The sequence below is a fragment of the Cajanus cajan genome, chromosome 1 (assembly GCF_000230855.2).
Source record: "Cajanus cajan strain Asha chromosome 1, NIPB_CcT2T_4, whole genome shotgun sequence".
NCBI lineage: Eukaryota > Viridiplantae > Streptophyta > Magnoliopsida > Fabales > Fabaceae > Cajanus > Cajanus cajan.
Genome location: NC_138517.1, coordinates 20335287 through 20407375, shown reverse-complemented (window position 1 = coordinate 20407375; position 72089 = coordinate 20335287). Strand labels below are relative to the sequence as shown.

The window sequence follows — 72089 nt, the reverse complement described above, 5'->3', positions numbered from 1 at the left end:
TGGAATTTGGATTGTATTTTTTAATTAATTTATACATATTAATTTTATATTTTTCAACATTTATAAATGTTCAATAATTGACTAATCCAATGTACTATGATACACAATAAATTTTAATATTTTTAATATTGTTAATTTTATGTTATTGTTTTTTATGTATATTTTTATACAATAATGTGACATTTTTATATGTTTAATTTTTGCAGGTTGAATGATATTATACTCATCGAACTTTTGGAAGATATTGACAATTTAATTAGAGAATGAAGTTATTATTATAATTTAATTTTTTATGTAAATAATTAGTTAGGAATTCAAGACAATATTGTGTAATGGTAGTTTATTTTTAAGAAGTGAAATGGTAGTTATGTTTTGTTAATATTTTCATATAAGAACATAATTAATATATTATAAATTTCTTCTTATATTAATTGATTTATGATTTAATTTTTAACATCAAGAATATAGTTATTGTATTGATTTCTTTTTTATATTAATTGATTATGGTTTAATTTTGTGTATTATAAATTAACTTATATAATTAAATTTATGCTTCTACGAATAAAAAGAAATTAAAAATAATATAATATTTTAATTTTAACCAAAAGTTTTACATTAAATATTTTATAATATTAATAATTATTAAAAAAATAAAAATTTATATTTATTATTTTTCTTATGAAAAAGGGAAATGGTCACAACACAAATTGTTGCGAAAAAAATATTTTATTGCAAAGATTTTTTTTTCATTGGGATATATCATATATGGTAACAACTAAAATTGTTGAAAAAATTAGTTTTGACAACAAAACAAATGACAAAATAACAACAATAATTATTGTTGTCAAAACATTACCATTAACAACGACATTTAAAGTTGTTGAAAAACTTTTCGCAACAACGCTTATCATCACAACATGCAACGACATTTTTTTTGTTGAGAAAAATATTTTTGTTACAACGACTATAATTTTTTTACAACAATAAATATCGTTACGAAAAATATTTAATCTTGTAGTCCCAAAGACTAATCTCTAAAGCTTTTACACTAGGGGGCCTTATCTGGCAGTGTATTTCATATCGTACCCTTAAAAACATTTATGCACATGATGCATGTCAATCAAGACTCTATGCATTCTCATATCACATTATTATCATCACATCTCATCATCACATTTCATCATCACATTTCATCATCATATTCCATCATCATATTTCATCATCATATCTCATCATTATCACATTATCACATTATATGCACAATTCTCACATAGCACTTTAATCCATATTAAAACTCATCTATTTGTGAAATTAAACACATATTCATTCCTCTCATTCAACAAGGAATACATCATAACAATCAGAAAGTAAAATAGAAAACATTCATATTTTGCTTGTTTCTCATAGGGTTCCCATAGGAGCCCACAGAGCACTCTAATTCATACAATAAACATTTAAAACAATATAATTAACTCATACAATTACCAATGCATTCCCTTAGGGTTTCCCATAGAAACCCATAGAGATCTCAAATCATACAATTAATTACATGTAAGAAAATAATAGGCGAAACAGATACAATTGGGGAAAACCCCTCATACATGAGCATAAAAAAATACAACAAACACAGGATTGGAGGTCAATCCCACTACCCAACATACATTCCCACACCCAGAACAATGTTTCTCACTCCCCCCTTTACCGGGATAAGTAGGAGCTGAAACTAAAGCTAGATTTTGCTAGTCCCCTCCTCTAGGTTCTCCCTTGGTCTTTAGAGAGTGTAAAAGAAAAAGAGGTGAAAAGTGAAAAATGTGCTTTTGGAGTGTCAAAGCGTTCTATTTATAGGCATCAGTAGTCGTCAGAATGACCCGTTTCAAATCCGGAACGTCCCGTTCTGAACTCATACTTCATGTCCAAAATTCACATTTGAAACAGCCCGTTCTAAAATCAGAACGACCCGTTCTGGATATGAGATCAACTCACAACGGCCACATTTGGAACGACCCGTTCCCAAATCAGAACAGCCCGTTCTGGGTTCGAAGTTTACTCAGTGAATCATGTGTTGGAACGACCCGTTCCAACCTAATCTTTCTAGGCCATTTTAGTAGTCTAGAATGGTCCGTTCCAATTTGAGAATGACCCGTTCTAGGCAACTAAAAATCAAAATATTACAAAATAATTTTCATAAATATTTATTGTTAAAATAGTCATAATTATTAAAAACCTTTAAAAAAATTCTATAAAACTCATTAAAATAGTTATAAGAAAATAATCTCCACAAATATAAAATAAATAATAAATAATCATTATACTAGTAGAAAATTCGAGAAGTTACACTATCACTCCCACGCATAGCACCCTGAACTTGTGCCTAGTGTCGCATTAGTTTGTGAAGAATTATAGAATGTGCAAATTTCACACTAGTATCTCAAGTCCCCAAATTCTCATGTCAAATGGTAAGATCATTAGTTTTAAGTCTCTCACTATTTCTCATGTCATTAAACACTCATATTACACATCAATTGCACATATACTCTTAATTAACATTCACCTTCATACTGTTATATAAAATAAGGGTTGTTTTGTTTACAAAATTACAAGTACTCATAGATTCATGATATACTAAACATGATATTTATCACACATACAACTCTATCATCACATATAAAGCCCATAAGAAATGTATAGAACTCTAATTCTCCTTCCCGAATCAAATCATGATTCCTAAAAACTAGATAAACAGGGCAATGGGGTTTGGGTTAACCCCTCTACCCAACAATTAATTTACACACAAAAGAGAATAAAATCACTCCCTTTACCTCTATGATCACTTGATGAAAGATGAAAATATTCTCCGAAGCGTACTCTTGATGCTCTTCCATTTTTCTCTTCCAATTCTTTAGTTCAAAGTAATGAAGAGCTTAAGCATACACAAGCATTAGAAAAACATAACTTATGATTCTTTTAAAAAAGAATAATCCATAACTTAACATTATCTTCTTTGGTTAAACATTTTTAACTCCAGTTACAAAATCATTTCCTCACACTTTATTAAAACCATTTATAAATAAAACAACTTAATTATATGACCCATATATTAAAACACTTCTCTTTTACCTCATAAAACATTTAAATTATTTCTCAAACTCAACTAATTAATTAAAAAACACTTTTTATTAAAGGTGTTATTACAATATAAATTATAAATTTATCATTATTGATGTTTTAAAGATAAAAAGTTAATTCTAATAAAGAAAAATGAGTGATTCACTTATAACTTCTTAATAAGTTTTTTATCTTACTCTACTCGATACTTTTATAAAAGGAATTTTTTTTATAGAGAAAGTATGAATATTATAAATGTGAAAGTAATTTTATTAGAGTTGAAATAAGATTATTTAACATTTTTTGAATATTGAACATAATACATATCTATAATATAAATCCACGATTATTTATTAAATTGAAACAAATTTGTATGAGTTGAAACACACGTAATTACAAAATTTAAAAGTCTTATAATTCAATCATGCATGTCATATATATCATATAAATGATATTTATAAATTTATATTAAAAATATTATACATTGCAATAATATTTTTTGATGAAGAATCAATTACATCATTGAGTTGATGAAATTTATTGTTGAAATAACTTTAATAACACGTACTTATTTATAAAATTTATTGCATTCTCTTAAAAATACCGGTTTATAAACTTTATTATAAACAAATTAATAATTATTTCAAATATAATATTAGTACTTTGAAAAGTTCAGAACTGATTGCGATTTCCTAATTTTGCTTTTGTGATTGATAGCTTTGCAGTTTTGAATACTCATATTGATATAACGTGAGTTTGACTTAAGCTAATCTTACTAGCTAGTAAATATTATGTTAGTTATTTCATCCATGGAGTTGACTTATCGACATGTTTAAGTCTATGACACTCTTAATGACTTATTTTTAATAAATTAAAATTTTACTAATTTCTTGAAGTGCTAAAATTTATTTTAGATTTGAGACTGGATTTGAATTTTGTTTATACTTTATATTCATGTAGACTTGCGCTGTGATGAATAAATAATCCATAATTCCACTAAAAAAAAATTTAAGAGATTGATGATTGACTCTGACATTATAACAAAATTATTATGAAATGACATGTACATTACGATGATATAATATAAAAAACTATTTTACCTATCTTATAAATACAATATATATTAATATTTTGTATAAAAAAAATATAGATATACGTTGTAACATATAATATATATTGTTGAATCTTATAAAAAATTAACACTAAAATTATATTTATGTATATGTCAATATATATATATATATATATATATATATATATATATATATATAATCTATACTGATATTTTTTATATGTCATTATATATAACATTTACTACAATATACTGAATTTGTGTCTTATTTTAATATAAATTTTTCTTTTAAAAAAGTAATTCAAAATTTAGTTAATCCCTTCTAATAAATATCTCTTCATACACAAAATATCTAACCCTCACTACTATAATTTCTTTTATTACATGCGACTTTTCGTGCAAATTTTGTATTAAAATTCGTAGCAAACATTATTCCTATGAATTTTTTTGCAAAATTTTATCTACAGGTAATACCTTCGTGGATAATATGTTTTTGCAAATTTTAAAATTCGTAAGAATTTTTCCTGCGAAATTTCTTGCGAAAAAAATTCGTAGGAAAGTTTCCTGCTAATTTTTACTAATATTTTTTACGAAAAAAATTAAAGAAATTATTACAAATTCTATCAATAATTCTTCAACTAAATGCTCACAATAAATTCATCCGAAGCATTTGTTTCCACGCCTCCAACATGTGATACATAATCTTTTAAATTCTAAGATTGTAGATTATAAATCTAACACTCAACCATATAAATCAACTTCTAAGGTAAGTGTTGCCCCAACTTATATATTCTTTAATAGTTTTATTTTCAATCAATGTGAGACTTGAAGTATTTTTAAAATATTAAATTTATAAATTTAAATTTATTTTTTTATTTTTCTTGCGGATTAAAATTGACAGGAAAAATTACCTGCGAAATTTTTCTACCATTTAGTAAACATTACATGCGAATTTATTTTTGCAAGAAATAAAATAAAATTCTTACAATATTTTTTGCAAATTTTTATCATGGAAAAATTTTTTTATGATCATTAAAATTGTAACAAAATTTGTAAAAATTTCTTTTAGATTATTTTTTATAAAAAAATTTATAAGAAATATCTGTAAATTATTTTTTGCAAATAAATTCGTAAAATGTTTTTGAAATTATTATTATAAAAATATTTACAAAAAAAATTCTATAAATATTTATTTTAAAAAATTTATAAAAAAATGATATTTTTCTAGTAGTGCCCGAATCACACTCTTATTTAACAAAGTTATCTTTATTATGACTCTCTTAATGATTCATGGGAAGTTATTGTGGCAACTTTGATAGCGTCAAAGATGCCAACCGTCGGTGTACAAGAATCATAATATCTGGAAGGTGCCCTAAATTTAACACACTGTTCATCATTTCCCACATTCCTTAATCAAAATAATAATAGCCATGATGGAAATACAATTGTTAGAATAATAGGAGAGATCGATCGAAGACAACAGCTGTAGGGAAGCAAATAGCTTGCGTGGTGGGATGCAGACAAGTAACATCTGGGTGCTGGTGGTGTCCCAAATTAAATATTGCTTTATCCATTACTCAAGAAAATGCATACACATGATTTCATGGATCATGTTATATGGACATGTACATATGAAGGCCACAACATTACATTTCATTCTCTTTTTGCTGCAAAATATTAAAACACATTTTAGATTTTTATTTTTATTTTCACAGGGCACGCTATTATAAATTATTAGATATGTAAATAAACCATGTTTCCAATTTAATTAACTGGTCTTGAGCAGCTCGTTAAACTTGAACATATATACGTTGTTTAAGAGATTTTGTATCTGTAATAATAAGACAAAATCAAATTTATAATGTTAAATAATATATCTAATGAAGAGGACAAATATTAATCTTGGTGAACAATAAATATTTTGCCATATAACCTAGAGTGGAGTAGGTCAAAGGGAGGGGCCGGCAGAACATCCATTTTAGACCTTAGTTTAACAGCATCCTTATACTTTTACAGTAGCTTAATTAAATTAAAATTTCTATCTGTAAAATATTTATTTAATTAAAATATATTTTAGTCACTAGTATTTCTTACAAAGAAATTAAAAGAAAGTTATTAGTTATTAGTTGATGAATAGTAAAAAAAATTAAATATTATATCATAAAAATAAACTCATTATTATTATTATTATTATCATTATTGTTATTATTGTTAATATTGTTATTGTCTAAGTTTTTTTTGAAAAAAATATAGGTTTTTTATTTCTTAAAATAAATCTTTCATATATCAGACCAATCAAAACCTGAAAATTGGTAACTCTTAATATAAATTTTCGTCTTATTTTCATCCTATTTTTTTTTCTTACATTTTCTATCACATTACTTATAACTCGTGTTATTTTCCTTCTTTTTCACCTCAACACCTAAAAGTGTTGTATCAGTGGTTGAGTATTTCAAAAGTTTAGCCTCACACTGTTTGGTTTTACGTGTTTTCAAATCTTTGTAAATCATCTTGTATATATTTTGAGCTTATATATTAAAATATTTACAAAAGTATATTTTGAGCTTAAAAACAAGCTAATAACAACCTGTGCACACCGGATCAGGACATGTGGTCTTGGTGCAGAATAAATCCTCCAAGTTGTCACTCATGCGCGTACAATAATTTGGGTTGGATAGAATTTTTATTTTTACACTAATTATTTTCATAAATAATTTTTAAATTTGAATTTATATAACAGTTTTGGTGTTAATGACCATTTTTTAATCGGTCTTTACGAACCTGAAATCGATTTTGAACCCAAATGAGGCTCTTGTTAGTTTTTCCAAATTCAGATAGTGTTATGGAAACAGTTTTATTTATATTCGTATATTTATTAAATGTTTACTAGAAAACCCTATCTTTATATGAGTTTCTATACCCTCCTTTCTTTCTCTTAATTTCTCTCACTCTTTGCATTTGCATCCTTTTATGAGTTTCTGGTTTGTTATCATACTTGTATGCTAACTAGCTGTGTCTCCTTCACAATTATGGAGAGAATCTGTTAAATTTTAAAAGACTTACCACGCAAATAAAATCACACAACTCACCCATCTATTTCGTGACTATAATGGTTCCAAATGCATGGTTAGTGATTTTGGTCTACTGATGCAAAACCAAAAAATGGGGTGTGTATATTTTTCAAAGAGAATCATTTGATCAAATACTAAGAACTCTCGTGTAATGGACGGTCTTTTAAATATATTATTATATACAAAATGAATCAGGACAATGCAATATTATATCATAGCCCTACCAAACCTATGTCTTCATCCTATAGAGAACTAGTAAATTATTGAAAAGGGATGCAATTTTATCATCTATATATCTGTATTCTATACAAAAGAGAAAAGATAAAATTATTATGTGTATGAAATTACCGATCAATCTGTTTTCTTTGATATCCTTGGGAGGGATGGCAATTTTTTATTTTATTTTTTAATTCATCATAATATTAATACAAAATATTAATTGATATTTTCTAAAGATTATAAGCAGATGTAATATAATATATAAGCATTATTTTTCAATATAAATTTATTATATCTAAGATCTGAATTCAAATTTTAAATAAGTTGATTAAAAACTACAATTATCATCATATATATTGATGAATATTGATGAACGAATGACTAGTTGATGAGTATGATACCCCTACTCACTCATATGCCCTATCCCCATCCATCAAATTTTCTTTTTGATGACTGACACGATTGCTAAGAAGTACAGACAACATCACCTCCTTCACTTTACCTACACCACTACTTCCTTACCCTACGTTGCCTTCTCTTCTTTTTCATCTTGGCACGCAAAGGGTTTGCTCACGCAAAGTGAAAACAACATAAATTTTGGAGGTGTTTGTTTTCTTGACAAATGAGACTAAGAAAAAACCCTCACGTGGAGTTGTCTGACAACCCTCATTTTTTTCCACCCAACCTGAATGAGCTATTGGGATTGCCTTAAATTACTTGTCTCCTTTCGCACCTTTTCCTTTAACCCCACCATACCCTCCTAATTAACTCTTGCTATTATATTTAATGAGGTTAGTTCATCTATAATGAACTTAAAATGTTTTATAATGGATAAACAGTTGGATCATGTATTACAAAATATTTTGTTGATATGATAAAAGTAAATTTCGCATTGCAAGTGTCTTTACATATCAAAATTAGTCTCTTATAGGTTCGAAGTACTTTAATGTATATATATATATATATATGATTCTTCAAATATTTAACTTTATTTTTTAAGTAAATTATATATAAATATTACTTATTAAAAGACTTTTTTTATTCATTAAAATTATAATGATATAAATAAAAATCGAGTATAAAAGATTTACCAGAGGTATATATACATTTGTCTTGAACTTAAACTAAAAACTTCTTTTCTTAATTGTAAGGATATTAATATTTGAAAAATCCTAATTATACTTTATCAAAATATATCATTTCTCTTCTTTTTTTTTTTTTTTCACTCATCACATCGTATTACTTATTATGTATACCTATATTTTTATCTTCTTTCTTTCTCTCGATCGTAAGTGTTCAAAAGGTGCATGATATCTTAGAAAATATTTTTTTTTGTAATAGTAAACATTTCGTTAAAAGAAAGTGATAATTAATTAGTGAAAACATTTCATTAACACTTATCATTTTTCTCTTTATTTTTTTTTAATTACGTGAAATCACTTATTATACAAATATTTCTTTTCTTCTCACATAAGTGTTCAATATGTGTTATGGGTGTTCAAAATTTATTTTTATCATTGTAAATCTTTCTTTAAGCAAAAAAAGTAACGATTAATTAGTAGATACTTCTATATTCTAACAACTTATTGACAACTTATTAGCAACTTATTTATTTTTAATATTGTAAATCTTTCTTTGTTTCTCTTTTTCTACTATATCATTTACTTATTATACATATTCTTTTATTTTTCTCTCTTTATTAGAGTGAACATATTTACCAATATCTTTTTGCTTCATCAAACAAGTCTTGAAATTAAATTGTACACATACCTCTTTTCTTTTCTTTTTAATGGATCAATGCTTTCAAGCAAATAAAAATGAGAGAGAGAGAAAAAATATTTGGGAGTTTTATTTTATCTTTGATTCGGGATATGGGAGAGAGAACTCACGTGGGATAAGATATGTCTGACGCCAAGGCATGTTTTTCTACCTTACCACTTTCTTTTACCTGACTTTCCTTTTCCGTCTTTCCCGTTCATTTTGAATTTCTAACCCCTCAATCTTTTCCTTCCCCGTTCAACCTTTTTCATTCATCACGTTGAGACAAAAAGAGGTTTCTTGCATTTGGGATTTGGTCTTCATGTATCGTTACTGCTATTGTCCTTTTTTTTTTCTTTCAGATTTGCTTGGGATATGCAAATCATAGAACTCCTTTGTGGGGGGATATATGCCTGTTTTTTTTTTTGGATTCTACTTAATGCATCAATGGCGTAGCCATATGTCAACTTTAGATTGCACGAGGCCATATATTGTGTCCTATATTTAGAGCATATTAATTAGCGTCCATATTATTTAACATGTTATATGACCACTTGGTCTCCATTAAAAAGGACAATGAAGAATTTAGTATTTTTTCATGTGTGATGTGACATTTCGGGATTCTGCAATTGCTACCTAAGACTATTTCAAACACCAACTCCAATGTGAGTAACTTCCTTCCCAAATTTCATATTCACGGTGGAATAAACTCAGACAGTGGTTATGGTTATTCGAGAAAAATTGGTAACTATATATTCAATAAACTTTTAAGAGAGGAAACCAAAAGCATGGAATTATTATGTACGTCTTAATCAGGAAGAATTGATCAAAATAACATGGGATTTCGCGATTTTATTTTTTTTCACGATTTTATTTATAATTGTGTGTGTGTGTGTGGGGGGGGGGGGGGATGCATTATATTACTTGATGTGGACAAGGCTTTATTTAGTTATATTCACATTGGCTGATGCTTTGTGGATAAATCCATTTTGTCCCTTCAATCATAGCCCACGTTTTATCTCCAACACAAGAAAAATCAAGTTGAATAATTAAGCACAAGTCCATTCTAGAATGGAAAAAAAAAAAAAAAAAACAAATCAAATTTAGTTCACACAGGGGAAGTTAGGTCACTTTTGTTTGCATTCATTTGTCTTGGGATATGACAAGGTGTTAAATTATCATCGCAGAGGATCCCTATGTACTTGAGGAATATATGTTAATAAATCCACAATCCTTGTATGAAAAGCTCTAAATTGTGTCAATTAGAAACATTAATTTGAAAAGAATAGGGTATCCAATTAAGTTTCTTGGATTCCATTAAACGAATAAAATATATACATTACTTACTATGCATACATTGACTTTTGTCTATCGTTCGAATTCAAATTCAATGTATTTACAACACCCTCAACCACCTAATTACCTATATCATGAATCTTGATCAAGGATCTTATGGCTTGTATTAAAATTATAGATATTTGCAACTATATTTGACTCAACCGAAAAGGAACTTTCTTTTCACTATTCAAACCATGGTTAGAAACTCAAATTCATGTTCAAATTGTACGTATAGTCTGTTTGGTTCCATATTTCATAAATGCTTTTTCATGTTTACCGAAAATTTAATATAGTTATAATTTTTACATCTAAAACTTTTCATATACTTTTTAGGAGTTTCTAATCATGTTGTTAACCACGATTTATTTAGCGAGAAATTACTATCTTTCTTTATGAAAACTTTTTATCCAACAATCATAGTAAAATTATTCTATGATCTATTATAGGGTTGAGAATACTCGTAATTGGACCAACAGTGCATGCTGTTAATCATGACTTTATCACTATCTGAACATGTACACATGTCCGGAATGCTAACGTTAGCTAATTGAATCAAAGGCAAGGAATAAAGGGACATGATAGCATGAAGGGAATTGAATTGAGCTGGTTGAGGAAATTAATATATATAGAAGGAAAAAAGTGTGCAAAGACAATTCTTCAAGGACGGTACGTTTTGATTCCCGTTGTCACTGCTGTCTCTTGTCCAATGCGTATGGCATCTTGCAAGCGTTCTCAACTACCAAAGGAGTAAAAATTAATCCAAATAATACATACCGGACCTTTCATAGATTTGAAAACCAGTCCAATTGTAATAAAGACACATCAACGTATTTTCCTAACCCCTAAAACACTGATTCTGAAGAATAAAAAGATACCCTTCTTAATCTCTCCGTCTTATTATTTGACAACATTATAAAACAAAAATCTCTTAATATCCTTCTTCTTCTTTTTTTTTTATATGTATATATACACATATCATGGCACAATGGAAATTAATTTTGTGAGTTGTTCTTCTTCTTTCCCAGCTTAAGCCTACAAACACAAATATATAACAAAACTTTCCACTATGTCCTAGATCTACTCATTCTATCTCCTTCGCTCTTTCTTCAATGGAGGATTCAGAGGAGGAGGAGCTTCTGAATCTCACTCTTTCAGTTGCTGCTGGTAGGGAGAGGAAGAAGAAAGGAAGGAAAAGGGATATTAGTAATAATGTTAATTCTATTATTATGAACTCCAATGAAGGCTATGAAGGGAAGATCTTTAGGCTCCTCCAAATGAGGGAGTTGATGCTAAGACAAGACCACAGAAGAAAAGGAGTGGTTGAAGATGGGAATGGCCTTCCTTTGATTCATTTGCTTCTCTCAACTGCAACTTCTGTTGATGAAAGAAGCCTAGGTGCAGCTCTAGAGAGCCTCATTGACTTGTACCAAACGGTTTCCCTAAGAGGTGACTCGGTTCAACGTGTTGTGGCCTATTTTGCTGATGGTTTGGCTGCAAGGCTTCTCACAAAGAAGTCTCCATTCTATGATATGCTCATGGAGGAACCAACATGTGAGGAAGAGTTTCTTGCATTCACTGATCTCTATAGGGTCTCACCCTATTACCAATTTGCTCATTTCACAGCAAATCAGGCTATTTTGGAGGCCTATGAGGAGGAGGAAGAGAGGAACAACAAAGCACTACATGTGATTGACTTTGATGTGTCCTATGGCTTCCAATGGCCTTCTCTCATTCAATCACTTTCTGAAAAGGCAACAAGTGGCAACAGAATATCCCTCAGGATCACAGGTTTTGGTAACAACATGAAGGAGCTGCAAGAAACTGAGGCCAGATTGGTCAGCTTCTCAAAGGGGTTTGGAAACCACCTTGTGTTTGAATTCCAAGGCCTGCTGAGAGGCTCATCAAGGGTCATCAACCTGAGGAAAAGGAAAAATGAAACTGTGGCAGTGAACCTTGTTTCTTATTTGAACACTTTGAGTGGTTCCATGAAGGTTTCTGACACATTGGGATTTGTTCATTCTCTTAGCCCCTCTATTGTGGTTTTGGTGAAACAAGAAGGTAGCAGGAGTCTCAAGACCTTCTTGTCAAGGTTCACCGAGTCCTTGCACTACTTTGCAGCCATGTTTGATTCACTTGATGATTGCTTGCCACTTGAGAGCACTGAGAGGTTGAGGATTGAGAAGAAGCTTTTGGGGAAAGAGATCAAAAGCATGCTCAACTATGACATGGAGGGTGTTGATTGCCCCAAATATGAGAGGATGGAGACATGGAAAGCAAGAATGGAGAATCATGGGTTTGTGGGAAGAAAAATAAGCTCAAAGTGTGTGATCCAAGCAAAGCTTCTTCTGAAGATGAGGACTCATTATTATCCTCTACAGTTTGAGGAAGAGGGTGGTGGGGGTTTCAGAGTTTCTGAAAGGGATGAAGGAAGAGTTATCTCTTTGGGGTGGCAAAATAGGTATCTTCTTAGCGTCTCAGCATGGCAATCACTTTGACAGAGTAGATACTTCTTCATTCCTAGTTCCTAACTTTCATCATTTTGGTAAAAATAATCTGCACTCAGAATGATGATTATTTTGACTTATATTTTACTAGATTTCTTTGGCTAATATATGTTAACGTTGTAGACCAAAAAATATGTAGAGCTTTTAGTACTTGGTAGATTGTCTAAGTAATTATTATGGTAAATAGATGAAGAATGTCAAATGAAGTTATCTTTCTTCCCTTCCTCATTGGTTCAATACGAAGAACCCTAATTTAATTTTACCTTGTTTTTTCTTCTTTTAGCTGTAACCGGAAAACCCTAGTTTGAGCCATCAGTGCATACAGACTTAAAGAGTTATATATTAATGACTTCACTAGTAGCCGTAAAATAATAAAAAGTAAATAGTGTTGTTTTTCTTAATTATAAATTGTATATATACGTATATAAGTAATAGGAAATGGTATTATGTTACATATGAAGAAAAATTAATTAAAAAAGAGACTACCAAATATTATGAAGAGTCCATATTAAATCATTAGTATTGTCAAACTTATTTGTCAAAATTTATTTTCGTTTAAATATGTTTTAATGCCTTAAATTAATTTAAAATAAATTTTATACTAATTTCTCAAAAAAAATTATTAAATTCATTTTTTTTAGAAAGTTAATCAAATATTACCATATAAAATTTATTTATTATATTCATATTAGTGAAAATATTACATTAAAATTATTTAATAATATATGACAATCTTAATTTATTGTTTTCAGAAATATTATTGATGATTTGAGAAATTAAAATAAAATTTTTAAATTATAAAAATTAAAAAAAAATAATTTTAAATTTATAGGACTAAAATCAAATTTATCCTTTAACTTAAAGGATTAAAATTATATTTAAATTTTTATGAGCATCAATCTTACTATATATATTCTAAGAGAAGGAAGTATATATAGTTAGCTCTCACGGGCTTATTATTTTTGTATACCTATTTTTTATTTTTTGGTACATCTCTCATGGGCATATAGTTTAATATTTATAAGGTAGGTAGTGGATAACGTGCATATTAAATAATGGGAGGTAGGAATATTTATTTTTAGGAATTAATATTTTGTATTGTAACTAACATTTTTGGAAATGATATTTTGGACCTTTTGTCTTTTTAGCAAAACTTGTTTTGGTCGTTTCTCTACAATGAAACATTATAAAACATTTATATTAGACTACACAGATGAATGGATAAAATAATTTTGTAAAGCAATAATAATGAATTAGATAAAAATAATTTATTAATCTATTAAAAATTTATATAAAAAATTTAATTTATTTAAAATAAAAAAAATTTAAATCTATCTATTAATAATTTCTTCATGAATAAATATCTAATCCATTTATTAAAGTAATATTTTAAAAATTAAATAAATTTTTTCTTCTTTTATAAAATAATTTATTCTTATATAGTTTTATAAAATTCACAAAAAAATTTTAATGTAAAAATTATCTTTTTAAAATCTTTTAATAAATTTTAAAAATAATAAATAAATTATTAATTATATATAAAAATAAATGAATGAATCAGATCTATTATTTATTTTTATTATAATGAATAGATTAAATAAATTTACTTATAGATGAATTTTATATAATAATTTTAACTGTAACACTTATTCCAGTATCAAAATTATTCTTTAAAAAAACGAAAATCCTTCGAAAACATTATCCGAAATACATTCGGATACAGTGCATTAATTAATAATTTAAATATAACAAATTTTTTTTATATATTCTGTAACGTAGCAAGTTGTTTTAGAAGATCCAAAAGCTCAATATAGGTGATTTAGTAGCCCAGAACTGGTCGTTTCAAAATACTAAATTGACCTGTAAATCGTAGTTGAGAACAGGCCGTTCTAGAAGGAGTACGGGCCGTTTTGAAGGGAGTACGGGTCGTTCTAGTTGGAGAACGGGCCTTTCTGGATGAGTCCCATATCGAGCCGTTCTGATTTCAGAACGGGCCGTTCTGCATGTGATTTTTGTACGTGATGGAGGGGTGCAGAACGAGCCATTCCGGATTCGGGACAGGCCATTCTGGCCACTCCGGAACTTCTATAAATAAGGGTTGTGTGGTTGGGGAGAAAGTGAAGTTTTTAGAGAGAAGGACTATGGGTCTGTGAGCTCCTTTCTCTCCCCAATTTCTCTGTATGATTCCTTTTCTCCTCTAGATCACTAATGCCTTCTATCTTTTCTTGAAATTCAGATTAGGAAGCTTGCTTTGGGAGGATTGAAGTTCCGGGTTGAGCTTTGGAAGGGAATTCTACTTCTTCTTAGTTGTTGGCTATTTTGAGTCAATCTTCAGGTGAGGGAAGCTAGAATGTTTGTTGTTAGGTTGCATGTGAGTTTAGAAACTCAATTGATGTATGAATGTTAAGAATCCATAGATGGATTGAAGAAAATCTCATTTTTGGGGTTTTGAGAAAAATGAGGATTTTGATGATTTAGATGCATAAGTTGGATGCATGTGAGATCTAAGTTTATTTAAGTTGTATGGAGCCTATGCATTGTATTTTTGTGTTTGCATGTGGCCGGATTTGTTGGTTTGGACGAGAGTTTTCGAACTCTCTGATTGGGATTTAGGACGGGCGCAGGTTGAGCGCGCCGAGCGTGGAAGAGCTTAGAGCTCTCAGGTTGGTGTTAGGCCAGGCGTGAGCTGACTGCGCCGAGCGTGAATATATTTATAAATAATTGATTTAAATTGATGTTTATGCATGTTTAAAGTCGAAGTTTTAGATCATGTATGTATGATATATGATGTATGATGAGGTATGATTCATATGTATGCTTTGTGATGATACGTATGAATGTTTGAATATGATATGACATGTGTATATGTTCATATGAGTATGTTTATTGATCATAATGGTGGGTAGACCATTTATGATGTATGATGCATTATTTCATGTGATGTCTTATGACATGTGTATGATTGTTGATCATGATGGTGGGCAGACCATGTATGATGTATGATGCATGATTGCATGTGATGCCTTATGGAATGAGTCTAGCCTAGGACTTGAGGAGAGGAAAAATATTTTCGAACTGGAAGAGCTCACATAGAGTCTCTTGAGAGTGGTGCTTGGATAGGCCATTGATATATGAGAGTGGTGCTCAAATAGGCCACTAGATTTGGGAGTGGTGCTTAGGTAGGCCACTGGGTTGGGTGAGTCTCCTCTAAGTCCTTAGCTAGTGTTGGAGCGGGGTATGAGGTCGAGGGTTATTCCCTTAACCAAGTACTCGGGAAGGTGCGTGGATCCTTGTGGATAGTCGGTGGGTGAACTCCACAATTGACTTGGTTATGCATGCCAAGGTCGTGGTAAGCTCGCGTACTCAGTTGTGTTATACTTGACGGTGGATCTGGACTTCCAATTGTATAAGTGACATCATCCGAGTAAACCCGAGTGAGGATTATATCCTGTTTAGCTGTGACCGAGCGGGCGCATTAGGCGTGAAAACGGTTGGGGTGGGTTCGGTAGGATGAGATGTCACTTATACAACTCTGTTGTTAGAGAGATCTCCTAAGTGTATGCGTGACGACGCATTAGATGATTGATATGCATTGATATCTGTCATGAGTTGCATGTATTGCATGATTGTCATGATAATGAAGTGTATGGTTTGACTTCATGTTTGATGAATGGATGATTGATTGAGATGGAAGGTTCCTTTGGGACTTATTTGGGATACATGTGTAGTATAGATTTTATTTTGTACTTGTATGATTGATTTTTTGAACTCTAACTTACCCTTCTGTTTCCATGTAGTGGGACTGCAATGATCATACTTGGTATGGAAGCAGGTCAGGGATAGCTTGAAGTAGAGGTGACCGCTGCAAGACGGGGAGTTTGAGCCTCGTGTTAGAGTTACCATTTTGGGTAACGGTTTTGTCCGTGCTTGACCGGCACTAGGGAATATTTTGGGATGACTGTACATATATGGTGTTTTATTTTGTATACAGAAACTTAGTTATTTTGATCCTTATATCTATGCCTGTATGATATGTGTTATCCAGTTTTATATTCTCTTAGTTAACTAGTTGTAGTGTGATTCCACTAAGTGTAAAAATTATGACGGGTTGTTACACATTCAGACGAATTTTTGACTACAACTTTTAGAGGATTTAGCAACACTCTTAAAAAAAAAAAAAACAAACAAAAATAGAGACTAATTTCGACAGTTTTATATCATAGCTTCTATGTAGCGTCGGTTGAATTCATTGATGCTAAAATAGATAATGATGGTATAACATCAGTCAGAGCAATACTAAATGTAATAAATGCATTTTCAAAGTTGTGATTTAACTTGCAACATGTGTCAACTTAGCCTAGTATGCATGTAAGCCTCATCTATTTAAGGTCCCGCATGTGAATAACTATGCATTTTTAATAGGTAGGTTATGCCTAACTCCTAAATTAAATAATCTTTTCTACTTAGCTTTTATTCACCAATTACCCCGTGAAATCTATAGTTAAACGGGCAAATTTATATGCTAATAAAAACATTATTGAAAAAAATTACAAATCTATCAATCAATTTAACATTTTTTTCCTTCCAATTTTTATGCTTAAAAAACATGGACAAATAAAAAAATATAATATAAAAATTTGTATATTTAAATTAAAATATTAAAATATTAATATATCAAACTCACACATTTAATCTGAAATATATAAAAATAAAAAGAGCACAACATCTTTTAAATTGAAAATATACTAAATTTAATATTTATTATTTATACTATTATTTTATATATATTAATTATATTTATTTATTAGCATAATAGTAAAATCATTCATATTTTTAAAAGTCTTCATATAAAGTTAATAAGAATAATAATTCCCTTAAAAAGATCAATTTATAAAATTTAAAACCTCACGAGTCAGACAAAATTCTTCTATAATTATACAAATTAAAAAAAAAATCGTTAATTATATAAAGCACAGACTTTACAAATTAACATTTAGATTTGAGTCCATATATTCACCCTTTACTACAAATTATTAATTAAGTAGTCTTTGTTTAATTGATGTTGATTAAAAGTTAAATTAAAAACTTTTAAAGTGCATTCATTACATTTATAAATCAATAAAGTCGACATGATCAATGTTAAAACTAAATAGGCCTTATTATTGTGACTAAACTGACTACAAATTGGATTCGGACTCAAACTGGTTAAGCCAACCCAAATCAACTAAAAAAAATTGACCCATTTCTAACTGTTACATAAACTCGAGTTAGTTGAATTTCAAGTTAAAAAGTTGTTAGACATTATTGGGTTTGATGATAATTGTTAATTTTTGTTTTTGCCTTTTGTTTAGTATATTTTCAGTTGCATAAAATCCATAAAATTATTACTTTGAGCCTTTTTTTAACTGTAATTATTGGAGAAAAAACTGAAATTATAATGACACAATTACTGGTTTTTTCTTTTTAATAATATATTTTAATGCTCATAGATACGTTAAAAATAAGTACATTTACATGTTATTTTTCAAGTATAACTATATAACAATTCAAAGTAAGTTCTTTATATTGATTTCTAGATTTTCCAATGCTAATAAATCAATAAAAAAAATTAGTAATAAATTAGCGAATCAAGTTGACGCGTCCATAGTTTGAATGTATAAGTTACATACTAAATTCGCATAGCATAAAAGAATTTTAATATTATCTATAAGCCAATTTGATGAATAATTCAAATAAGAAGCATTGATCAGAAAAAAAGTCGAATAAGAAGCCAATGAAGAATTCATAAAAGTAGAACGTAAATGTATAATTAATTTTTTTTTATTTATATAAATTACAAGTATTTTTTGTCGAAGATAATTTTGTTCGAGTAAAATAAATTCATTACGAATGACAAATTTTTTTCTTCTAAATATTTAATATAACTGCATAAAAATATACAATTACAAGAATAAACATGTAAAATTATATCGCAATGAATTTTTTTACCCGAGACAAATTTAACCGTTTAATTATTTTATTGTATCCGGACGAAACCATAATAAAACTATTTGCGATATAATTTATTATTAATAAAATTTAAATCCACTTTTATTAATCCGTGTAACAAAATAATAGGATATTTTTAGAAATGTTAATTCACTATATTGATGAAAAATCAATTTATATATGTATACAAAATTATTAAATTAATTTTATTATTATCTTTATAGAAAAACTGAGAAATTTTGAAGGAAAAACTTAAATAAATATTATATGAATTATTAATGTTATTTTTAATCAAAATTGACATTTCATCTCAATATGTGTTTTTACAACTAAAATCGATTGATCGAAATAAGATGCTGATTCTTCAATGATATTCACTGTATTTTTTTTATCCTTTTTTAAAATTCTTTTTGAATATCTAATAAAATATATAACAATATTTAAAATCTCAAAAATAAAAATCTACAATATATAAAAAAAAATATAGAAGTAAATTAATATCTAAATTTTTTTTTGTAATTGAAAACATTAAAGATGATCCACCAAGTTCTCTAAAAAAATTAATTAATTATTAAAAAAAAGTCATTAAATACTTTATATTAATTAAAATAATATAATTTTTATTTTATCTCGATTTTATTATAAATTAATACTTAATACTGTAAAATAAAATATATTGATTTAATTATCATTTTATCCAATAATTTTATCAAATTTATCTTTTAATTCTATAGTTAAAAATATCTTATTTTAATTTCTATACATATTATTTTTTTCTTTTACCCTTCATATTTTTATAAACATACTTGTAGAAATAGACGGTAAGAATTAAAAAAAAAATTATGTGTATAAAAATTAAAAATTAAAATAAAACATTAATAACTATAAAAACTAAGACATAAAGTTAAAGGATCTATAAAAAAAAATAAAAGAGTAATTAAACTTGAATATTTTATCCGTGTAAATATGTTGCTATGTACAACCTAGGCCCGATCCAATAAACGGCCCATAAAAGCAGTTCAGAAAAAAAAAAAAACAAAAACCGGTTCGAGTTTTGACGAACCGAAAAGTTACGGCGGAAGAAAATCTCTAGCAGTTGCAGCAGGTAGTTGAATCTAGTACATTTTGTGACACAGAGGTTTCTGTGCGGTTTCTGTGTTACAATGGAGGAGCTCAAATCTGCTATGGAGGAGCACATGGACCTTATGGCGGATCTTGTTCAGAAGTTCTCTTCGGATCTTCGTTCTGGCCTTCGCCCCGCTTACGATAACTTTTTGGGTTTTTTCCATGCCATTGACTGGAAGGTAGTATTTTGATTTACGTTTTGTTCATCTCTGTTCTTTGTTCTTCGAGTTTTGGATTTGTTGGTTTTGGGTTTTGTGGGTTTTCAATTTTAGCTCCATGTTCTTTGTTCTTAATGGGCTGTGAATTGTGGGTTTGTGGGTTTTCAATTTATGATTAACATAATGCGTTAAATCATTGGCACCTATAAGCTCTGGCAGCTAGTTGTGGTTTTGGTGCTGAGTGAATAATATCTAGTGTTAAATTAAGTATATTGTAGAGTGGTTGATATATAAGGATTAGGGAACATTGATGGTTGGATCTTTTATAGTAGTCATAGTGTGTGTTTGGACACACGTTGAATACGTGGATCCAACAATGAATTCAGGTTCCATGATGCAAAAGCTATAACAGGGAGCTTCGGATTTGACGTGGAAAATTATGTCCATAATGGGTTACCAAACACACTGATAATCTTGCGTATGCTGGTTTGGTTACTATGTTATTACATTCTGTACTTTAATTTAAGAGGTTGTAGGGACTTTCTTTGATCTGTTAGTTACTTGGAGTGCAATATTGGAGTGTGAGCTTCCTTTTTCGACTAGGAGGATGATCTTATAGGTTATGGTCCACCTGAGTCCAGAGTTAGATGGTTCCGTAAATCAAGCAATGAGGGTCAGTTTATTAACATTGCCCATTAATTTGTGTGTGTATGTTAGATTTGCGATCCATGGTTGGTGTTACACTAGAGTATGTGTTAGAGTGCAACCAGTTTTATTATTTCTGGATCTGTCTGTGAGTGTTAGATTAAATCAAACCAATTCCTCTGTTCATTGTTTATTTCCTATCAAAATCTGAATTAAAAGAAGGATCTACTGGACGGATGCAAGGATTTTAAAGCATGACCCAAAGATCCAAAAATTTCAAGATGAGCATGAATTTTCAATCAGAAAGTTAAAAAGTATTCTGTGCGTTATTATGGTTGTTGTGGTGGTCTTCTACATTATGCTTCTGGTAGAATATATTGAATAATAAGTTTCTCATTGTTAGAGTCCATTAAAAATTTAAAATTGTGCTTCATATGTGTTTTCATTGTTCAATTCTGATAGAACAATAATGTTCTGATACTATGATCTTGATGCTTATAGAATGTTGTGGTGAAGAGGGGATGATTGAATTAAAACTATTGTTTAGTTGGCAATTTGGTGCAAATGTGGATTGTTTTATGATCTTATACCTGGAGAATGTTGCATCTGGTAAACCTTTGTATCTATAAAGCTATCAAAGGTTATAAACAATATGATGACATTTGTTTTGTCAATTTAATGGAAAAGGATCAAAGGAGGAGAATTTATTTTCTTTTTTTGCAGGAATATCTTGAGATTTCCAATCTGTACACTATGTATGCCTAATTCATATGAATAGATAATACAGTTTTTGAATCATGACTTTCAGTGTTTTCTCTCACTACTCAGATTGTTAATCTTTATCATTTTTTTTTTTCTGAACTTTCTTATTATTGGCACTTTTTGATATACCAATATTTCTTGACTCTTCGTTTCAGGAACCTTGGCTAATGGGATTATTAGGATTCCATGTTGTGTTGCTGCTTGTAACTTTCATCACTAGGAAGAAGACGAATTTTCAAATGTTCTTGTTCCTTTTAACATGTATGTAGCATTCCTTTTATTTGATTAAATGAATTTTTGAGTCAATATTGGCTTAATATACTGTGTATTACTTCTGATGCAGCTAGCTTCATTCCTGTTTGAATCTGTTTCTTTTCTTCATGATAATCAAATTAGTTCCTTGCCTTTGTTTTTTGGGCCTGGGGTGAACGCATGCCAAGAAGTCAAAATTTCTCCATATGAAAATTATACCCTAGTCTGTCTGGCTTTGGGCTTCAACCACATAAAAGAATTTCTTGTTATGCTTATATAATTTCAAACATACCTAAAATTGTCAAATTAATCCGGTCATTTTAGCACCTTGAAACCATATATTCATTCATATAATAAAGAGCTCAGATTATTGCAAATTTCTCTGTATCATTTATGTCCAGGTTTCTTTTAAATTGAGAAATTTGATGATGGATTATCTTTGCTACTTTTGGTTGTGATACGAAGTATCCTTTTAATACACTAGATTGAATATTCAAGCACAATACATTCAAGGTCAATGTGCTGGAAAGCTAGTAGCAATGTTTTAGGTCCCTTGGTCCTAATGCTACCATAATAGGGCTTGGTTTAGAGAATGGGTCTTGTGGCACAACTATTGGACTCTAGTAAGGTGAAGAAGGTTCTGGGGGATGCGGAATAGCTGACTTGGCAGGTTGTTAGCATGTATATAAGGGGGCAAGGTTAGTTAATAAAGGGGAGGAGGTTCATTTTAGTTGTTAGGCCTTTAGGTGGGCAGAGAAAGTATTTTCTCTGAGAAGCTTTTTCTCTGAGAGAGGGAGTAATTGCCCTATTGTATCTGCTCATTGAGCTTGTTTTCAGATTCGGTAAAGCTGACTTTTCTGTTCGAATTTCTTAGTCTGTAACACAATGTGTTCAGGAATATGGTTGTTTGTGCTTTCGAAGTTGTTTAAGTTATATTCTTGTGGATGTACTTGGCTGTTGGAATTATGAATCGGGGACTTAACACACAGACTAATGTGGTCTACCAAGACCATTCACATGGTTGACAATTCCAACACATGTAGCAATTTTGATTTAGCATGTAATAAAATAATAGGTACTTAGGTAGATATTTGAGCTCAAGTTATTTAATTGAGATAAGGGCAAAATCAGGTCTAACTAGATCATTGACATGAGTATTCATTATTCACGTGCTTGACAATTCCACCACAAGTAGCAATCTTGGATTTATTACCAGAGATACATGTGTCTTCTCTTCCATGTATTAATGAACTGATCTGGCATCTTTGAGGTGCTTTGATATTTGAGAGGGTGCGGACCAAGGACTGTATTTGTAGTCAAAAGAGTTGTTCATCTAAATTCACTAAACTGATAGTGATACGGGATTCTCTACCCAAGTCTTATGTGTACTGAATTCATCTTTCTTAAAACATAAAAGTTGCATCACACGTAAAGTTCAGGCAATAGAAACTATAGAATTTTATTCTGTGATGTTAGTAATACGTTTATTTATACAAATTTTTCTGCAAAATTTTTGTTGCCTCATGCATATATAAAAGAAAGCTATGAAGATGATACGGAAATAATTGTTGCAAAGGTTTTGTGTAAGGCTAAAAATTTCGGTAATTTGGAGAAGTGGTAGTTAATTTCTGTTTTGAGGGTACATTTAGTAAATTCTTACAGGGCTGGGATCTGTGTAGAATCATTAGAAATTCAAATTGTAAGCTTAGGATGATCATGCAGGACAAAGGTTGTTAAACATAATAAATATTGGGTTGCTGTTTAGGCTGTCGTAGATTTTACTGCTGTTTATGATATTAGTGTGCAGTAGGATAACTATTACTCATCTACAATGGACTAAACAGTAATCTATCATTTAATTATGAGCCATGATTGGCCTTCTATTTCATGATTTAGATGAGTTTATAGACTATAAATAAATAGAATGAAGATTTAGGTTTTTTGAATTGTCAAAAAAATAATTAAAAAAAATCTAACTATCTTGGAACTGGAATTTCCTGTTTTCACTTTTTAATCACAAAATTGTCACCTTGTTTTAATTTGTTTCTTGTTACAAAAGATTTGTGCTGTAAACATTGAAAAACAACTTTTCTTTTGTTTTCTCTGCTCTTTGGTCAAATCTTTGTGAGCAGGAAATAAATTAAAAACAAGGTGACAATTTTGTAATTAAAAGTGAAAATAGAAAAATTAGAAACACAGATAAATGAACCCTAAATTGTTAGATATGCCTAGGAATGGGAATGGTTTTACATCTAGCATGCCCTCTTATCCTTTGGTTATGAAGTGCACAAGTGTACTTTACAATCTCAAAGGCCAACAGTTAAAAGTTTAATGTTTGTCGCTAGTAGAGACCCAGTGATGGTATATTTATTTGTAACTAATAATTATTAAATTTCACTGATAACCAGTGCACTTTTCTGTGACAAGTTGTTTTTCATTTTAAAATCATCAATCTTCTACTTTATCAACGTTATGTGACTTCTAATTTGTGTTTGAAGTTTTAACTATTTATAATCCCTGCCATCCATGTACATGTTTTAACTGTTATTAGTATTTTCCATCTCCTTGTATGCTTGCAGTCTTGCAGATATTTCTGAAGTTCTAGTCTCTATTAATTTTCCTTTGTTCTCACAATAGAACATTATGACATAAAAGGCCTGCATGTTGTTTTATCTCTATATTAAACAACTCTTGAAGCTTGTCTTGCCTACAATTTGTTTTGATGCAGTGGCTGGTGTATATCTTGCCGAGAATCTGAACAGATTTTTGGGGAAAAACTGGAAAAGCTTCTCTAGTCAGAACTATTTTGATCCAAGTGGATTATTTATGTCTGTTCTTTGGTCGGGACCTCTTCTTGTCATTTCTATGATAATCTTGGTTAGTATATTCTTTCACTTAACCTTTTCAGTGTCAGCATTTTTTTGATATCAATATTGACTTGAAGTATCTTTCTCTATATGCAGATCAATACACTCTTCTCCTTGTGTTACTTGATTGTTAGTTGGAAAAGAGCTGAACTGAGACATCGTGCAAGGGCTGCTCGTAATAAGCAGGAGTAGTTGTTTTGTAGTGGGAATTTCAAGGATTAACCCTGAAGGAGTTCATGTCAATGAAAATGTAATCATATGGTTATACAAATGAGTTTTGTTTTTGTTTTCTCAATTTTTCTTATTCAGGACTTGTTATTTCCAGTTAGGTTTGTGTACAATATTATTAACGGGATTTGTTTTCCCCTTTTAGCTCCTTTTATCAAAGGAGCTGAGAATTTAACAAAGTGCAAATTAGATTGTATGGTTGATCACTGCCAAAATGTGAATGTATTAACGTGTTTAGTTGAACCCTGTGAATCTTAAAATTATGGGGCCAAGATTTTCAGGCTTGAATTACAGTGAAGTGAGCGAAACGATAGGATTAATATTCTAGTCCCATAACACTATCCAATTTTGTCACTGATATAGGAAAAAGAGCACACTCAAATTTGTCAAAGTTTTATGCCATTTTTTTCTATAGCATTGAACTAGATCGACATAAGTTGTTATTTTTCATATTATGTAAGAGTATTTGAATGATTTTTTTGGTTTATTTCGGAGCAAGGTTTTTATGCCTAATTTATATTTATATTAATATTAAATCCATCCAGATCTAACATTCCCCACATAGGCCATCTACAATGGGAATACTTAATTCCGGGATATGTTTACCTGTAACTCCCTTTCTAAGATTTATCATTGTGTGAAAAATCATTTAAATTCCCCACATAGTATGTTTGGATGGAGAATTTAAATGGAGTAATTCATTTATTTGAAGAATTTCAAATTTTTTGAGGTGAAATACCTTGTTTGGATGGAGAATTTATAAGAAATTTGAAATTCAAGTATTTGTGAAATTCCTGAAAATAGTAGAATTTCAAATTCTCCCAAAAAAATAAGAATTTGAAATTCTTCATTTTTTTTCTTCTTATTTCACTTATATATTTTATCTTATCTTTTATTCTTTCATGTTTTTAAATATTGAATATTCAAAAATATTTTTAAAATTATTAAATATTATCTAATATGAATTTTTAAAATTATTAAATATTTAAAAATTAGCTAATATTTATTTCTATAAAATTTAATTTAAAAATCTCAACATGTAAATATATTTTTAAAATAAATTTTACCAGGGTGGAATCAAATTATCATATTCAACCCAACAATTTAAAATTTGATAAATTTGAATTGACTTATCCAAACAAAATATTTTAAGAATGATAGAAATTGAAATCAAAGTAATTTAAATACCAAGAAATTATAAAATTTCTCATCTAAACACATTAAAGGTCAGGAGTTTCTGGAAGCATTGCGGCTTCCAATTCTTTTTAATTAAAAATTAATATTATAATTTTTTAAAACATATTTGAACGTTATAAAATCATTATATATTCATGTTATATTTTAGACATTATAAAATTATTTTTTTAATATAATTTTATATATCAATATTTGTATAAATAACATTTATCGTATATTTTTACTCATGGATTTCTTAATTTTCTTATTCATTTTCACTTTTTGTCTCTTAAAATTATATTTTGAGTTAATAAATAAATTATCGATGATATGTAAAAATGTAAGATTTTTTGTAAGATTCATTTAAGAATTGAAAGAGAAATGTTGAATTAGAGAGGAAAATATTTATACACATGTTTAAATTGAAAAAAATAAAAATGAGTGTTGTGTATATGTAAATCCCACTTAAGAACCTAAAAAAAAATATCTTCATTGAAGATGCATTTACAACCTTATAAGAGTAATTTTTCATCGAAAGTAGAGAGATCCACTAAAAATTTAATTTTTAATTTTGTACTTCAACAAAACATCTACAGTGTTATTTAAAAATGATTATTATTGGTAATAGTTTATATTTAAACTTTAGTGTTCATCAATCATTTTACATTCACTGTCATCAAAACTTCTAATTAAGTACTCGCAACTACTTAATTTGTACATATTTTTAGTGCATCACAATTTTTGTCACTCTTACTTTAATTCTTCATTATTAATTTTCTGCAAAACAATACCATAACAAACAAAATTTACATATAATTAGTGTCCTTAAAATAAATTTGAGAAAATACAATTAAAGGCAATCCTTTAATTTTGAAAGAAATCAGTGAATTAAGATATTATACTAACATACTTTATGCTAATTTTGTTAATTATTTAAATAGTATTATACTAACATACTTTAAACATTGTAGAAATTATTTTAATTTATTAAAAAAAAAAAAAAACCTGTGTCTTTTATAAGAGAAGTTGTTATAGACATTTTAAAAAAAAGAAGTATAGTGCAAGAAAATAAAAAAAAATTAAAATTAAAATTAAACCCGCATTTAAACGTAATAAAAATATCCAGCAAGAAAATAGCCGTTGTCACAAAACGGTCACCACTCACCATTTTCCAACAATTCAAAACCCCTCTCCCTCTCATCTCATTTCTTAAACCTCACTCGCTTAATTCCTCCAACAGGCACAAGACCAAGAAGGGAAAAACGACACCGTTACGATGGGTTCAGAGAAGCAAGAAGAGGAGGGAAAAATCCCGGTGCTAACGGTGCTGAAGAACAACACCATCCTGAAGAACATCTTCATCGTGAACAAGCCCCCGGAGGAGTCACGTGGCGATCACGTGGACGTGCTCCTCGTGGGTCGACACCCCGACTGTGACGTCATGCTGACGCACCCCAGCATCAGCCGCTACCACCTTCAGATCCGCTCGAAGCCCTCCACGCGGCACTTCTCCGTCGTGGACTTGTCTTCCGGTAATTACTAACTAATCGATTATGCTTTCGCTTTCCCCTCTCTCTGTGTGATTGGATCTTCGCTGAGCGTGATGACGTGGCAGTGCACGGGACGTGGGTCTCGGGGAGGAGGATCGAGGCGATGGTGAGCGTGGAGATGAGGGAGGGAGACTCGCTCAGGATTGGGGCTTCGAGTAGGGTTTATCGGTTGCATTGGATTCCGATTAGTCGCGCTTATGATATGGAGAACCCGTTCGTCGCGCAATTGGATGCTGTTGCGGAAGAGGAAGAAGAAGAAGAGGAAATGCAGGTACCAATGCAATGTCACTTTGCCATGTTAATGCCTCACCCGTGAGGTTTTTTTTTTTGCGACGTTGTTCTTGATTCTTGTTTAATTTATATTGAATTGTTCTGGTTTCGGGAATTTATTTGGGATGCCTAGCCTATTTAGATTCTGGTTTAGAATAAATCAAATGGAATATAAGGAATATTTAGAAAGTATTTTTCTTTTTCTTTTTTTTTTATAAAATTATCCTTTTTTCATTACCGCATGTTGGCATGAGTATACATGTATTTTTATGTCTAGCTGCATTATATTTTTTTTATATTATTTAAATTTTTTTTATTTTTATGCAAGTGAAAATGAGAGTATTACAAGTGTACCAAAAAAATGAGTATTACAATGATTATTATTATTTTTATTTTATCTTTTTACAGCATTTTTGTTTCTAATGATTCTTGTGATCATTTCTATGACATCAGTTCTCGCTTTTGATTCAATACTTGTGTTTTATATTAATTTTTGCTAATTTTATGTATTGTAATATTACTAATAGGATGTTTGGGTTGACACGCTAAACTAAAAGCAAGTATCTCTTTACTTCTACAATTTTTTATTTCAGAAAGTGAGAAATGTCAGTTGCTTAGTTTGAAACGTTTTCCCAAACATGCACTAAGTCATAAGTCATGTGTTATAATTTTTGAAATTTGTATCCTTATTTCGGTGTTTTGTGCCTGTAATGTTTGATGTTTGAACTAAGTCAGCTAGGCGTTGATTGATTCATGTACTAGCTGATTGTGCATAATTGCAGAGTAAATTATTCTAAATTTTATGCAACATGATTGATCCATGTACCAGGCTTTCTCTATTATTTTCTCTAAGTCGTTATAATATGATCTTTACCTTTCTGTTTTGGGGCCTGCAGAACTTGAATAGCTGTCATGCTGAAATGGAAGAAATTGAATCAGTGGATTCAGTTATTGAGGATATCAGTTCTTTATTCCTTCACGAGAATGCGGAATTAGCAGTGAAAGAGGATATTCCCTCGGCACCTTGGATGTTGAAAGACATGGTTTCTTTATGTTTCGAGGAAGAAAGGAAGAGCCCATCCAAAGCGGAAGCAATTGGAATCCCAAGTGACCCTTTTGAAACTAAAACATCATATTTACCTATGATGTCCAATGCCGAAAACAAAATGTGTGACTCTTGGAGCCAGGTTTTATCACCACCACCTTATGTTGAATCAGTTGCCCAATGTGATGAAACATTGACCGAATATTTGTGTGGGATTTCATGTTTGCCATCTGCAGAAGATGTTTTGGAGACCAAAGTGCAACAATTCCATACTCCACCCAATACTTTTGCTTCACCATCATTACCTAGTCATGAGAACTCGTTTGAAAAGCATTATTCTTGCTTTGTTGTGAATACTGCTCTTTCATCTCTTGATGAGAAAAGTGCAGCTGAAGCTGTAATAATGCCTAAAGAATCTGAATGTATTCTCAGAGACGATGGAAGCATTATCAATGCTTTTACAGCTGGAGCTGGAGCTGGAACTTTCGATTTTGAGAATTTGTTTCTGCCAGTTGAGAAAGTTGCTATGGATTCTCTATTTGGTGAAGAGAAAGGAGATGTGTATAGGTTACAGTCACAGCTGCTGGATGATAAATTTTGTCATGATCATGGGCACTCACTCAATGAAATAGTTCAAGATGTTGGAAACAAGCGCACAGGTAGTGTCTCTCCCATTCAAAATCAGATTGAGTCGGTCAATTTATCAATGCCACAGGAACCAGTTTTGACTATTAAAAATGAAAACCAGACCCTGCAGTCTGATATGGAAATTCTTGAGAGCTGTGTAAAAGCAATGGAGAAAACTTCATCAAATCATAATATTTGGTCAAGAAGAGGTAAAGCTGCTAGTGCTCCTCATGTTCGAACTAGCAAGAGTATGCTGACAATTAAAGCCGCCAATGTTGACACTTTAGTTGAAATGAACAATGAGAAGGATATAATAAATAAAACAATCTCGATGAATCTTTTATCTGTTCTGGATGGGGGGGAAGTAGAAGAAGTATTCACTCCCGATAAAGAAAACTCCAGCCCAAATACCCTCCAGTTGCAATTTTTGAAGGGTAAGGAAGAAGAAATAAAACATTCCAAGTCACAAAGGTCACGACGCCTTTCAAAGGGTACATCTAATTGTGACATCTATACAAATGTAAGCATAGGGCCCGCTCTGTGCAAAGCGAGCCAGAATGATACCAAAAACAAGACAATCTCAAAGGATCTTTTCTCTATTTTGGATGGGGAAAAAGAAGATGAAATCTTCACTCCAGATAAGGAAAATGTCAGTCCAAATGCCCTTCAATTGCGGTTTCTGAAAAAGAATGGTAAGTTAGAAGAAATTAAACGTTCCAAGTCACAAAGGTCACCCCTTTCAAAGGGTACATTTAATCCTGATCTCTATCCAAATGAAGGCACGGGGTCCACTTTATGCCAAATGAACCAGAAGGATATCTTAAATAGAGCAATCTCAAAGGATCTTTTCTCTGATTTGGATGGGGAAGAGGAAGAAGAAGAAATGTTTACTCCAGATAAGGAAAATGTCAGTCCAAATGCCCTTCAATTGCGGTTTCAGAAAAAGAAGGGTAAGTTAGAAGAAATTAAACGTTCCAAGTCACAAAGGTCACCCCTTTCAAAGGGTACATTTAATCCTGACCTCTATTCAAATGAAGGCACGGGGTCCACTTTATGCCAAATGAAGCAGAAGGATATCTTAAATAGAGCAATCTCAAAGGATCTTTTCTCTGATTTGGACGGGGAAGAGGAAGAAGAAGAAATGTTCACTCCAGATAAGGAAAACTTCAGTCCAAATACTCTTCAATTGCAGGTTCTGAAAAATAAGGGTAAGTTAGAAGAAATTAAACGTTCCAAGTCACAAAGGTTACCCCTTTCAAAGGGTACATTTAAGCCTGATCTCTATCCAAATGAAGGCATGGGGTCCACTTTATGCCAAATGAACCAGAAGGATATCTTAAATAGAGCAATCTCAAAGGATCTTTTCTCTGATTTGGGTGAGGAAGAAGAGGAGGAAGAAATGTTCACTCCAGATAAGGAAAACTTCAGTCCAAATACCCTTCAATTGCAGCTTCTGAAAAAGAAGGGTAAGGTAGAAGAAATTAAACTTTCCAAGTCTCCATGGCCTCAAAATTCAAAGGATAATTTTGGTTGCAACATATATCCAAATGAAAACATGAGCTCCACCTCAAGCAAAGAGTATCAGACTGCAAAAGTAACCCAAGGTCAAAATTTGCAAAGAAATCCTTTCAGCAGCCATATCAAGTTGGCACAGGAGCAAGAGGGTGTGCCATTTAAGAACAGAGTTGAAAGGGTACCCTTGCAATCACTAAAGAACTCAGGAGGCAAGAGAAGATCAAGCACTTTTTGTCCTGTTCCTGCTGCCAAAAGCTTCAATTTCAGTAATTGTGGACAAATTTTAGACCAACCTATTAACCCTTTTGTAAGTTGACATAGGAAATATCATGCACTCATGTTTATTATAAATGGTTCAAGAGTGTTTATGCTTACATCTGTTTTCTTTACAGGATATCAATGGGGTGCCAAAGAGAAGCAGCTGGGACATGATTGTGGATACTACTTCTCTAATGAACAAGGAATCAAGGAAAGCTCTGCAACTTTTACAGGGTCTCAAGGGAACTCGGTTAATCATTCCAAGACTGGGTAATGTGTTTTAAAATATTATTTACCTTATTCTTTATTATTTGAAATGAGGTGGGGTTGTTTCTCACAAATCTGGTTATCACTTTGCAATGTCAGTCATAAGGGAACTGGACAGTATGAAGCAGCAATTCTCAATTTTCAGAAGAATTTCAGAGGCTTCTTTGGCATTAGAATGGATTCAAGAATGTATGGTGAAGACAAATTGGTGGATACATATCCAGAATTCTGTGGATGAAGGAAGAATGATTGCTCCAACCCCACCAGCTTCTCCTCAGACTCAGTTTAGTGAAGAGTGTTGGACTTTTCTTTCATCCCAAAAGTGCGCCATGGAAATTGCTTCACCAACAGTAGAAGATCACATCCTTGAATTTGCTCTTCTATATAGGAAAAACCAAAACGATGGACAACTTGTCCTGCTTAGTGAGGATGTCACTTTGAAAATCAAATGCATGGAAGAGGTATCACAAAGTTATATCATATCATATGACTTTCCTCAGAATTATATTTCATATCTTAAACTCTTGACATTACACTATTTGATTTGTTTTAGGGGTTGCTATGTGAACCAGTGCAAGAGTTTCGTGAGAGTCTAGTGAATCCATTCTCTGAGAGGTTCTTGTGGACCAATAGCTCTCCTCGAGGACAGACTTGGTCTTGCCAGGATGATGTAGTTTTAAGGGAGAAATATTGTCGTTTGCCTTTGTGGAAATCATCGAAGGGAGTAGCAAGTGGTTTGAAGCTCATTTTGCTTCATAATTCTCAATATGGGCTCTGAGCAGTGGCAAACAGTTCAGTTGAGCCTGCTGAACAGTTTAGATTTGACCAGTATTCTCATTTGCGGGTAGCAATGTCTTGAATTTTTTTTTTTCTAGTAAACATTACCTACAAATTAATTACATTTAATCCGGTTTGGTAGCAATGTTATAAAACTTACATGACTGCATCAAATTAAAATTTCATGAATGCATCTTGTGTAAACCCTAAACATTACCTACAAATTAATTACATTTAATCCGGTTTGGTAGCAACGTTATAAAACTTACATGACTGCATCAAATTAAAATTTCATGAATGCATCGTGTAAAATACATTTTCAATGTGTTCTCCTAAATTTATGTTAGAAAATGATAATTAATTTATAATTAAGGTCTTTTAAATGAGTGCTAATTATGTAAATAATTTTTGTATAAGTTGTTTTTATAAACAAGAGAGAATTATGATTAAAGTTTTGGGAAAGTTGCATATATGTTTAAATGACACACGCCTCGGTTCTAACTTTTAAAAATCATTCATCTATCTTAAAATAACGTCATTAATTAAAAGTGAGAGAAAGATAAATAAATAAAAGTCAATTTATATTTTGTCAATTATTTATTTTTAAATTACATATAATTCTATTTTTTTGTGAAAAATTTTATTGTTCTTCAATTTTGAAAATAATTTATTAGTTTTTCTTTGAAATTGATATGTTTTAAATCATGATAGACGTGATATTTAAGATGTAATTTAATGGTTAAAATTGAGTAAGAAATCAAGTCTCATTTAATTGTTGACACTTACATTAATAATTTGTTCTATCTTAATATTACACAAATGATGTTATCTTATATAAAGAATTGCATGTGTCACTTAGATAAATAAATAAGAAAGATTAGTATTCATTTAAAAACTAGAAAGAAGATGTGTCATTTAAAAAAGATCATAGGTGAGGTCAATGCAATTTTCTTTAAACTTTTTATACGTAAGTTTTTGTAACAATCAATTTTTGATTTTCCTCTTTGTAAGATATTTTTCTTTGATTTTTATCCCTCCAAAATTTGAAATCACTAATTTTGTTTCAATATTTATTTTAAGATAGATAAATAACATTTATTTTAGTCATCTTCAAAATAATTTAAAGATATCACATGTTGATATAATACTACATACACTATCAAATGTCATTTAGGGATAGTAACTTGACATTCTATTCAATACATAAATAGTTAATTTGTGTCATGTAATAAGGACAAAAGAATGATTTTCAATTTAGAATGAAAAAGAAATTATTAATCACCAAAAATCAAAGTTAAATCAATTTACAATGATTAAAAATGTACTTAATTTTTTTAAAAAAAAATTATGGAGGGTGTATTTGTTTTGAAAAAGTTTACCCCAAAAGCTAAGGGTGTATATGTTTCAAAATACCAATTTTTTTCTTTCTCTTTGCCCTGCCACCTTCATCATTCATTAGAAAATAATATGCTGGCACTGACTACCACCGGAGGTGATTTCCCACAGTGGCAACGACTACTCTCCCTTTTTTTTCCTTCATTTTTTCTTCACTTTTGCTCTCCTTCTTTGTATTGAGAACTAAAACTTGAATATTTGAAAGGAAGCAAAAATTTGTCCGAAAGGTTATAAAGAGAATAAGGATCACTGAGAAACTATTTAAACCAAGATTTAACTCTTTCAAATTTTAACTGACCCAGCACATGAGATATACTTCCTTCCAAATGATTTTTTATAAGTAATATTTTGGAAAGAAGAAAGATTCTTGAAGGTGGGATAGTACCAAAAAAGAGAACTACAGGAAAAAAAATATGATAAAGATGGTCTATGATAAAATTGTGCACAATAGATTAATCCAACGGTAGTTAATTATGTATATGGTGGATCACCTATTATGTTGTCCACCGTAGTACCCGTCTCAAATAAATGCTTGCATTGTGAAGTTGGAGTTTATTTTCTTCTCATTTAGCCTTTTGGTCAATTGCATGAATCATCTCAACTTAACATTGTAGATTTTTTTACTTTTTTCTTTATCATTGACCCCAAGAAACATGACTTAATTTTGTTAAATTAAAACAATAAGTGTAATGTTTTAAATCATAATTAAATGATTCTGATTAAAAGAAAAATACATGACTTTTTTTTAAGATAATTATATATCCATTAGGTAATTTTTAATATTGATCATTCGTGTATAATTATACATCCTAGATTTATAATTTTCATTTATTGAGATAAAAAAATTCTCATTTCATATGTGTGTGTTTGAGATGATTCCTATTCCACTGTTTTTAAAAGTGTAAATCTCCGTTTACAAAGTTCAAACAGGTTCCAAACACACTTTTAAGTCATTTGGCAGCAAAGTAAAAGATATCTGAAGAACCGATTACATTGTCGTGGCTATAAAGTCCAATATTAATAAAAGTCTACAATTGATAAAGCGCCATTTATATTTATCTGACCGCAATTTTTGAATAAAGAATAAGATCTTCAAGAAAATCTATCTTTTTCTCTTAAGAAATCGTATGAACATAAAATCCACTGGCTTACAAATTTAACACAAACCAGAAAGTTTTATTTCTTCACAAGAGGCAAACATAGATATTAACGACGGCAGTACTATTGTTACAAAAGATTGTCAGAACTTGATTCCCCTCCAGATTTAAAAGATCCAGGCATGACAAAAGAGAATGAACCTTCGGAATCATCAAATAGAGGCCTGGTGAATTCATTAAACCCCCCAAAGTTGGGTTCAAAGTTCAAAGATGAGAAATAATTTATAGGGTCATCACTATTGCCTTTTATATCCATCACATTTTGAACTTCATTTCCATCTGAAGGATTTGATCCAAAAGTGAAGTTCACATTCCCTGCTTTAGTGTTTTCTTTGCTGTGATGAATTGGTGGCTCAGCTACCCCTTTAGTGTTGTCATCCAAGGGAATGGCTGGTGTATGGCCTTGGAAAAGTGCAATGTGCCCAAAAAGCTTGTCTTTCCTAGAAAACGTTGTACCACATGAACAAAGCCATTTATCCTTACCACAATGTTTCTCATGGGTTTTTAGATCAGCCATGACTGAGAACTTCTTGGTGTTGCACCTGCTGCAAGTGTAACTCTTGTCACAATGTGTCCTTTTGTAGTGGTTTTTGACGCACAAGATAGTCTTCAGAGGCTGAAACTTCTTGTGATCCTTGTTGCGCTTGCAGCCAGGATAGGGGCAGGAATACCTCTTGATAAGCTTTGGCGAGCCAGATTCTTTGTGTGGCTTCGCCAGCGCTGCTGCGGTTTTGTACTCGTCGCCATGGCCGCGCATGTGCATACGAAGATTCGCGTCTCTCTTGAACCCCTTCCCACAAATTGTACAGAAATGGGTATGAGGTGCAAGGATTTCTTCTTTTTCTAACTGTAAAATCTCATAAGAACCAGGGGCAAGGTTTTCTCCATCATCTGCATCTTCTTCATCTTTGAGATCATGTTCAACCATATTGTAGTTTTGCTCCATTTCACAATTATTAGGTAGATCAGTCTGCATGGACTGATCAGACACTTTTTTCCCACCAATGTTTTGTGGTTGAATACAGCTACTACTTGCACCTGTTCCTGAAGGAACACTAGTCCCTTGAAGCTGATCAATCTGTGCAACCAATGGACTAGTGTTTATAAGGCTACTCCTAGCAGAAGGGAGAAGACTACCTGCAGTAGAGATCAACTGAATAATGATTGAGGTAAGATCAGTAGTGATGAGTTGCTGTTCCTGAGTTACAAGTTCATTAGGCTGTCCAACTCTAACGCCTTTTTGACGAACAATCAAATGCACTAGATCCCGGAGCTGATGAATCTTTTCTTCAAGGAAGGACAAGTTATTCAGCATCACACTGGGGTCCCAATCTTGGACTCTACTAGTCTGTGATGATTCACTCTGATGACGGTTTTCTTGATCAGTGAATTCAATCTCATTGTTTGAATTGCAAGCAAGTGGAGACTGGTTTTGAGAGGGCTGGTTGAATTCTTTGAAAGGAGATTCTACCCTGATACCAAAATCTGAACTTGAGGGACCATCCCATTTGGGTTGATTATTCTGCAAACCAAAACCTGGGAAAGAAAGAGGATCTGAGGATAAACCACTTGCAGCAGAGGTTAACGGTGGTGACCTTGCCCAAGTGTTAGCACGTAGGCTCCCGTTTGAATCCATTTCAAATTCTGTGTCAAGGTATCTAGATCACTGTAAATCAAAGGTAAAATGACTAAGAATCTTGGTGACATAGTTCATCAGTATTGTGTAAATAGTTTACAAAAATCAAAACCATATGGCATTATCATGTATCACAGATCCAGGTAGAAATAAAAAATTGTGGTCAGGGAAGATTTGAAAGGAAAATTAAGCATGGTCCACAAATTAGAAGAAATATGCCATTCAACAAAGATGGCCAAAAGAATACAAATATCACATGCCACTTGAAACTATTACTGACTACTGGAATCATATCCATGAAACAAAATATCTCTATACTTTAGTTAAATCAACTTTTGACGTGGGTAATTCACCTAGTAAAGGATAGATACGGTTTTAATTCAGTCAATACTAACACAACAATCTCAAGACCAAGTTAATATTTACTTCAACGTATATTCAGCACCCAAATTTGAAAATTTCCCCTTTAAGTAGATATTTATATCATACCACACAATCAGAATAAAGAAACCCTCTTCATCTTTCACACCCTTTACTCCCAGGTGAAGCTGCACATCACCTTATAGAAAGCCCCAAAAAGTAAAATACTTCAAACTCTTTCTACCCAATCCATCCCCTCTCACCCTTTGTTTTAAGAATCCAAAATTGTAAAATTGATTCCATAAAAAAAAATATATAAAAAAAATAAAAATTGACCCAAGAAACAAAAACCCTATTCAGAGAAAACCTATCAACAAAATTAATTAAAAAGAAAAAAAGCAAAACAGCGCATGCTTTCTGGAAGGCCCTGGTACATGCAAGTAGCAACACAAATTCATATAGTAAAAAATTAGATTAAGGGATGAAAACACTTACAGATTCAAAGCACAGAAGAAGTTCTAAGCAAAGTGCTCCATTTCATAGAGAGAGAAAGCAACAAAAATAAAATTAAAAAAATAGAGGCATGAGAAAAAAAACAAGGGTTTTGAAGCAAATGTTTATATAGGGCATTCTCTGTTAGCATATGTTGTGCTGAACACAGTAGCAGCACCATGATAGCTTAGGTCAACCCCACAATTATGACCCTTCATTTGTAGGTCAATTTTGTTCACTCAAATATAGGGCCCCACCAATCAGATGGTAAAGTTTCTATCAGCTTTTGCATCCAACAATTAGAACAGTTTGTTTCTTTTGTTTTAGTTAAATGATTCTTTCTAATATTTATATTTTTGTCTTTTAAAATAATATCATTTTAAAAATTATTAATTACATAAATTATTGTACTAATGGATTTTTGTAAAATGAAAAAAATTATTATAATTGTACATTCATTTTAATATTTAATGAGACATAATACTAGGAATACTTTAAAATATTTTTTAAGATATATTAAAAAACTAAAAATGAGATGCATTTTATCGAAATACATTGAATATTAATTTACCAAAAAAAAAAGAAATACATTGAATATTTTTAACTATTATCTGATCATTAATTTTTATGTTGGTAAGTTTATTTTTATAATAATTATTTTAAAACTCATCTAAAATTATTTTTGTTACACTAAGAATATATTATAATTAAATTTAAATTACATGCATAAGTGTTTGAATATACTTTTAGTTCGTGTAAAATAATAATTCACGTAAAATAAATAAATTTTGATATTCATTTATGTAAAAAATTTCTTTAATTTCAACTTTCCATATTTTGAAATTATTATTTTTATTCATATAAAGTTAACTAATTTTAATTTTGATCTTTCTAATATATTTTTTTAATTCTGAACCTTTCAAAATAAAAAATTATTATTTTTATCAATAGCCTTCTATATATGATAAATATCATTCATATTAAAAACTGTTATTTTCTTACATAAAAAGTCACATGATGATATAGTAGTATAAGCACAATAAGTGTCATTAGAAAAGAGTCACTTAGTTAATCTCCAACTAAACACAAATGATTAACATATATTACATAATAATAATAATAATAATAATAATTTTTTACTTTTAATAAATAGAAATTAAAGAAAAAACTCTAAAAATTAATACTAAAATTTATTATTTTATATATATATATATATATATATATATATATATATATATATATATATATATATATATATATGTTCTTACCGGAAATCTGCTGTAGAGCTGATCTGCCAGGTAAGATCGGTGAGCCTCCTTCACAGGTACGCTGGTGCTCCAAGATGGGGGTGGTACCTGCAAAAGAGACTCCGATGCTAAAGTTAGGGTTTGTATGAGTAATAGTCTCATATATGTAATGCACGTACCTTGGTGTGATTTAGGGTTGCTTTGGACCTTGGGCCTGAGATGAGGTGTAATATGATTAGATAACGGATCTCGTCCAGGGCGAGATCCTCGGGGATCAGTTATGATTCGCTTAAATACCGAGCTGATGTCACGCGGTGCGTGTCCGAGGTCAGCTTGCGTTATGGTACCGAGCTCGGAGCTCAGTTACGGAGTACGGATAGTACACTAGCCCCCCGAGCTCCGAAGACCGTAAGTCGAGGAGTTAAGACCGAGCTCGTCAGGGAGTAGTGACCTTTCGCGCATGCTTGCCTGTCAAGATGCCATGTGTTGCAACTGTCGCCTCGTTCTTGAGAACGTGCAGGTGGGGTGGTAACGAAATTGTACTTTTATCTGTTTGATAACGTGGCCTCTTTGGGCCGTTGTCGTATTCCGATGTCCACATTTCATGGCCGAGCTGAGGAACTCGGCAATGATGAGTTTACTGCTTGGTCAGGCTGGTAAACCTTTGATTGAGTCAATAGATTGGTGAAGGAAAAGTCGGCAACTTGGCTGGCCAGTACACTTGCCCCCCAAGCACCGAGTGATGTAAGAGCGAAGGGGCTTCTGAGGAGCTCCCAAATTTGTTGTTTGAAGGTTCAAATTTGACCTTGTTAAGTAGATGTGATCTTCAAGGGTCAAGCTTGACCTTGGTTAAGAAAATATGATCGCAAGGTTCGGACTCGACCTTGGCATAACAAGGTTCAAACTCGACCTTGGTTAAGGAAATGTAGTCTCAAGATTCGGACTCGACTTTGGCATAACAAGGTTCGGATAGTACATTAGCCCCTCGAGCTCCGAAGACCGTAGGTCAAGGAGTTAAGGCCGAGCTCGCTGGGAAGAGGTGACCTCTCGCGTATGTTTGCTCGTTGTGGTGACACGTGTCGCGACTGTTCATTTCCCGGAAACGTGCAAGTAGCGTGCCATGGGAAATGACGGTTATGCAATGATGAATTTGAGATTAATTGCGTTGTCAGGCGTGCCCTTAGGTTGACGCGTGGCATTGCCGCTTTGAATTTTGGGGGAAAACTGTCTTTTCTCTCATACGCGCCTCTTCGCTTCTCACTTTGCTCACTTTTCGCTTTTTCAGCTTCTTGCGTACGCTGTTCCTCTCGTTTGTCTGCTCGTCTTCCGTCTCCATTTTCTCCGTTTCTGCCGTTGTTTTCGGTAACCCAGTCACTGTTAGGGTTAATTTCTGAGGGAGAGTACCAGGTACTTCCTTTCTAAAGTCTTCTTTTTCCTTCTTCCCCAACCTTCTTCAAGTCTTTCTTGTCTTTTTCATGGCTGGGGGGAGTAGAGCCGGTTCTTCTGCGCCTTCTCAGGGCAAGGCGCGTGGTAAGGCGGTGGCTACCGGGAAGGCCGCCGCTGAAAAGAGGGATCCGCCCCGGGGCCTGGAGCCGGGCATTCCTGGCTATGACTGGGTCAAGTGCGAGGTGGGGGGCATCCAAAGTGTCTTTCGGACCTTTCTTGAGGTTAATAGGATCGCCAGGTCGTGCAGGGTTTGCGACCCTGCTATCTCGCGAATGATCCGGCTTGAACCCTGTCAGGCTGGTGAGGGTGTGTACATGGGGAAGTCTACCGATTCTCCCCATTTCTATGTGTAGTATTGTTTCTTTAGGGATTTAGGTGTCTGTCTTCCTTTCACTCAGTTTGAGTGTGATTTTTTGAACCATGTCAACGCGGCTCCTTGCCAGTTGCATCCCAATAGTTGGGGTTTCTTGAGGGCTTTTCAAGTCCTGTGTACAGTTTTAGGGATAGAGGTGTCCCTTCCCGTCTTTCTTCACTTTTATCAGTTGAAGTTAGGCGTTCCGCCATATGGCATTCTGTCCTTGAGTGGGAGTAGGGATGGGGGTTTGTTTACCCTCTACTCCCAGTCATATAAAAATTTCAAGCAAGAGTTTTTCCAGGTTGCTCTTGTGAATGTTGACCCTTTGGAGGATGGGGGGTTTTATTTCGGCGGGCTGCCAAAATTCCCTTTCTACTGGTGCCCCAAACCGTCTAGGTTTCATGGGGTAGGCCAGGTGAAACTGACGGCCTCGGAGGTGGCCGCTATCGACAACCTCGCTGCACTTCCTCGCCCGCTGGATTGCAAGCTCGTTCTGTCGCTTGCGAACTCGACATACAGGGAGAGGGGTTTGGAGAGTGAGTATTGTGTTTTTTGGTGGTTTGGGGTTTGCGTAGCTTTCTTTTGCTGATGTGTTTTGCTTCTTGTCTATAGGTATCATGGGGAAAAATTTGTGGCACGAGCTCAAACATCACTACAATGTCACAGAACTCGAGGTCCTCGAGCCTCAATAGGAGGATGTTCCCCCTCTAAAGGTCAACCGAAAGAGGAAAAGGGGAGCGAAGGAGGTCGGGGGGACCTCTGCCCCTGTGGACGCCGAGGAGGTGACCTCCACGGCCGCTGATGCGAGTGCGGTGGACCTTAATGAGAGTCCACCGCCCAAGGAGGCCCCTCAGGTGGCTTTTGAGGAGGTGGTTCGGGCTGCCAAGGTGGTGAGAACCCTGTTGCTGTTGCTTTTTTAGTGTCGTTTATTGTGTTTTTCTGTGTTCTGACCTAGGGCCGTCTTTCGCAGGCAGGAGATGCTGCCGAGGCGGTGACACAGGCTGCCGGGCGGGTCGCCCAGGCTGCCGAGGTGGCGGTTCCGGCCACCGAGCAAGTTGTTCCTACTGCTGAGGTAAGTAGTGTTCCCTGACTATCGTGGTTTCCCGTATGCCACTTTATTTTATTTTTTGACATGGGGCTGGTTTTCGCAGGCGAGGTCGGAGGTTCCTATTGCAGACCTTCTAGATACCCAGCAGGGGACGCCGGCTTCCGCCTCTGTTGAGGCTCGTGAAGGGGGTCCGAGCCGTGAGGTTCCCCTGCCCACCACTGCAGCTTCGGCGCCACCGTCTGGCTCGTCACAGGGGGTTTCCCGGAGCCGATACCTAACCCATCGCTTCGGGAAGGGCCTTTCAAAAGTGCGGCTGGACCACGTGAGCGCCTCGGCCGACATGGGCTCGCTGTGGAGCGCGGGGGTGACCGCCGAGAAGTTCTTCCCTCAGGGCTCGTTGAGCTCTAAGGACCAGGGGTTGATAGACGAGGCCGGCCCCGAGGATAGTTTCGATACTGCTTAGGTCCTGCTATAGAGGGCTATGGGCATCCTAGGCCACTGGAAGCCGAGGTGGGTCAAGCAACAGGAGGACCTGGCCAAGCAGCAAGGGGAGCTAGCCAAGCTGAGGGGCCGACTTCAACCCTGGAAGGATGCAAATAAGATCTTGAGGGAGGAGAACAAGGCTCTCAGTGTTGCTGTTGGTGAGGCAAAGTGGCAGGGGATGGAGCTTCGGTCTGCGCGGGGCGACCTTGCAAGGGTGCAGAAGTCTCTTGAGATCGCTTTACGATCCAACGAGGCTTATGCTTCCCAGGTGGGGGAGTTGCAAGAGCTCGTCGCCTTCTCTCGGGGTCGCGCTCGCTCTTTGGAGGATGAGGTGACGTCTTCTCGCAGCCAAGTGCGGGCTCTGGAGGACGTTGTGACCTCTCTTAAGGGAGAGTTGGCGGCGGCGGCTGAGGAGCGCCTCCATAGCGAGGTCCTTCTTGGTGGCCGTGAGGATGAGATTGCCTCCTTGAAGGTGGAGCTCGCGGAGCTGGCGGCGGGGAAAGCGGCTACGGAGAAGAGGCTCCCGAGGTCGAACGCTCCGTTGTGATGGAGCATAGGAGGGGCTTTCAAAAGGCTGCTCGCCAGGCACGGCTCCTCGCTCCCGGGTTTGATTTTTCCTCCATGCATATGGAGAAATTCATCCGCTTTGGGAAGCTTGTCAAGGAAGACAACGTCGAGGAGAGCTCCAGCGAGAACGCCTCTGCGTAGGTCAATTTTTGTGATAGCTTAGTTTAATTTGCTTTAATTTTCTGATTTGAACTCAAGTGTTGGACTCTGGGAACTTTGCCCGTATATGTATATATTTTTTGTTGCCCTTATGTGTTTTGCGTTTGATTTTTGCTGCTTTGCGCGTTTTTGGACACGTTTGGTGTTTGTTCTACGCTTTTATATGTGGCGGTACTTTGCTTTGAGTTGCCCATGTTGAGATAAGTTGTCGACCTCGGTTTTTCGTTAGGTGAATTTTTCATGAAGGTTCGAATTCGACCTTTTAAGTTATCAGTGCCGAGGTTCGAATTTGACCTTAAATCGAGGTAGAGTAAATTATGCTAAGGTTCGAATTTGACCTTGTATTCTTGTTATGTTGTGAGGGTTCGAACTCGACCTTGGATAAGCGGTTCGTATTCGACCTTAAGTTTAGGGTCGTGTGTATTTTGCCAAGGTAAGAATTCAACCTCAGGTATGCGGCTCATATTCGGCCTTTAACGGAAGTGTCGAGGTTCGTATTCGACCTCGGATATAGGCAAATTGGTTTGGTTAAGGTTCGGACTCAACCTTAGATTTAGAGTGGTGCGTGTCTCATCGAGGTTCGAACTCGACCTCGGATATGTGGTTCATACTCGACCTCAAATTTTGAGGTATACAATTTAATTAAGGTTCAAACTCAACCCTAAGCAGGCGTGTTAAAGTTCGGACTTGCCCTTAGGTGTGAACATCGAGGTTCGAACTTGACCTCGGATTTTGCATACTTGAGGTTCGTAGATGATGAGGTTCGGACTCGTCGAGGCTCGTATTCCTTCTCGGAAAGCCGAGGTTCAGACTCGACCTCAGAACAGGTTATTTTAATTAGGGCTCGACCTCGACCTTCAACGAGGGCGTCAAGGTTCGTATTCGACCTCGGAATGTCGAGGTTCGGACCCGACCTCAAATTTGAGATAGGTTATTTAGTTAAGGTTCGAACTCGACCTTCAACGAGAGCGTCGAGGTTCGTATTCGACCTCGAAAAGTCGAGGTTCAGACTCGACCTCAAATTTGAGATAAGTTATTTAATTAAGGTTCGAACTCGACCTTCAACGAGAGCGTCGAGGTTCGTATTCGACCTTGGAAAGTCGAGGTTCGGACTCGACCTCAAATTTGAGATAGGTTATTTAATTAAGGTTCAAACTCGACCTTCAACGAGAGCGTCGAGGTTCGTATTCGACCTCGGAAAGTCGAGGTTCGGACTCGACCTCAAATTTGAGATAGGTTATTTAATTAAGGTTCGAACTTGACCTTTAACGAGAGCGTCGAGGTTCGTATTTGACCTCGGAAAGTCAAAATTCGGACTCGACCTCAAATTTGAGATAGGTTATTTAATTAAGGTTCGAACTCGACCTTCAATGAGAGCGTCGAGGTTCGTATTCGACCTCGGAAAGTCGAGGTTCAGACTCGACCTCAAATTTGAGATAGGTTATTTAATTAAGGTTCGAACTCGACCTTTAACGAGAGCGTTGAGGTTCGTGTTCGACCTCGGGTTTAGGCCTTTGCGCACTTAGAGTTCGTTTTCGTCCTTTAGATAAATAGGAAATTAAGAATATGAGATGAGCGAAAGGAGTAATATTATTTATGGTGTCTGTGTGCCTCGTTAAAAACCCTCTCAGTCAAAGGCTGAGGCAGGAAAAGAGTGCACAAATTTGTTCATACCGAAAGATAAAGAAGACTTGAAAACTTAAGGAGCTATGGTGGGGGGATTCCCCTCGCTTTGCTTGCCCGACGAGGAGATCTTCAGGCTTTCGGCGTAGCATTGCCGAGCTGTTTTCTGATTAGCTTTGACGGAGATGATTTTACCGTCCTTGCCCGGGAATTTCATGGTGAGGTGTGGGGTTGACACTACTGCCCCGAGTTGATTCAAGGTTGGCCTCCCGATGATGATGTTGTAGGAAGTGTTGGCTTCCGCGAGGAGGTACCGGACCATGACCCGCCTTGTATCCGGTGGCGTTCCGAAAGTCGTCAGCAAGTCTACGTACCCCCGAGTGTGAACTCGCTCTCCTGCAAAGCCGACGAGGGGCTCCATGTGAGGTTGAATGAGAGAGTGGGGAACGTCTAGCTTGAGGAACGTAGGCCAATACAGGACGTCGACTGAGCTTCCCTGGTCAAGGAGTGTTTTCTGCACTTTCCAGTTGGCTATTTCCACAACGATGACCATGGGGTCATCTTGGTTAGGGCTGACGCCGGCGTAGTCTTCGTCGGAGAAGGAGATCGGCGGTGAGCTTTGGTGGAGGGCTGGGGTGGTAGAGTGGACGCAGTTGATGCTCCGCAGGTGTCTTCTTCGGGCCGAGCTGTTGGCGCCTCCTCCAGCAAAGCCACCTACTATTGTGTTGATTACTCCCCGTAAGGGGGCCGACTCTGTCTCTTGGCTTATTTCGGCTTGTACTGCGCCGCTAGCATTTTGCTGGGAGCCCGGGTGTGACTCAGTGCGAGCTCCTGAACCTCAACCTCTGCCGCGTCCTCGACCTCCATAACCGCCTCTATTACCCTGCTGTCGCTGGATGTATTGGCCGAGGTGGCCCGCTTAAATGAGCTCCTTGATGCGATCCCGAAGTGTGCGACATTCTTCCGTGGTGTGACCATGGTTCCTGTGGTACCGATAGTGCTTAGACTTGTTGGCGTTGTTAGGAGTGTGACCCGGCGGTGGGAGGGCGAGCAGATTGTTGTTGCTGGCTTCCTCTAGGATGTGTACCCTAGGCGCGTTCAGGGGAGTGTAGAAGTCGTATCTCCCCCCCTCTGTTTGCCTTAGTCGACTTCTTGAATTGGCTGTCGTTGTTGACTTTGATTTTATCCTTATGCCCTTGTTCCGATTTCGCTGGAGCTTTCCCGCGAATCTGGTCGCGGAAGGCGGAGTGCTCCTCCATCTGGATGTATCCCGCCGCGCGGGCGCGGAGCTCGTCCATGTCGCGGGGGGGGGGGGGTCTCGATAGAGGCTGTCGACAAAGGGGCTAGCTTTGAGGGCCATGAGCATGGAGTGCATGGCAACTTCGGGGTTTAAGTTCCGGATCCTCACCGAGATGCTGGAGAAGCGCTCCATGAAGGTTCGCAGAGGTTCGTCATCATTCTGCCTGAGGTTGGCCAAAGCAGTGGAGGTTGTGTGGTGAGGTCGGCTGGTGGCGTATTGTGCCGTAAACCGCCGGATTAAGGTGCTGAAGCTGTCGATGGACTCGGCGAGTAACTGGGTGTACCAGTGGAGCGCGGCTCCTTTGAGCGAGGTAGGAAAAATCCTACACAGGATAGCATCACTGTTAGTGTAGAGGTTTACCTAGGTCGTGTACAGGTCAATGTGCTCATCGGGATCCGTCGTGCCGTCATAGCGGTCGAGATGGAGAGGCTTCCATCCACGGGGGAGTGGGGTCTCCATGATGCCGTCCACAAAAGGATGTCGGCGGAAGGTTTCGTGGCCTTCTGTGGCACGTGTGGGTGCTCTGCTGACATCTGGGCCCGGCTTGTGCCTCGATGCATGAGATCGGTGCGTGGCGGGTTGTGAAGTCGGTGCCCTGGTCGCAGTCCGGGATTGAGAGGCCGAGTGTGCCTCGTCTTCATGGATGTTGCTCCCGTGAGGAGGGCGATCAGAGGGGCGTCGAGGGAGTTGGGCGCGAATGCGCTCGTTTTCTTCACGTAACGCTGCGAGGTCTGCTTCATTAGTTGTCCGCATTTCCGCTAGGTCGGCTTCGTGCTTGGCGCGCATGTTGCGCAGGTCAGTGTCATGCTGCTGTCGCATATGTTCGACTTGGTCGATCAATCTTCTCAAGGTTGCAGCGTCGCTGTCCATGGTGATTGAGTGTTCAGCGTCGTCTGTTACTCGTCTGCTATTTCTGGTGAAAACCATACAGGTGGCCGATAAGGGCTGTCTCGATCGGCCCCACGGTGGGCGCCAAATGTTCTTACCAGAAATCTGCTATAGAGCTGATCTGCCAGGTAAGATCGGTGAGCCTCCTTCACGGGTATGCTGGTGCTCCAAGATGGGGGTGGTACCTGCAAAAGAGACTCCGATGCTAAAGTTAGGGTTTGTATGAGTAATAGTCTCGTATATGTAATGCACGTACCTTGGTGTGATTTAGGGTTGCTTTGGGCCTTGGGCCTGAGATGAGGTGTAATATGATTAGATAACGGATCTCGTCCGGGGCGAGATCCTCGGGGATCAGTTATGATTCTCTTAAATACCGAGCTGATGTCACGCGGTGCGTGTCCGAGGTCGGCTTGCGTTATGGTACTGAGCTCGGAGCTCGGTTACGCAGTACGGATAGTACACTAGCCCCCGAGCTCCGAAGACCGTAGGTCGAGGAGTTAAGACCGAGCTCGTCAGGGAGTAGTGACCTTTCGCGCATGCTTGCCTGTCAAGATGCCATGTGTTGCAACTGTCGCCTCGTTCTTGAGAATGTGCAAGTGGCGTGGTAACGAAATTGTACTTTTATCTGTTTGATAACATGGCCTCTTTGGGCCGTTGTCGTATTCCGATGTCCACATTTCATGGCCGAGCTGAGGAACTCGGCAATGATGAGTTTACTGCTTGGTCAGGCTGGTAAACCTTTGATTGAGTCAATAGATTGGTGAAAGACAAGTCGGCAACTTGGCTGGTGGCGCTCGTTGGGCCGTCACGGTTTTGTCCTTGAAAAGGCGCCTCGGTGGGTTAAAGAGGAAGAGTGTTTATAAACTACCCTTAGGATCGACTCCTAAGCGATGTGGAACTTTTAGGCATACTGGAACAAGCCCCCAGTTGATGCTAAGGGGCAAGAGTGGCCTGGGCCCTCCTTCTAGCGCCAATGTTCCTACCGTAAGTCCGCTGTCATCGTTAGGGTCACCGCATCCGAGGTATTGTCCGCTTTGGCGCTCGTTGGGCCGTCACGATTTTTTCCTTGAAAAGGCGCCTCGGTGGGTTAAGGAGGAAGAATGTTTATAAACTACCCTTAGGATCGACTCCTAAGCGATGTGGGACTTTTAGGCATACCGGAACAATATATATATATATATATAAAAGAGAAATTCACTTGCTTCAAGAATAAATTTATTTAAACTTATTTCAGTCAACAACTTATATTTTATATTAAATTTTAAAGATTCAATATTAAATTAAAATTTTTTAATATATAGATCAAGTCTGTAATATTTTTAAAAAATTTAAAAATTATTTAATATTTCTTTTTTATTAATTTAAATCGATGTATTTTTTATAATTATCCGTCGATTTAAATTAATAAAATGGAGTATCAAACAACTTTTAAATTTTTTAAAATTTTACAAATTTAATTTATGTATTAATAAAAAATTTTAATTTAATAATTAAATTATTAAAATTTGATATAAAATATAAATTATTGAATAAAATAAATATAAATAAATTTATTCTTAAAATAAATCGATACTTTTTCATATATATATATATATATATATATTATTTTAGACTTTGTCAATGAAATAAATGGCATGAAAAAGATAGATAAAAGAGGACAAAGGCCTCGTGGTTTGATCGGAAATGAGATTGAGTGGGGAAATGCATATTCTCTTCCGTTTATTCCACGTGGGACAAAAGATTCTTTCTATTCATTTCTTTCATGAACTTCAGTAGGGTACCACCACCACCACATACTTTGGTCCAGTAACTCAATTCCTAACTTAATTAGGACATTTAAATTATGAGTTAATCACTTAGAGCATGAGAGTTGCTTGTTCTATGAAGTAATTCAAGTTCTAGTTTCTTATTATTGGAGGACTCTGACATGACAACATAAGTTGCTTGAAGAAGAGAGAGAGTTGTTTCTTCAAACAACCGTTCCTTACTAGATTTTAAGCAAATCTTATTGAATATATTTGAAAACGTTTCAGAAATAATAATGATGAAAATTAATTTCGTATAATATTTATGTATTTATTATTACTTTATTTTATTTTTAATATCTACTTATTGTGTATTTTTTCTCGTAATTTATTTTCTTTCATTGTAGCATAATTATCCTTTTTAATAAAAATTTAAATTTGGTTCATAAATGATTAGAAAAAAAATTCTAAAAGTTGAATTTCTTAAAGTTTCTTACCATTAAAGTAAATTTGTGTTTGAGTTGTTTAATGCTGATATGGCACATTAGGGACCACTTTTTTCATTTTTCAATGCATGAAGCAACTCAAATGAGTTGCTTCCATTGGAAATGCCCTTATATACTGTTAGTGTAAAGTTTTTTTATACTGGTAATCAATTAGAGCCGTTAATAGTGCCTTTTCATCTGCTCATTTAATTAAATTAAAATAAAAAGTACTATTAACGGCTTTAATTAACTGTTAGTGTAAAAAATTTACATTGACAATATATAGGTGATTAAGTCTTAAATTATTTAAACTATAATGTATTTTTACATTATGTTAACCATACTTTAAATTACTGAACCAAAATAACTCACAGTTTAAATTACCTATAGTTCTAAAAACTTGGGTCCAATTATAATTTTTCTTAAGATTAATTATGTTTTAGTTCTTGAATAAATTTTATACTAATTTTAATTCTAAACTTTTTACGATTTTCACGTTTAATTCTTGAATTTTTTTTTGTAAGTATTTTGGTCCTACCATTAAATTTTTTTTATTCATATAAAAACGTTTCAGATACTAAAATTAAATAAAAAGTGTTCATGAACTAAAAATAAAAACTATCAAAATTCAGAGACAAAACTTATTTAATCCTTTTTCATTAAAAAAAAAAAAAAGAAGCTAACCATAACAAATGTTGTACGAGAAAAATGTAGAATGATACTAGATCACTTTTGGCGAAAGTATTTTACTGTACAAGTTTTTTGTTTCTTTTACCAATCTTTCTTTTTATTTACATCGTTTAATTTCTCCCTGCTCGTGTACATATTTTCCTCCCAAGTAAGCTTGTCCCATGCGTTGACAACTAAAATGAGATGGAGATATATACCTACAAGTGTCTCATTCAAGTTAAATGGTTTGTGTGAAACATGTTAAAAGGATAAATAAGTGGAAATTATTTTTCAATCTAAAAATATTGTTCACATTGATTTGTTTGGACTCACTCAATTTGTCTATGTCAATAAAAACAGATATGGACCAATAGTGAGTGATTAAAGTAGATGGACATTTGTTATATTTCTAATTCATAAAGATAAGTCTTTTAAGGCCTTTTTTTTATACATATATTTTGCAATTGTATTCAAAATGAAAGATTATTTGCACCACTTCAATCAAAAGTGACTATAAGGGAGAATTTGAAAATGTACATTTTCTAAAGTTATGTAAAGATAATAGAATTCTTCATAATTTCTCTATTGTTAACATATCACAACAAAATAGTATAGTGAAAAAAAAAAAGAATAAGTCATTATAAGAGATAACAAAGGACATGCTTAATGATAATCTTCCTCATAAGTACTTTTGGGCTGAAGTTATAAGGACTGCCTATTATCTTCAAAATAGAATGTACATAAGGTATATTTTGAAAAGAAATTTAAAAAAAAAACCTCCGAATTGTGTAAATGCAACAAATCCAACTTTTCATATTTTAATATTTTGGATTGTCAATGTTTTTATTTTAAATACCAAAGATAATTTACACAAGTTTGACTCCAAGGTTGACATTTAAATTTTTCTTTAATACTCTAAAAACTCCGAGGCATGCAAAGTTTACAACTCTATAATGTTAATTGTAGAAGGAATTATTCATGTCAAATTTAATAATAATAAGCTTTATATGGAACTACCAGAGTTGTATGGAGCTTTTGCAAATCTAGATATCAATGGAAGCAAGCCAAAGCTATAGTCTAGTGAAGTTGAACCAAGATTATCTAAAATATAAGTTCCTGAACAAACTAGAAGAAACTCATTTTGAGGATCATATTCTTGGAAAAGTCCAAGATAAAGTGAGGACAATATCAACTTTTAGAGGTCAAGCCCAAGTTGTAATCTTATATTAGATGGAACCAAAGATAGCGGGACATGTCCTATTTGATGAAGGATGAGTGAAAGCAATGTAAGAAGAGCTAGACTAGTTTTAGAGGAAGGGTGTATGAAGTCTTGCCCCTTTACTAGAAGACAAGTTTATCATAGGAATTAAATGGGTTATCAGAAAGAAAAAAAAAAAAGAAAAAAAACTAGACAAAGCTAGAAAAATTGTAAGGAATAAATCAATATTAATAACTTTAGGATATTCACAACAAGAAGGTATAACCTTTATCGAAACTTTTTCCTTTGTAGCTAGACATGAGACCATTCACATTTTACCTTCATTTTTTGCTCATCTTTTTACACATTTTTAATGACATGAGTTGTTTGAATGTATGATCAATTGTATGTTTTGGGTTGTAATTGTATGATCTAAAGTTTCTATGAGAAACCCTAAGGGAACTTGTTGTGATAGTTTATGAAGATATTAATTAATATGAGTAAATTGAGTGATTTGAAATGTTAATTACATGTTATAGAACAGTTTTTATCAATTGTATATGTGTTTATACATGAAATTGGATGTAGGTAACTTGTACGTTGAGGAGATGTGATTTCCAAGGAAGAAGATCGCGTACTTGCTAGTAAGACGTGTTAGGTCGCTTGGCGAGAAGTCCTAGGGGGATCATCTTGCTCAACTAAATGTTGGTCACTCAACGAGAAGCCTTAGCGGGCTTGACTCACTCAGCTAGATGTTGGTGACTCAACTAAATGTCAGATACTCGACTACATGTTGTTGAGCAGCGACTGTTAATTGGTTGTTTTAGCCTTGTAATTTTGATACTACCTTTTTACTAATAGCTAGCTAACATATTTAAGAATGTACATAGGATATATGAGGTGATAATTGAGGAATATGTGATATCACTACAAGAAAAATGCTAATTTTCAACGAAAATTTCCGACGAAAAAGGGTAAATTTCTGACAGATTTTCTTTTTTCCGACGGATTTAAATCCGTCGAAAAAAGTGGCATCGAAAAAAAAATCTGTCGAAAATAATTTAATCCTTCGAAAATTTTCGACGGAAATATCCGTCAGAAATTTCCGACGAAAATATTTGTCAAAAAATTCTGTCAAAATTTTCTGACAGAATTTTGGTCAAAAATTTCTGACGGAAATTATAATTTTTTTAAATAAATTTATTAATGTAACAGCCCTCATATTTGGCCTCTCAATGGTTCTATTTCACGATATTTCACTTTTTAGCGTGTTTTATCCTTACTTGCGCAGTTTCTAGGAAACTTCCTAGAAGGTCACCCATTCCTATATTACTCCAGGACAAGCACGCTTAACTGTGAAGTTCTGATGAGTAAGCTACCGAAATGTATATGTATGTTGTCAGTATAACTTGTATAAATTAATTTATTTAAGTTATCCTCAAATATACAATCTCATACTTGTACTATAATAATAATATATAATAATTTTATTTTACGAATAATAATAATAATAATATATTCAATTATTCTTTATTTATATGTACTTACTTTTATAATTAACATCTACTTATTTCTATTTAAAATTATAATTTAAATTATTTAATTTTATAATTTATAATGATAATATAATTTATAAAATTATAAATATTTATTTATTACATACTTATAAATTAAATTTTAACATTTTAAATAAATTATTAATTAATTTAATATATTTATTTACCTTAAATCAAACATATAAAATTTAAAAAATGTATTTATCCTTGTTTTATTTTCTAATTATCAACCATTAATAAAATACTAACTTAAAATCTTATCTAATTATATCATAATATTTTCATATCAAATTTAAAACCAGTTCTTACATTTTCGACAAATATAAATTTGTCAGAAATATTCCATCAATAATATAACTTTTCCTACAAAAAAAAATTTTCATCGAAAATATAAATTTTTCGACATATTTAATTTTGTTTTATAAGAAATCATCTTCGATTAATATAACATTTTGTATATATGATTTAAAAGTAAAGAATTTTCAATTTTTTTTTGATAATCCAAATAATTGAAAATAAAGGAAGTACAAGGGGTACTCCAACCCATTACAAAATACCACATGTGAACTAAAAATACCGTTCTACAACAAAGAACCTAAGCTAGACCATCACAACCAGCCCACAACATTGAAATAAAAATTGCAAAATCAGATTTCTCTAATAGACTCGTTTACCACCTGAATACATTTATCTAGGTGAGGCAAGCTGCTGGATTCATGGACCAAGAAGCAAAGTCGTACCTAAAATCTTTATGCCTTGTCCTTAACCAGTTCCAGGTTCTAATTTTAACCAAACCTACCATCTCCATTGCAGATATTTGAGTGGAAGAAAAGACCACTTCATTCCTAGCCAACCACACTGTCCATATGATGGCTAACCAAATAGATATCCAACAATCCTTTTTCTGAGAGTTAGAAAAAGAAAGACCGGAGAATTGTTCCAAGTGCATTGCACAATTATTATGCATAACTGTGCTAACACCTAACCAGTTAAAACATTCCATCCAAACTCGAAAAGATTCATGACACTCAAAAAACATATGTGATCTAGTCTCCATGTGGCCCGTGCAGCGAGAGCACTCGACCTGTGAACTGTTCAAGATGCCTCTAATAAACAAATTGTGTTTAGTAGCAACTCGGTTAAGAATTACCTTCCAAGCGAAAGCTATAACCTTTGTTGGAACTACTTGCGACCATACTTTTGAAAAGATTTTATTGGATGCAAAAATCCTTTCATTTCTAATCTCCTTATATGCAAACTTGACAGAGTAAATGCCACTGGGATCAGCAGTCCAACTCCAACGGTCTTTTACTTCAACCTTCGGATTTAGCTCACTGATTTCTGTTGTAATAGAATTCAATAGATCTTCTTCCCACTGAAATAACTCTCTACGCCATCTCCAACACCACTCAGGGCCTCCATTCCTCCAAACTAACAAATCTGAGATTTTAGCTTTCTTATTTTCTGCAATGAGATACAATCTATTATACCTTTGTGACAACCTACCTCCTTGCAACCAATCTTCCTACCAAAAATATGTATTTTTCCCATTCCCAACCACCTTCTACACCTATTTGTCATCCAATTGTTGGTAACCAAATTATCATTTTCAATGCTACACAAGTCAGCCCACCATCTAGAACCTTTCACCCTTGACCCACTTGAGAAGGACAAATGATCTCCATACAAGGAATTAATTACCTTTACCCACAAACTATTAGTCTCCACTAACATCCTCCATTTCAACTTTCCTAGTAATGCCAAATTGAAAGCAGTTAGATCCCTAATCCCTAAACCTCCTTTGTTCTTCTCTCTACATACGTCATCACATGCAACCCAATGTATTTTTTTATGATCAGCATCCCCTCCCCATAAAAAAAGATTTAAATAAAGATTCAAGTTGAGAAATTATTCCTCTTGGGGCCTTGAAGAAGGAGAGGAAGTAAATCAGAATTGAATGTAGTACAGACTTTAAGAGAGTAATTCTACCACCAAAGGACATGGAATCACACTTCCAACTAGATAATCTCTTTTGGATCTTCTCAATTACAGGTTGCCACGTATCTAATCGTTTCGGATTGGCGCCGATTGGTAGCCCAAGATAAGTAAAAGGTAGACTCCCTATCCGACAATGCAAAAACATTGCCATTGATTGTAGCCAAAGAGTATCCACATGGAATCCGAGTAATTGACTTTTTAAAAAATTGATTTTTAACCCAGATGCAAGTTCAAAAAGTCTCAAGATGGATTTGATAGCCCAAATGTTTGACTCTTTTGCTTTTGCCAAGATGATAGTGTCATCTGCATAATGTAGAACATCCACTTGTTGGTTTCTCCCGACTTCATATCCCGTGAAAGTGCCCAACTGACTAGCTTTTTTGAAGAGCCCATTCAATCCTTCGACAACAATTAGGAAGAGAAACGGTGCTAAAGGGTCTCCCTGTCTTAATCCTTTTGACACAGTGAATTCTTCTGTAGGACTTCCATTTACCAAAATTGATACTCTAGATGTTTGCAAACATTCTGCAATCCAATCGCACCATTTAGGAGGAAACCCCATAGTGTGCATCATGTGTTGTAAAAAATTCCAGTTCACCGAGTCATAGGCTTTTGCAAAATCAACTTTGAACATCAAGCATTTTTTCTTCTTTTGCTTCACTTCCTCCACCACTTCATTAGCCACCAAGATACTATCTAGAGTATGTCTGCCTTTGATGAAAGCAGACTGAGACTCAGATATAACACTTCCAATCACCTTTCGCAGCCTATTAGCCAAGACCTTAGACAAAACCTTATACATACAACCAATGAGAGATATTGGTCAATAGTCTTCTACACGTTGTGGGATGTCCTTTTTTGGAATTAAAACAATAAAAGAGTTGTTTGCACCTTTAACTAATCTACCATAAACATGAAAATCTGTGAAAAATGACATAAAATCAGCCTGCATTATGTCCCAAAAATCTTTTATAAAATAAAAATTGAAGCCATCTGGTCCCGGGCTCTTTGTATTTTCACAATCCCACACTGCTGCCTTGACTTCTTGTAAGGAAAATGGCTCTATCAACATCTCAAATTTTGTTGGATTTAAAGTTTTGAAATCCAGTCCCTGAAAGTAAGGTCGATTCCATTTACAATCTTGAAAATGCCTTTCAAAATGGTCTTTAAGAGCATGCTTAATTTGCTCTGGCTCAATAAGTCTACTGCCGGCCACCTTTAAACAACATATTTCATTGATCTTCATTCGTTGGTTGATACACCCATGGAAAAATCTGGTGTTAGCATCCGCTTCTTGTAGCCACCGAGTTCTAGACTTTTGAAGCAATAAACTTTCCTTTTGATGCGCATAATGATGCCACGTAGCCAACAGTTCCTTCCTTTGAAGTACTTCTTCCATTGTTAAGCCAAAATCTTCACCTTTGCAATCTAATCTTGTCACTTGCTTTCTTGCTTCATTTATCTTTTTATTCAAATCGCTGAATACCTCTTTATTCCACACTTTAAGCTTGCATTTCATACCTCTCAGCTTTTCTTTTAAAATAAAACCTGCCCAACCTTCAACCTTTAGCCCCCTCCATTCATTTTTTACAAAGTCTACAAACCCCACTTCATTGCGCCAACAATTTAGAACTTTAAAAGGTTTAGGGCCCCAATCTAAGTCTTCCATTTTTAAAATAATAGGGCAATGATCTGACACTCCTCTACTCAATGCCCATTGAGATAAGTTAGGCCACTGATCTAGCCACCCAATTGTGATTAAAAAACGGTTTATCCTACTCATGCATGTCCCATCCGGCTTGTACCATGTGTATTTCCTTCCAGACAAAGGCAAATCAATTAGAGATGTTTTTTGAATGAATTCAGCAAAGCATTCTGCCTTTTCTCTTCTAAAATTTACAGCTACACCTTTCCTTTCCTTTGCATCCTTAACTGAATTGAAATCACCAACTAAGCACCATCTGGCACCCCCTTTCTCATCCATTAGTGCATGTAATCTAACCCAAAGATCCTTCTTCAACTGTTGTACACAAGGAGCATAGACATTGACCACCCAACAATCCAAGTTTTGTTCCCCCCACCTTCCATACAAAGCAATAAAATTGGGTTGAATAATTGATGTCTCTAATTTAAAAATAGAAGTTTTCCATATAGATACAATCCCACCAGACCTTCCTTCAGATGGATAAAATGCCCATTCAAAATCATCTGCACCCCACAATGATGCACATAATTTCTTATCAACCGACTCCTTTTTAGTTTCTTGAAGGCACACCATATCAACATTCTCTGACCTAACCAAATTTCTAACCTCCACCACTTTCAAACGCCCCCCTAGTCCCCTGATATTAAATGATAGAATCTTCATAAAAACATTGAAAAACACCACCCTCCTAGCTATAAGTCCCTAACTAGGTATACTCGTTCTGCCCCTCTCAATAGTAGATCCCCTGTCTCTTATTTCCATAGCTACCAGCTGTGCCAATACCTCCCCATCATTTGCACATTTAACAACCCCCTGCTCCAAACCAAATTCCCAGATATTTTTTGCTACTTCTAGAGGGTTATTTGTTGTACCAATAAGACTTCTATTACTCAAATGAGGTAAATAATTAATAGAAGTAGTGGCTAACCTTTGTGTTTGATGGCCCTTCTTTTTTGGTCTTCCCCTTCCTTTCTTGTTCTTGTACTCGAATTCCTCCATCCTAACAGCTTGATTTATCCCATCCGCATTGTACGCTTCAATAACTGGAACTTCGCTTAAGCCTTCAAGATCCATGTTGACATAATCACCCCCTTGGTTTTGCTCTTGTGAATTGACATCAATTACAACATCCCCTCGTGAAGACTTTTGACAATTCTCCTGTTGAATCTCATAGTCATGTTCCGGATTTCGATATTCATTGCTCTCTGGTAGCACCTCCACCACACAAACACTTGTACCAGTCTTACAATCTCCACTCAATTGTAGCCGTTGATCATCATCAGAAGGGACATCAAGTGTTGCGTTATTTAATGGTTCAGATTGCACCTCTTGAAGTGAATTCCTCCCAGCGTCCACTTCTAAAAGTTGGGCCCCCACCTCTTGCTCCACGTACAATGTCTCGCGACCATCATCATTTGGTCGCATAATGGTTCCTTCATGATGGGCCTTTAGACCATTTTGTGCATTCGCCACTATAGCCATCAACATTGGGCTATTTACCCCAATCCCTTGAGCATCACGATTGGGCCTAATCTCTGGACAACTTGCGAATTGAACTTCAATTGCCTTATCTGAATAGGTTGCATTTTCCGTAATTCTTGCATTTTAGTGATCTTTATTTTGTGCATTAGCCCTCATCTCCTTAACTCTTTCCGTATAAACCTCCTCACCTTCTACATTATTCTCGGAGCATAATATTTCCTCATCAATGACATTTTCAAATTCAAAACCATCATTATCCAAAATATGAGGGAAACTATCCGATGAAGCATTGCTAGATGATTCATCTGAATCAGTGTGATAATTCTCTACTCCTTTGTTCCAAGTATTACCATTAACTCCAAAATAATTCAACGGATCAGTATATGGTTCTTCAATAATCCGAACAGAGAACAAATCACCATTAACCTTAACTTGAAACATACTATTTATGACCTCCAGGGAGGTAGTATGAATCAATACTCTTGCAATATCAAGTCTCTGTTTGAGAGTGGTTGGCCCATCCAATGATACTAATCGCCCCATATGACTTACTATTAACTCAAAAAATGAGTGATTCCATGCATGAAGAGGGATTCCCTGGCACCTAACCCACGCATATCTTACTCTAGGTAATTCATGTGATGACCAAGGTCGTAATTCTCTAAACCATCTTGTACTGTCCGTACCGCGAAGCCGAGCTCCGAGCTCGGCATCACAGCACAAAATGAGGTCGGGCACGCGCTACGCGACGTCAGCTCGGCATTTAAGCAGATCATAACCGATCTCGAGGGATCTCGCTCCAGAAGGGATCCACCATTTAATCCTATCATATCTTATCTCAGGCCCAAGGCCCAAAGCAACCCTAATTCACACTAAGGTACGTGCATTACTTATACGAGATTCATACTCCCACAAACACTAACTTTGGCATCGGAGTCTCTTTTGCAGGTACCACCCCCATCTTGGAGCACCAGCGTACCAGTGAAGGAGGCTTACCGATCTTACCTGACGGATTAGCTCTACAGCAAATTTCCAGTAAGAACATTTGGCGCCCACCGTGGGGCCGATCAAGACAGCTCTTATCGACCACGCTTATGGTTTTCACCAGAAGCCATAGTAGACGCACAACATACGACACAAACCACTCAACTACCATGGATAACGAAGCAGCGTTGAGAAGATTAATCGACCAGTTCGAACAGATGCGGCAGCAACAAGCCGTCGACCTACAAATCATGCGTGCCAAGCACGACACTGACCTAGCGGCATTGCGTACCGCTAATGAGGCTGACCTAGCAGCTCTGCGCACGGAAAACAAGAGGATTCGCGCTCAACCCCAGCGGCAACACTCTGATCATCCCTCCGGCTCTCAACCTAACCCCGGCGGAGCAATGCGAGCCGAGGTAGCCCAGGAAGCAGGATCAACTCCGCCACAAGGAGTGATCAGCACAATTGCAGGAGGTTTCGCAGGAGGGGGAGCCAACACCTCGGCCCGGAAAAAACACCTGCGCAACATCAACCGCGTACAATCCACCACCTTTGCTTCGCACCAGAGCTCGCTGACGATCACTTTCACCGACGATGACTATGCTGGGGTCAACCCCAACCAGGATGATCCCATGGTTATCGCCGTGGCATTAGCCAATTGGGAGGTTCACAAGACCCTGGTCGACCAAGGGAGCTCGGCCGACATCCTATATTGGCCAACGTTCCTCAGGTTAGACGTCCCCCACTCTCTCATACAACCTCACACAGAACCCCTAGTCAGTTTTGCAGGAAGAAGTGTTCACACTCGGGGGTACGTGGACTTACTGACGACTTTCGGAGCACCTCCGGATTCAAGGCGGGTCATGGTTCGATACCTCCTCGTGGAAGCTGACACCTCCTATAACATCATCATCGGCAGGCCAACCTTAAATCAGCTCGGAGCGGTGGTGTCCACCCCACACCTCACCATGAAATTCCCAGGGCATGATGGGAAGATTATCTCCGTCAAAGCAAATCAGAAGATAGCACGACAATGCTACACCGAAAGCCTGAAAATTGCCTCACTCGGCGAACAATGCAAGAGCAACCTCACCGCCGTGGCTCACACCAACCACGAAGAAATCACTGACCTCGATCCAAGATCCGACGCTCATGAAAAGCGGCCTAGCCCCATTGACAAACTCGATGACCTCCAGGTCGGGGAACTCCCCGGGCAAACCACGAAGATCAGCAGATAGTTGACCCCAGAGTTGCGACAGCAACTTGAAGCGGAAATCCTCAAGAATGCCGACCTCTTTGCCTGGTCTAGCGCTGACATGCCAGGTATAGATGCCGATTTCATCTTCCACATGCTAGCAATACATAAGGAGGCAAAACCAATCGCCTAGAGGAAGAGGAAGGTTGGCGGCGAAAGACGGGAGGCCATCGTCGCCGAAACACAAAAATTGCTCAACGCAGGCTTCATCCGTGAAGTCAGATACACCACATGGCTGGAAAACGTGGTCCTGGTAAAGAAGAACTCGGGGAAGTGGCGTATGTGTGTCGACTATACCGACCTAAACAAAGCATGCCCAAAGGACTCATACCCCTTGCCGAGCATTGATAGGTTAATCGACGGAGCCTCCGGACACGCCCTCCTCAGTTTCCTCGACGCCTACTCTGGGTACAACCAGATAATGATGTACCCACCTGATGAAGTGCACACGTCCTTCATCACCGACCACGCCAACTACTGCTACCGGGTGATGCCCTTCGGTCTCAAAAATGCGGGGGCAACCTACTAGCGACTGATGGATAAGGTCTTCCATCAACAGATCGGGAGAAACATGGAAGTTTACGTCGACGACATGGTAGTCAAAACCATCTCGGCGACAGACCACGCTACCGATCTCGCCGAAGTATTCGCCCAGGTCAGGAAGCATAACATGCGCCTCAACCTAGAGAAATGTGTCTTTGGTGTCCAGGGAGGAAAGTTCCTCGGCTTCATGATTACCAGCAGAGGAATCGAGGCCAACCCCGAGAAGTGCAAAGCCATCATCCAGATGCAAAGCCCACAAACGGTTAGTCTCACTGTCCCACTTCATTCCCAAACTCGCGGAGAAGGTGGGACCAATCTTCACTCTGCTAAAAAAGCCAAAAGATTTCCTGTGGACAGATCAGTGCGAAGAAGCTTTCCAAAGCTTCAAAACCTTCCTTACAACTCCACCGATCCTACAAAGGCCGGATCACAACACCGACCTCCTCCTCTACTTGGCAGTAGCGGAAAACGCCATCAGCGTAGTTATCGTACAAGAACACCAAAAGGTACAAACACCTATCTACTTCATCAACCGAGTCCTCCAAGACGCGAAAAGGAGATACCAAATGATCGAGAAGCTGGCATTGGCGCTCGTCACCGCAGCTCGGCGGCTCCGACCCTACTTCTAGAGCCACCAGGTGGTAGTCAAAACTGACTACCCCATCAAGCAAATTCTGCGAAAACCCGAGCTCGCCGGACGCATGATCGCCTGGTTGGTAGAACTATCTGAATTCGGCATCCCGTACGAAAGTCGCGGACCCCTGAAGGCTCAATGCTTAGCTGACTTCGTAGCCGAGCTCACGCCAACTACTGCCGAAGAACCCCAAGTATGGACTTTGCATGTTGACGGGTCCTCCAACTCTAAAGGCGGTGGTGTAGACATCATTCTGGAAGGGCCAAACCAAGTCACCTTGGAGCAATCCCTCAAGTTTGGCTTCAAGGTGACCAATAACCAGGCGGAGTACGAGGCATTTCTCGCAGGACTGAGGCTAGCTCGCGACCTCAGAGATCGAAGAGTGAGTTGCAACAGTGACTCGAAACTCATGGTGGAGCAACTCAGTGGGACGTACCAAGCAAAGGACACTCTACTGCAGCGGTACTTTCACACTGCGTCCCACTAGATCTCGTCCTTCGACGAATTCACCATAAAGCATGTGCCGCGAGAACAAAACGCCCGAGCCGACCTCCTATTGAAGCTCGCCAGCACCAAAAGGCCTGGAAAGCACCGAACTATCATCCAGGAAACCTTGCACTCACCCAGCTTAGACGACAAGGTCGTCAACGTCAGTAACAACGAGGACCTAGGATGGATGGCAGGCATCTGGGGCTACTTGAAAGAAGGAATCCTGCCCGAGGATAAAGACGAAGCTCGGAAGATAAGGATGAGATCGGCCAAGTTCATCATCATCGGAGATGAATTATTCAAGCGTGGCATTTCCTTTCCACTGCTCAAATGCCTGACTGAGTCGCAGGCAGCCTATGTCATCAAGGAAATTCACCAGGGAATATGCGGCATGCATTCCGGGGCGCGTTCAATGGCAACCAGAGTACTTTGAGCTGGGTACTACTGGCCCACTCTGAAGTCGGATTGCCAAAGCCACATCCAAAAATGCAAAGAATGCCAGCAGTTCGGCAACGCACACCGACAACCGCCCGAAACTCTCCACCGCATGATGTCGGCGTGACCTTTCTCCCAGTGGGGAATGGACATCCTCGGGCCATTCCCCCCTGCGAAAGGCCATATAAAGTTCCTCTTGGTGGCGATCGACTACTTCACCAAGTGGATCGAAGCATGTCCACTCGCCAAGATCACCACCGAGAACGTGTGGAAATTCACCTGGAAGAACATCATCTGCAGGTTCGGAATCCCTCATGCCCTCGTAACAGACAACGACCGATAGTTCATCGCACAAGAATTTGAGGACTTCCTCCGCGAACTCGGAATCAAACACCTTTCGACCTCGGTGGAACACCCTCAGACCAATGGCCAGGCCGAAGCCGCCAACAAGGTCATCCTCCGGGAACTCAAAAAGTGACTAGGAAACGCCAAAGGACAGTGGCCCGACGAACTTCCCAGCATCCTCTGGGCGTATCATTGTACCCCCCAGTCAACTACACAAGAGACGCCTTACAGGCTGACCTACGGAGCTGATGCAATGATCCCAGTAGAAGTCGGCAAAACATCCCACAGGCGCTAAGTCTTTAACGGCGAACAGAGTGCCCAAGAACTGGCAGCTGACCTCGACTTAGTGGACGAGCTTAGAGACGAAGCTCAAATCCACGAAGAAGCCTGCAAGCTCCGAGCTTCCCGAAGATACAACACCCGAGTAAAACCTCGCTCGTTCCGAGTAGGTGACTTGGTATGGCGATTACTAGGCGAAGTAAGAAAGGACACGTCAGATGGGAAACTCGCACCCACTTGGGGTGGCCCCTTCCGAGTTACAGAAGACTTGGGAAATGGAGCTTATAGATTGGAAGAACTCAGCGGCAAACCTATACCACAAACTTGGAATGCTACACATCTCAAGTTTTATTTTAGTTGAACTTTGTATGAATGAGTTGTGCACTCTTTTCCCGCCTCAGTCTTTTGTCCCAAAAAATAGAAAGATGGGTTTTGGCTGAGAGGGTTTTTAACGAGGCACATTTACATAATCAATAAAATGACTCATTCCATTCAACTTACATCTTTTTCGCATCGTTTTACGTCTAACCTCAAATGAAGGTCGAGTCCGAACCTCGGTTTATTAAGGTCAAGTTTGAACCTTCACAAAAATCTAAGGTCGAGTTCGAACCTCGGTTCATTAAGGTCAAGTTTGAACCTTCACAAAAATCTAAGGTCGAGTTCGAACCTCGGCTCATTCAGGTCAAGTTTGAACCTTCACAAAAATCTAAGGTCGGCTCATTCAGGTCAAGTTTGAACCTTCACAAAAATCTAAGGTCGAGTTCGAACCTCGGCTCATTAAGGTCAAGTTTGAACCTTCACAAAAATCTAAGGTCGAGTTCGAACCTCGGTTCATTCAGGTCAAGTTTGAACCTTCACAAAAATCTAAGGTCGAGTTTGAACCTCGGCTCATTAAGGTCAAGTTTGAACCTTCACAAAAATCTAAAGTCGAGTTCGAACCTCGGTTCATTAAGGTCAAATTTAAACCTTCACAAAAATCTAAGGTCGAGTTCGAACCTCGGGTCATTAAGGTCAAGTTTGAACCTTCACAAAAATCTAAGGTCGAGTTCGAACCTCGGGTCATTAAGGTCAACTTTGAACCTTCACAAAAATTTAAGGTCGAGTTCAAACCTTTGTTTATTAAGGTCAAGTTTGAACCTTCGTACAACTCACCTCACTTCGATTCGAGACCGAATCCGAACCTCAGGCCACACTCGAACTTCCCAAAAGATTCATTTACGAAAAACAAAGGTCGAGGTCTAAACCCAGCATGACCAGCTCGGATCCACAAAAAACGCAAAACAGACATCGAACGTATATCTCAAAACGCACACAAAGAAAAAATCAAGCGCAAACACATAAAGGCAAAGAAAAGTATGCGTATGCAAGCAAAGTTCCCAGAATTCAACACTCGAATCCAAAACAGAAAATTAAACTAGGCTATTACAAAATTAGGCCTACACAGAGGCATTCTCACTGGAGCTATCCTCGACGTCGTCCTCCTTGACCAGCTTCCCAAAGCGAACGACCTTCTCCACGTGCATGCCGAAGAAGTCAAACCCTGGCGCAAGGAGCCTGGCCTGGCGGGCAACCTTGAGAAAGGCCCTCTTATGCTCCACAACGATGGAGCGCTTGACCTCCTCAAGTCTCCTCTCCAACACCGCCTTCTCAGCCTCCAGCGACGAAAGGTCTACTCTCTGGGCAGCAATCTCCTCCTCTTTGCTGCCAATAATGACCTCATCGCGGAGACGCTCCTTGGTTACCGACACTAGTTCGCTCTTCAAAAATGCGACTTCACCTTCCAAAGAGCGAACCTGCTCCCGAGAAGACATCACCTCGCCTCGGGACGAGGTAACAAGCCCCTGCAGTTCACTCACCCGAGAAGCATAGTCTTCGTTGGAGCGCACGACGATCTCCAATGACTTCTGGGCCCTGGCGAGGCCCCCCCTCGCCGCCTGGAGCTCGGCCCCCTGCATCTTCGCTTCGCCGAGGGCGGCAGTCAGAACCCCGTTCTCCTCCTTCAGGACTTTATTTTCATCCTTCAGAGGCTGAACAAGGCTCCTCAGCTTCACCATGTCCTCCTGCTGTCTCGACCACTTGTGTTTCCAGTAATCCACAATGGTCGTGCCTCTCTGCAGGAAGATCTGGGCAGCCTCGAAACTCCCCATCGGCCCGGCCAACTCGATCATCGCCTGATCAGCCGTGCTCAGCGTCCCCTTTGGGAAAAACTTCTCTGGGGTCACCACGGCGCTCCACAGAGAGTCGACCTCCTCCGACGCACTCAAATGCTCTAACCGCATGGGCGCGCCCTCTTGCGCATAGCGGTACGCAAGATACGGCCGCTTCGGCTTCGGCACTGGACCGGAAGAAGGGAGCCCGGAGCTCGATCCCTCCCCACGAGCCTCGACAGAAGTAGACGCAGGCACCCCCTGCGCAACCACGGAAGGATTCCCTTTTGATGCCCCGAAACTCGGGAGAACCGAAACCCCGGTGTCGTTCCCCGCCTACAAGAAACGAGGATACTCTTCTGAGAACAAAAATTAAACAGAAGGGTAAAACATCAACATCACAGAAGGGCCAACCGCTTACCTCGCCAACCGGGGTAACAGGTACAGCACCCCGGACTACCTCCCCGGCAACCGAGGTGGCTCGCCCGGCAGCAAGGACCGCTTCCTCGGCGACATCCCCTGCCTATAGAAAACAGCCTCAAGTCAAAAACCGAGAAAAACAACGTACAATGAAGAAAATAGAAACGAGACTAAGAAAAGAAAAGTACTCACCACGACGGCCTGGACAACTCGCTCAGCAGCTCGGGCCAGCACCTTGCCGGGTTGAGCGACAGGCCCAGTAGCCGACGCCACCTCTTCGGCAGCCACACGAACGCCCCCTTTCGACGGCGGACTTCCAGCAAGGTCCACCACGCCGGTTTCAGCAGCCTCGGAGGCAACCTCCCCTATTCCACGAGGGGCAGAGGTCCCCCCGACCTCTCTCCCGCCCCTCTTTCTCTTTCGGTTCACCTTCAGGGTGGAAACCTCCTCCTCTGGAGGCTCGGAGACCTCGAGCTCGGTCACGTTGAAGAAGTGCTTTAGATCAAGCCACAAATCCTCCCCTATAATGCCTACGGACAGAAAATAGGGCACATCAGCCAAGAGGAATTACACAAATCTCAACAAACTACCAAAACATAAGATACTCACCCTCGAGGCCCCTCTCCCTATGCGCCGAATTCGCCAGTGACAATATTGACTTGCAGTCCAACGGAAGAGGAAGTGCCGAAAGATTCCCAATGGAGGCGGCCTCCGAGGCCGTCAATTGCGAAGGATCCACCCCGTGGAACCTAGACGGTTTGGGACACCAGTAAAAAAGGAACTTCGGCAATCTGCCGAAGTAGAAGCCCCCATCCTCTAAAGGGTCAACGTCCACGAGGGCAACCCGGAAGAACTCGGTTTTGAAGTTTTTATAAGAATGGGAGTAAGGAGTGAATAAACCCCCCTCTTTACTCCCGTTCAAAGAAAGAATGCCATAAGGCGGAACACCCAACTTCAGCTGATAAAAGTGAAAGAAAACACGGAGGGACAACCCTATCCCTAGGACCGCACACAAGACTTGAAACGCCCTCAAAAAACCCCAGCTATTGGGGTGTAGCTGGCAAGGTGTCGCGTTAATGTAGTTCAAGAAATCACACTCAAACTGAGTGAAAGGAAGACAGACGCCCAGGTCCCTGAAGAAACACTGATAGACATAGAAATGAGGAGGGTCGGTAGACCTCCCCATATACACACCCTCACCAGCCGAACAGGGCTCGAGTCGAATCATCCGGGAAACGGAAGGGTCGCAAATCCGGTGCGTCTTCCAAACCGCATTGACCTCCAGAGGCGATCTGAACACGCTTTGGACCCCCCCATTTCGCGCTTCACCCAGTCGTAGCCAGGAACGCCCGACTCCAGGTCCTTGGGCGGAGGCGGGTCTTTCCTCTCGGCGGCGCCCCTCCCAGTAGCCACCACCTTACCGCACGCTTTGCCCGTGGCAGGGGCAGAAGAACTGGCACCACGACCACCAGCCATCAAGAAGAGTAATAGAACTCGAAGAGAAATTGTGAAAATGGAGACAGAAAGCGAACGGGAACGAGAAGGCAAAGAGGACTATCGTACCCAAGAAGCCAAAGAGTGGAAGAAAACAGAGTGAAGGAGAGACGCGGGAGAGAAAGAGAAAAGGGTTTTTTCCCCAAGTTTCAAAACGGCCATGCCACGTGTCAACCTAAGGGCACGCTGACAACACATTAATTGCAAAACCATCATTGCATAACCGTCATTTCCCTTAACGCGCCACTTGCACGTTTTCGAAAAATGAACAGTCGCGAACATGGCATCTCAACAGGCAGAAGTACGCGAAAGGTCACTTCCCCCCAGCGAGCTCGGTCTTAACTCCTCAACCTACAGACTTCGGAGCTCGGGGGGCTAGTGTACTGTCTGTACCGCGAAGCCAAGCTCCGAGCTCGGCATCACAGCACAAAATGAGGTCGGGCACGCGCTACGCGATGTCAGCTCGGCATTTAAGCAGATCATAACCGATCTCGAGGGATCTCACTCCAGACGGGATCCACCATTTAATCCTATCATATCTTATCTCAGGCCCAAGGCCCAAAGCAACCCTAATTCACACTAAGGTACGTGCATTACTTATACGAGATTCATACTCCCACAAACACTAACTTTGGCATCAGAGTCTCTTTTGCAGGTACCACCCCCATCTTGGAGCACCAGCGTACCAGTGAAGGAGGCTCACCGATCTTACCTGACGGATCAGCTCTATAGCAGATTTCTGGTAAGAACACATCTTTTGAAAATATCTTCAGCATCCTTTACTAACTCTGCGGAATTCTCGTTGTTTGAAACATGTACAAGCACCATATCACCACCCATCGGAGTGACCTTCACAGGTAAGAGCCCCTCTTCCACTATCTTGTCTTGTAACGAGTAAATCTCATCAATTTGATGTACCTGACCCACATAACACTTTTTTAACCATGCCATATCATCCTCCTCAACATTATATTCAAGGCCTTTCCACTCATTGTTGTTATTCATTTTTTCGTTATTTTGAACTAGTTTCCATACCTGATTCATTTTCCCCTTCACAATTTCTGCATAGCTTGCACCTTGCCTAGCGTCATTCAAAGATTTATTCACTTGATTATGAATAAAAGGCTTTACCTCATGCACCAGCTCCCTCCTTGAATGGTCCTTCTCATATAAAGATCTATTCACCCACATTTTGTAAGTGCCTATCCATATGTAATTCAATTCACGTTCCAGAATTTCTTCATCATGAACATCCGTAAAGCTAACGAAACCAAATCGCCATCCCCTCTTATTTTTTTTGTTTGGAACATAAATATCAGCCACCTTTCCCCATCTTGAGAAAATACGCCACAATCCTTCAACGCCGTAACTGTAAGGGAAATTCGTGAAATAATATTTGATCCCTATCTTTCTTGATTTGCATGGCTCTGCTACGGTTCTTGATTGCCTCTGATCCATGTCCTTTAGCGATTGCCTATTCCTGTTGTCTGTATTCCATCTTGATCGCGTAGCTCTCCCACGTCGAGATCTCACCAAGGTCCATTCACCCTCGCGCTGATCTCTCTCCATTGGAAACCTAAAAAGTGAATAAAATGGATTTAGCTCGATAAAGAATTTTTAATTTAACGGTTGGATTTACAAAATTCACATTTAATATAAAGTTATTGAGCAGTGTAATACTTAGTAAAATTTATACCGGTGTAATTATAACCCCCCTCATATATATATATATATATATATATATATATATATATAATGTGACTTTTACTGAGTATTACACCGCTCAATAACTTTATATTAAATGTGAATTTTTAAAATCCAACCGTTAGATTGAAAGTTCATATCTCTTAGATTATATATACAAAATTTTATATTAATCCAAGATGATTTAATACTTCATTTTTATAAAAAAAAAATTGATGTAATATATTCATTTCAAAATACACTAAAATATGAACACTTTGATTATCTTCCAGTTGTTCAATTTTAACAAAATTTGATATACACGTATAAAGTGATATGAACTTTCAATTTAACGGTTAGATTTACAAAATTCACATTTAATATAAAGTTATTGAGCGGTGTAATACTTAGTAAAAATTACACCAGTATAATTATAACCCCCTATATATATATTATATATATATATATATATATATATATATATATATATATATAATTTTAAGCTTATTACTTCTAGAAAATAATTTTTTTTTCTTCTAAAATATAAAACTACTATTTATGTTAAATAAACTAATATATGCACTAATTATTTAACAGAAAACTCATTAAACACACAAATATGAAAATATTCACACTTGAACTTGCTTACTATAATTTTAAAGACAATATACTAACATCTATAAGTATTTTATAATATTTAAAATAAATATTATTTATTTAAAATAATTGTTAAGATCGAAAATATTAATTTTATAAGGTTTAAATATATTTTAGTTCCTACAATATGGGTGATTTTGATTTTGGTCTTTGTAAATTTTTTTCTTTATTTTTCATCCTTGTAAGATTTATAAAAATTGTTTCGTACTTGTAAAATGAGTAAAATATTTTTCTTTGATTTTTATCCCTCTAAAATATAAATTCACTAGTTTGATTATTTTAAGGTAGATAAATAATATTTATTTTAAAAAACTAAAAAAAATTTAGAGGTGTTAAATATCAATATGATAATAGTATGTAATTGTTGTAGGTGACACCTAAGATAATTATTTCTTTTTTTTAAAAAAATTAAAAGTAGTTAAAAATGATTACATAAAAAATAAGAATTAAAAATTAAAGAAAAATATTAATTAAAAAGATAAAATTAAAGAAAAATATTTTATAAAAAATAAAAATAAAATTTATTGATTTTATAATATTAAAAATAATATTTATAAATTTCAAAAAAAGCGATCATCGAATTCCCGAAGAGTTCAAACAAGGGACATCAGGAAGTGTGCTATGGTCTTAAATTTTTCGACGGAAACAAAAATCTGTCGGAAATTTTTGACGTATTTATATTTCCGTCAGAAATTTTTGACAGAAATATCCGTAAGAAATTTTCTATTAGAAAATTTATATTTTCCGACATATATGAATCCGTCGGAAATTTGTGTTTTTCTTGTAGTGTATGTGAAGTAAGAGCATTTGTATGTTATTGCATTGAGTCAATGTGACCTGCATCATATGCACACAAATTGGTAAATCGGTAAATTATTTAATATGCATTATGCATATCTTGGGATTGGTACCACATAAATGCAAATTAAGAGTCTGTCCTTTGCATTCCATACTTGCGTGTAGATGAATCAATTATGATTAGTGTATCATGGATGAGTAATTGTCTCAATGATGATAAATGAACTATATTATATTGATCGTGATAATTATTTATTAATATCATGTTATTGTATAAATGGAGTGTGTATTGCTATTTTTTATTTATTTCATGACATGAGTTAAAGTGAGAAGTGTGTATGGCTAGGTATTATTGTATGGCTTGTTTGTGTTTAATTATCTGGTTTGCATTCTTACACCATGAGTCAGAGTGGGATGTTTCTCACTCCCTTTACTCTTTGTGTTGTTTTCCTTAGTTGTTGTGCAAGTGATCATCAACATGAAGTTGAAGATGTTGGTGATGAGACTTAGGCTTCAATGTTGGGTTTTGCTTTGATAGGACATATGACATTGGAACGTAGCTAGGACTAGATTGGGATATTGCTCTGTTGAATTATTTTGGGGAAAATTATTTTTATTTCCTTACAATTTCGTTGATTATGTTACTTGGTTAAGTTAAAAATGCAATACTGTCTACTTGAAGATGTTTAGTTTATTTATGAGGATTATATTTACTTTGATTATTTTATTAATTATGTCTTATGACATGTGAAGTCGAGGGTGTCACACAAGCATATTGGCCTTTCGGAATCAATCAAATTAACCTAATTTATTTTATAATTTTATTTAAAATTCAGAAAGAAAAAAATTTGAGTCATATATGTTCATGCCTAAATTTTATTAGTTCGTAGTCTGGTCATCTGATTGGTTCATCAAGTTGAATCAAATTTATCCCAATATTTTTTGAAGTCACTTCTCTTAGAGTTCATCCGACTTGAAGGACGAGACTATTTTTGACACATCTACATGATATGTGTAACATCCCGATTTTCATAAAATTATATTAATATCACGTTATATACTTATTTTAATATTTTAAATATGTTTATGAAATGATTTTGATATTATTTAATTATCTATATGAGCTCTATCTTATTATAAAGCTTGATTTATAATTATTATTTTAATTAGTGAAGTATGAGTTATTTTATAAAGTGTATTTTATTATTATGTTCATGTTATTCGATTAAAGAAATGAATATGTTTAATTATATATATATATATATATATATATTATTAATTATTATATGAGAAAGGGAAGAAAGGATGTGTAGATAAATGATTAACTATTATTATTATTATTTATTTTATTAATTGAGAAAAACAGGTTAAGAAAGTTATCAGAAGTTACAAGTTATTTTCACGTATTCACTTACGTTCATTCTCTTCTGACCCTCATTCTCTCTTACGCTCTGAAGAACAAGGAGACCTTAGAGAAGAAGACCAATCAAATTCTGCTCGTGCTTCGTCCTCCACTCATCAAGGTAAGGAGGGAGTAAGAAACCTCACTCAGGATGTGGGAATAATTGTTGGGTAGCAGGATTGACCCCCAATCCCTTGCTTGATAGGAACATGCACTTTATGAAAGTTTTCTGTTTTGCTTTTTGATTATTGTATTGCATTCCTTGTACGATTTTGAGTGTGAATAAGTGTTCAATTTCGAGAATAGATAAGTTTTGATATGGATTAGAGTGCTCTATGGGTTCCTACGGGAAATCCTACGACAACAGACAAATTTTGAATATTTTCTGTTTTGGCTTCTGAGTTTTCTTTTGTGTTCCTTGATGATTACTGAGCATGAATGTATGTTTAATTTTGAGTTTAGATATGTTTTGATATGAATTAGAGTGCTCTATGGGTTCCTATGGGAAATCCTATGAAAAATAGGAAAATTTTGAATGTTTTCTGTTTTGACTTCTGAGTTTTCTGTTGTGTTCCCTGATGATTATTGAGCATGAATGTATATTTAATTTTGATTTTGAATATGTTTTGATAGGGATTAGAGTGTTCTATGAGTTCCTATGGGAAACCCTATAAGAAACAAGCAAAATATGAATGTTTTCTATTTTAATGTTTGAGTTTTCTGTTATGTCCCGTGATGTTTGCTGAGTGTGAATATGTGTTTAACTTCAAAAACAAATAAGTTTTAAGCCATGTTTGAAGGTGCTAATGGTGTGAGAACTACCTTATTATTGTGTTAATGCAAGTGATGTGTTTCCTATGCGCATGATGAGGATGAGAATCTATTATATGTGACCTTGTGATTATGAGTATGAGAAATGTGGAATGTGAACAAGTGACATGAGATCTGAT

At 36.0% G+C, this 72089-nt stretch overlaps 6 protein-coding genes across 8 annotated transcripts; 3 read left to right on the top strand and 3 right to left on the bottom strand.

Annotated features, from left to right (window-relative positions):
* Positions 1-11366: 11366 nt before the first annotated feature.
* On the top strand, positions 11367-13344 carry LOC109792721 (GRAS family protein RAM1). Its single transcript, XM_020352151.3, has one exon. It carries the CDS (start codon positions 11673-11675, stop codon positions 13056-13058), a length of 1386 nt encoding a protein of 461 aa, XP_020207740.1. The 5' UTR covers positions 11367-11672; the 3' UTR covers positions 13059-13344.
* A 6762-nt stretch (positions 13345-20106) lies between these two features.
* Positions 20107-25335, top strand: LOC109792718 (Tmem18). Its single transcript, XM_020352149.3, has 4 exons — positions 20107-20359; positions 21901-22006; positions 24726-24874; positions 24961-25335. Exons 1-4 carry the CDS (start codon positions 20219-20221, stop codon positions 25054-25056), a joined length of 492 nt encoding a protein of 163 aa, XP_020207738.1. The 5' UTR covers positions 20107-20218; the 3' UTR covers positions 25057-25335.
* A 2019-nt stretch (positions 25336-27354) lies between these two features.
* On the top strand, positions 27355-32788 carry LOC109792719 (FHA domain-containing protein PS1). The gene is made up of 6 exons (XM_029270201.2): positions 27355-27800; positions 27884-28089; positions 28985-31582; positions 31668-31803; positions 31900-32261; positions 32354-32788. The coding sequence occupies exons 1-6, from the start codon at positions 27545-27547 to the stop codon at positions 32576-32578; spliced, it is 3783 nt and encodes a 1260-aa protein (XP_029126034.1). The 5' UTR covers positions 27355-27544; the 3' UTR covers positions 32579-32788.
* Positions 32789-35063: 2275 nt separating this feature from the next.
* LOC109792717 (protein SENSITIVE TO PROTON RHIZOTOXICITY 1) lies at positions 35064-38904 on the bottom strand. 3 transcript variants are annotated; one of them, XM_083076394.1, is made up of 2 exons: positions 38886-38904; positions 35064-36795 (listed from the first exon to the last, which is right to left on the bottom strand). In XM_083076394.1, the coding sequence occupies exon 2, from the start codon at positions 36763-36765 to the stop codon at positions 35200-35202; it is 1566 nt and encodes a 521-aa protein (XP_082932520.1). In that variant the 5' UTR covers positions 36766-36795; positions 38886-38904; the 3' UTR covers positions 35064-35199. The 3 variants fall into 3 exon arrangements, with proteins under 3 accessions (XP_082932520.1, XP_020207737.1, XP_082932518.1); XM_020352148.3 differs by lacking the exon at positions 38886-38904 and adding an exon at positions 37621-37817; XM_083076392.1 differs by lacking the exon at positions 38886-38904 and adding an exon at positions 37255-37581.
* Positions 38905-44621: 5717 nt separating this feature from the next.
* On the bottom strand, positions 44622-45098 carry LOC145952272 (uncharacterized). The gene has a single exon (XM_083064618.1). The coding sequence runs from the start codon at positions 45096-45098 to the stop codon at positions 44622-44624; it is 477 nt and encodes a 158-aa protein (XP_082920744.1).
* A 4560-nt stretch (positions 45099-49658) lies between these two features.
* Positions 49659-58114, bottom strand: LOC114915817 (uncharacterized). The gene is made up of 3 exons (XM_083064590.1): positions 57760-58114; positions 57018-57660; positions 49659-49850 (listed from the first exon to the last, which is right to left on the bottom strand). The coding sequence occupies exons 1-3, from the start codon at positions 58112-58114 to the stop codon at positions 49751-49753; spliced, it is 1098 nt and encodes a 365-aa protein (XP_082920716.1). The 3' UTR covers positions 49659-49750.
* Positions 58115-72089: the final 13975 nt, after the last annotated feature.

Bases quoted from the DNA above. Each gene is read 5' to 3' on its own strand.
- LOC109792717 (XM_083076394.1), bottom strand. From the start codon at position 36,765: ATGGATTCAAACGGGAGCCTACGTGCTAACACTTGGGCAAGGTCACCA.
- LOC109792721 (XM_020352151.3), top strand. From the start codon at position 11,673: ATGGAGGATTCAGAGGAGGAGGAGCTTCTGAATCTCACTCTTTCAGTT.
- LOC114915817 (XM_083064590.1), bottom strand. From the start codon at position 58,114: ATGGGGCGATTAGTATCATTGGATGGGCCAACCACTCTCAAACAGAGA. The intron at 57,661-57,759 runs GTGAGGAGGTTT...CAACCTATTCAG, and splicing joins CTCCGAGAATAATGTAGAAG to ATAAGGCAATTGAAGTTCAA. The intron at 49,851-57,017 runs GTTAGCCACTAC...AGACACTTGTAG, and splicing joins AAGGGCCATCAAACACAAAG to GTATATATCTCCATCTCATT.
- LOC145952272 (XM_083064618.1), bottom strand. From the start codon at position 45,098: ATGGTCATCGTTGTGGAAATAGCCAACTGGAAAGTGCAGAAAACACTC.
- LOC109792719 (XM_029270201.2), top strand. From the start codon at position 27,545: ATGGGTTCAGAGAAGCAAGAAGAGGAGGGAAAAATCCCGGTGCTAACG. The intron at 27,801-27,883 runs GTAATTACTAAC...ATGACGTGGCAG, and splicing joins CGTCGTGGACTTGTCTTCCG to TGCACGGGACGTGGGTCTCG. The intron at 32,262-32,353 runs GTATCACAAAGT...GATTTGTTTTAG, and splicing joins AAATCAAATGCATGGAAGAG to GGGTTGCTATGTGAACCAGT.
- LOC109792718 (XM_020352149.3), top strand. From the start codon at position 20,219: ATGGAGGAGCTCAAATCTGCTATGGAGGAGCACATGGACCTTATGGCG. The intron at 20,360-21,900 runs GTAGTATTTTGA...TCTTCGTTTCAG, and splicing joins TCCATGCCATTGACTGGAAG to GAACCTTGGCTAATGGGATT. The intron at 22,007-24,725 runs GTATGTAGCATT...GTTTTGATGCAG, and splicing joins GTTCTTGTTCCTTTTAACAT to TGGCTGGTGTATATCTTGCC.